Genomic DNA, 72,089 nt, shown 5'->3' on the forward strand with positions numbered 1-72,089 from the left:
TAAACATTTAAACCACACAGAATGTTTGGGTTGGAAGGGACCTTGAACGAGCTTCTTGTGGAGGTAATAATCTCTATATCCAGAAGATTCCTATTAAATACCTTTACGAGATCTTGTGCTGATCCAGAACCAGTTTAATTTATTCAATTTTTTTTTCTTGTGTGACACAGATTGGACTCAGTGTTTTTATCTTCTTTGCATGTTCTGAAATTACTTAATTATTATCTGTTCACCATAGTTTGCCCAGTGTTTATGAAAGATTATTTTTTTTAAATCACTGAATAATGACAAAAATATGTAGTGCAGGGAATGACATATAATGCAGATTCTGAGAGTTTCCATGCATGGCTGGGAAACATGAAAAACCATCTTATCAGCCGTGTGTTCCTATTAATATTGATGCCCTGACACGGCGTTGCAGCAATTGGAATAAATGGCTCAGATAAGGAAAGCAAACAGCAAATGTTCCCAGGGAAGTTCCTCCGAGCTGACACTCAGAGCAGCAGTGGCAAAGTCAAGCAAGGAGACTTTGCAGTGGTGTTTTACTGAATAACTAAAATTTTATTGACTGATGTTCCACATGGTGGAGCATTAAGCAGTCCCCCACACCCTAATTCCTTTCTCGATGGCAGCGGGAATGACCTGCAATTCCCATCAAATTATGTTTCTTTGTGTCTTTTGGACTCGATGTTGCTTTTTGATGTTACCACTTTCTTTTTTTTTTTTTTTTTTTTCCTTCCTCCAGAGTTAAGGATTTTATTTAGTGAAGTTTAGGAAAGTTCTTTTAATGTCTTTCGAGAGACACAACTTTTCTCAAGGCTTGCCTCTATTTCACTCCTTGGAAATGCATATTTTTCTATATAACGCTTCATATTGATTATAAAAGGAGTCCTACCTCTCTGTACGCATTTTTTTACCACAGAACAGACATTGGAAAGTCTTGATTCATTTCCCCAAACCACAAATGAGCTGAAAGATGACAATCTGCTGGGTCATTTCACTGCACCAGCACTTTGAGAAGAAAACTGCTGATGTGAGGGCTCAGAACTTGTCTTTTAAGGGAGTGTTTTTCAGGTTCTTTTATGATTCTTATGCCAGAGTAGCATAATACAGATCCAGACTGGTACTCAAGTGCACACAGGTCAGTGCAGAGAGAATTTTATGTTTTCAAGTTCAGCTTGGTCTCTAGAAAGTCTGGAAGTGGCAGGAAAAGCAAGGATAAAAGGTTTGTGTCCTGAGCCAGTGGTGGTTTTCCTGATGCTGGTTTAGTTTAAATGGAAATACTTAATTATGCAGCCAGTTGTAAATGGTTAAATGTCCTGCTCTGATAGTCCATATGAGAACACTGTAGGAAAATGTGAACAACTGGGAGTGAGGCCTGTGGGTTGGGCAGCACTGGTGACAGATGTTCATGTTACTCCCAGATGTGGGGAGGTGCAGTCCTGTTCCGGGTCATCCACACTCATGGCCACCTCTATCCACCCCAGGGAGCTGCATTTAACTGGATTTACTCCTCCTTATGTATTTCCTAAAGCACTCATCTTAACATCTTCAGAATGAAACTTGCTAAGTTTGGTCTAACAAAGCCAAAATTCTTGGTTATGATGCTGGTAGAAGTTTGCAGAAATGAGGAGAACCTGCCTTTGCTTCTACCTGGCACTGATTCTTTTCTCACCTCTCAGAATTCCTACAGCATGTCTCAGACCCTGGGACTGTAAGAAAAACGTGGCAGAGCCACATTTCACCTCCCAGATGTCCCAATAAATGAGCTGCAGGGAAATGATTATGAAAATCTGTGTTCTGATGTCAACCTGGGGCCGTGTAGAGCATCAGCCTGCTGAGCTACTCCTTCCTTTGTGGAACTCTGCCTCTTCTTTGGGCTTCTGGATTTGTATCCATATTTTCATCCCCCAGAATCTTTGGAAATGTAGTGCTTTATGTTCATTTTTGCATCCTTGATTGCTGTAGAAATGACATCTGTCACTAGAACAGAGACACTGAGGGAGCCAGATGTGCTCAGAGGCTCAGTCAAAGGAGTCCTAATCCTGTTCAAATTGTCAGTGTTCCCAGTTTCTGAGTGGCCATTCTGCTCACTGAGATTGTGGCATTGTCAGGGACATTTTCAAGAAGCAGCCTGTACCCTTGAAGACAAAATTGCCTTCAGATGTTCTTGGATCACCACACGTGACCTCAAACGGCCAAAATTCTGGTACAGTTGGTCCCCTGCAAACACCTTGGCCTTAACACATCCTGTCTGAGTACTTGCCAAAGAGATTTTCCATGCACAGCACATCCAAAGAAATATTGGTAAACTGCATGTGCACTGTGAAAAGTAGATGCAGTTCCAGTGAAAGCTGCAACTTTTGATGACTTACTGGATGAATTCCATGTTTTGAAGTGTTTGAAGCAGAGAGAGAGAGAGAGACCACAGCAGGTCTTTCATCTTGCCTGTGCTGGTTAATCTCTGTAATGTCATGAGATGGCAAGAGAAAATATGGCCTTATAAAGATTTTCTTATTCCTTGTTTGTAACTTATATTAATTTTCTTTTTGGGACATTCTATTATGTGCTAATGACATAATATAGTGATTTAATATAATAATACCCTGTAATTTTGGTAGTTTCATTTAAAGGAGGGATTTAGAAGACCAGAGCAAGATGGCCTGGTGAATAATTATGAAAACATGTGATATGTGTTGAAAGAATCTGAGCTCCTTAGGCAAGACAGGGGATATTTTGACCTCTACAAAAACTTTGCAGGTGTATGTGTTTGAATTTGAAAAGACCAACATTTGCACATGCAAATCCCCTCCCTGCATTTGCACATTTGGTTGGATGAGCCATTGAGGGCCTCTCTGTGCAACAATTGTCCTTTCTGTGTAGAAATGACCTGGGGGTGGCTGTTTCACCCCCTTTTTAATGTTGGTTTTATGAAGCTCTGCCTGACTGGGCTTACTTTGTGTTTTGAAGGTAAAAGAGACAAATTTTCACAGCTGAGCATTTGCAGAGTTAGGTGGACATTAGAAACTTTGAAATCTCCGAGCAGCAGTGTACTGTGTTCTTATTTAAATCCATAGATCATAGTGGAGTTGTTCAAATTCAGGCTTTTCATTAGACATGAAATTGCAAAATCCATATTTTTATCATTCTTATGCAATAATGCTATTGAAAAATACAGACCTGAGACTGTAAATAGTTAGAACAATTCTGCCAAGGGTTCATCATTTAATGTGAAGTGCAAAATCTGATAGAACAACGTGAAAAGGCATTTTTTACAAGTGGGTAAGTTATGCTTTGTCTAGTTCTGCCTGCCTGCTCCTGGTGCCTCTTTTCCTCCTCTGCCTGGGGAATAGAAATTACCCATTTCTGTGGTCAAAATTTATAGATGACAATTTGGGCTCAAAGATTGACTTCTTTTGGGCTTGTCGTAGAAGTTTAGCTTGGATTTTTCTTATAGTTGTCTCCTTAAGGTGTAGATATGTAAATCCCAACTGTCTCCATGAGTGAAGGATAATGAAGTTAATGGCGTCCTTTTCCCTGACCTGTGACAAATTCCAAACTTTTTCATGCTCCAAATTCATAAATGCATCAGATTTCAATCATGGAATGCGAGAAGTGTTGAAATTTTGGATTCTGGGCATGACAAGTATTTTGGTCTGGGTACAGTAGAAAAAAAAAACAGGAATAGGAAAATAAGCTCATGCAGTCGCACCAGATTTCAGATGAAAATCAGTAACTAGGCAGAGTTGTGGTGGGTTCCTCATGAAGAGCTTGGCAGCCACAATTGTCAGCACACAGGGGACAGAAACACCTTTTTACCTTCCTGCAGGTGTTGAAATCCCCCTTTTCCTCAGGGAATTGGGTGGTCTCACAGCTGTGTAACAGCTTTGCTCAGCTCCTCTGCCTGACAAGATTAACTCTCTCCAGAAAGCTGTAGGTCACTCCTGGAGGGAGAGATGTTAGGTGGAGAGAGAGAACAAGAGAGCTATTAATCTCATTTGGGTTTTGTGCCAGAAAGAAATACAGAAAAGAAAAAAAAAAGCCTAAATTACTTGCTTAATATTAGAGCAATCACTGGGGATGATTTGGTTCTGGAGCTTTCACTGTCATTAGGTGAAGTCGTTAAATAGTCATGGGAGCTTTTCTCTCCCTCTCTTGGGTCCAGACATTATCCACCAGGAGAGAAATTTCTTTTCTGCCTTTGGAAATGAGAGTGATCAGGGAAATGATCCACAAAAGAAGCAGTTATCAGCTGGCTGAACATCAGGGCTCAGGTGCAGCAGAAAGAAACTGGGTTTGGTGTCTGAACAGTGGCTGCTGGAGGAGGCACCACAATGGGAATGTGATGCTGGCTCCCTAGTGCAACTTGAGGCCTTTTTCTCTTGTCCTGCCATGTGTTACCTGGGAGGAAAAAAAAATAAATGTAAAGCTTGGGTCAGTGGGAACCAGGAATGCCTGGTTTTTACAATCCTTGAGAATCAGACCAGGCAGATTTATACGATGCAAATAGAAATGTCCCAGATTCAGTTTTCTCGACTTATATTTGGTCATCTGGCAGGAAAAATGAATTTGAGCTGCAGCAAGTTGGACCTACCGATATTTGGAAAATCAAGTCATAAGGATTAGGAACTACGTGATAGTAAAGGAATAAATTTTAGTGCCCAAGTGTGAAGAAGGAAATCACCATAGAAAGATCCTTTTGACTGATTCTGTTCTCATTTGCATCACTTCTGGATTACAGTAATATTTTTTCCAGGAAGGGAAATATAGCTTCTTACCTGCACTATGTCGAAGTGTTCCAAGTAGAGACTGGGATAATGAAAAGTATTAATTTTTTTATAGCATATATTTATATATATAAAAATCTGCAGTGTTTATTTGGTATTGTGTGCTATCATATCACTTTTAAAATTGTAATTATGATTAATTTCAGCCTGAATTGTTTTTGCAAACTGAAGAACTGCTGCGACACTGCAAGTTTGGTGATTTACAAACACCTTAGGAGGTGTTCTCTCTCTCTTTTAGTGTGAATACAGCTGCTGTTCTGCAGAGCTTTTATTTCTGTCTTTCCAGCTCCTGGTAAGTATTTGTTTCCCTCAGGTCCCCAAGCATCACATCTAGGGGTTGATTTCTGCCCTGTGCAGGTACAAAGGCTCAGAGTGACCATCCCTACCAGGTGTTAAAGCCCAAGTGGATGCTCTTTAAGGGTTTAATGGAGAAGACAATGTGTGCTATTAGGAACGTGTTTTTCCCTCTCACACACTCACCTCTCCTGGGAAGGAAATACTACCAGGCATTTTGAGGTCCTGACAAAACTGGAATGTCATGCAAAGCATTTGGATATCTCAACCAAGTAGCCTGGAGTTGAGCAGGGCTAAGCCAACTGAAGCAAAAACAGGCTCAGTGACTCTTTTTGTGTAGATTGTTGACCTAATAATGAAACAAAATTCTGGGATTGATGAGTATGATTATTATTATATGTGTCTGAAAATAAAAATTCATTAAATTTTTGTGTATGGAGCTCACAGGCACAGGACATTTGTTTGTTGCTGGCTAATTAACTACAACCCAATGTATGCACTAATGGTGCCCTTTCTGCTGTGTGTGGCATTAACCTTTCTGTGCCCTTGCTTTTATTTGTCCATTTAGCCACTCAGTAGCATTGTCTGGAGAGGACAGTACTGATACAGAGGAAGCAGCCATTCCAATTGGAAATGAAGGAAGGGAAACAAGTGGAAAGACTCTTTTTCCTGGGTTTTACTGCAAGTCAAAGCTGAAGGAGATCTGGAGTGGCTCCACTCACACCTGCTCTGATGGTCCTACCCTGGTGAACTCCCATCTGATATCTTCTGACAGTCCATATTTCTTGCTCCATTTAAGGATTTTCTACATCTTGTTTTCGTCGTTTTATGAAGAGGAGAGATTTTGTGACATTCCTCTTGCTGGAAGTGTTCAAGAGCAGGTAAGATGCAGAAGGATGTAAAATAAAGTGGAAGGTGCAAAGGGATAGGTTCAGATAAGCTCCTGATTTCGTGATTAGGTCATTCCACCTCATTTGATGTGAATTGACTCCTATAGGTACTTGTCAATCATTTCCTAAGCAAAGGCTCCAAAGAGAGCATTGGGGATTAAGTTAAGCTTTAGCCAAGGATCCCTGATGAGTTTTAAGGCTTATTTTTTTTTCTCCCTCAAATGTGGAAAGGAAGAGAGAAAGCAGGGACCATTATTTTCATATGCACCTACTTTCTTAATGAATTATTATATATGAAATAATGTATATTGCTCTTTTGTTTTTCTAAAACTTTAATTGCATTTGTAATCATGCATAATTGTGACACAATGAACTGCAAAATACAAAGGGTTAATGGAAAAAAATGCACATCCTTTTGGGTATATACACTCCTAGTGTAAGTTGTTAGTAAGTTCTGTAAGTTGTTAGTAATTTGAATTAAAAATCAACAAGTGTTTCATTTGCAGGGTTGCCCATTTACACAAGCAGCATCGTTTTTTAATTAGTAATTTTCTTTGTGCAAGAGGAAAATGTTGCTCAGAGTCCTCGTGGTGGTTTTTGATACACTTATTTATTCCTGGCACAAAGGCAATATCTGATCTGGAGCATCAGACTGGTCCCGCAGAGGCTCCTTCTGTTCCTGGATTAACTTGCTGACTTCAGTGGAATCTCCTTAATAGGTGGTGGATTTCCTCACTTATGAACCTCTTCCAAATTCTAGTACACATTTACCTTTTAGAGAAAGTAATCAATTAAACAAACAAGGCACATTTACTGGGAAAATTGAGTATCTTGTTAGTTCAGTGCACAGAGACTGAGAACTTCATCCCAAATACCAATTCACAGGTGGAGTTGCATGGGAAGAAGGGGAACAGCCCATTTTATCCCTTGTTTCTCATGGAGAATTGTACACCTCCATCATGTCTTGCCCATCAGAGAATTTGTCCTTCACACAGGAGACAAAACATTTGTATCCCAGAAATGCAACACTTCAATATTTTAATAAGGAGGAGGAGGAAATGTTTTACCTCTCCTGGAATGACCATGTCAAATAAGGCAATGTTGTTTCAGCAGGGTTTATATTGCCTTTAAAATACTGTTAATTCTGTGTCCAGAGTGCATTCTCACTTCTATACAAATTTGAATTTCCTTCCTACAGCAGGGACTTGGACAACAAGAAAAGGGAAACGTTTTCTTGACAGGGAACTTGAAGGGGAACTTTTTTTAATAACATTGATGGCAATGTAAGAGACAAGGATGAAAGAACAAGAGAAAACACTTTACCTTGAAACAACAAAACCTAAACGTGTGATTGAAGTGACCATGAATTGCCATCATTAGTATATTGCTGACACAATCCTGATCCCAAAATTCCTTTAAAAATCTTTCAGTGATTGTGGTGCTAATAATAGGATGATGCTGCAATTTTGTTGTCAGGGTTGTTCTTGGGCTTGACATTGTCTTTATCAATCTGTTAATGAAAATAATGCTTATGTAAGGTATTATGAATTCCTGGTTCAGAGCCAGAGATGGTGGCAATGATATTCTGTAGCTGGGCATGTTACAGGATAGTTCTGTTTAGTTTCTTTTCTAAGTGAGCACTGAAGAGAGAAAGGTTTGGGTAGTGGAATGTTATTTCCCAACCCCACAGCTATTCTGAAGTAAGCAGTGACTCTGCTCAAAATTTTTTTTCAGAGCTGAAATATCACCAAAATAAGAGCAAGAAGGTTAGGAAGTTCAGTATTTGATATCATTTCATTGAATTTTTCAAACTGGAGGTCCCTTTTTAATATATTTAAAATGTAAACATGTCTTGGTCTTTGCAGCTGTGCCCGTGCTTGCAAACCCTTGTGAGTGAAGCCAAGGTTGCTAAATTCCTAATCTGTGTTAGTGCTGCTGTGTTATTTTTTTCTCAGTGTAACTGCATGTTAAATGCCCCCATGAGCACTGTTTCCTCATCTTCATCGAGCTGATCCATCCCTAGAAGTGCCCCGAGGCCAGGTTGGACGGGGCTTGGAGCAACCTGGTCTGGTGGAAGGTGTCCCTGCCCATGGCAGGTGTTGGAACCAGACTGTCTTTAAGGTGCCTTCCAACCCAAACCAGTCTAGCAATATTCTGCTCCCTGGTTCTGTAGGATCTGGAAGGATTAGAAGACACAAGTACTTCTGGTGCTGCACTATTTGTCCCTGCCAGATGCTTCCTGAAGTCTTCTTGTGGCAGAGCGCAGCTCAGCTCGACTGCTCTGCAGGCAGATTGTAAACTGCCAGTCCAGGTCATTGCAAACACAAAATAAACCAGCTGCCAATAAAACTGAAATATAATTCTCTATTCCCAGTACAGGCAAGCGGAGAAACAAATACAAGATATTCACACTGACAGCTGACATTCCCTCCTCAGTTTATGGTGCTCTGTTCTTCCACTCACTGAACAGCCTCAGGTGTTGCAAGGACAAAGGGATAACGTGGAGGCAGCCTAAGAAAGTTTCAGATTCTGTGACACTTACATTGTAAAGGACCTTGCTTTGCAACTAAGCTCCTGGCTTGGAGCTGCTCTATTTGCAGGATAAGATACTGCCAGAGGTGACTGAGGGCAGCAGAACTAGAACCTGGATTTGTTTTGAAGAGGTTTGCGGTGCCATTTGGCAGAAATACCATTCTGAGCTCCATTAAAGTCTGTAAGAGGTGTAAAAGGATGTAAAAGATCAGGTAGGTGTTTAGCTTTCCAAAAATGACTCTGATGCCCACGTGCTGGGAGCTGCCTTCCTTTCTAGTCATGTCATCACCAGACAAAAATATAAATGCACAGGTGTTTCTGAAAAGATAATAAAAGGATTGGCCAGAATTGAATGGATTTGATGTGTCCACAGACATCCTTTAATTTGGCAGTGCCACAGATGATATCACCTGATGGTGGTGGGATGGATGGAGTTTCCACAGCCCCAGTGAATGGGTTCTCAGACATTTCTCATGATGAGAATCTCCTGATCATAACAAATCAGAGGCTTTGTTTTATTATGATGATATTCAGCTGTCACAGGAGGTGACATGATTTCCTCACTAGGCTAATTTCAGGTTCATAATCTCGTTTATAATAGGAAATACATTTTATTTATGGGTATAGCTTATGGATTTTCAGTTTTATGAGATAAAAACTTCATCTTTCACTGCCTCTCCTATTTTCATTGACTTGAATCTTGGCCTGACTCTCATTAAAAATACTGCATGTGGGGAGTAACTCTTTACAATAACAATTGGTTTCACTTACAGAAAACAAATCTGTATCTTATTTTCAGTATCATACTGATCTGAAAAGAACTAAAGACCTGTTCTGACAGATTGCTGACAAAAACAAAAAATCTGATAATGACATGATCTGGCCATGACATGCCATGGACTTCACTGGAGTCAGCTCTAGTTGCATTAAGCTGAGAGAAGACCCAAAAATTTTTGAGCAGAATTCATTGTCCCTTAGACAGTTTAAGTCATTTTCTTTGCCAAGTTTCTCTCACAGCTGGATTAAGATAAAGTTTAACAGTTTTCTTGCCTACTCTCCCTCAGATCAGTCACGAGGCCGTGGGAGCAGCACAGGGCTTGGAGCAGAGCCTGTGCCTGTTCAAACCCGGGCACGGCTCCTTGGGAGCCTTTTTTGGTTAAAACTCTGTTCAGGCACCATGGCAAAGGCTTTGGGAAACAGTGTGAAGGTAAACAGGCACAGTCTTACATGTGTTACACCACAGAAATCCCAGAGCTTGGAAAGGGATGTCACGGAACCAACTCTGGTCAAAATTTGGTGGAATTTCAGTCTAAAATATCCTGGTGTTACTTGCAGAAAATAAGAATATGAGGCAGCTCTGGAGGGAGGAAAAAAGAAGCTGATTTTTTTTTTTTCTCTAGGAAAATATTACTTTTATTGTGATTTAGAGAGGTAAACACCCATTCTCCATTTGCCTTTCCATCTCCAGAGGCATCACATGATGTTCCAGAGGCTGAAAAAGAAAAGCATCATTAACAAGTGAGTCCTCACGAAGAGTGAGCTGAAAAGCTGTGCTGTTCTGCCTTTTCCACTCTCCCTCCTCCAGCAGTGGATCCAGACTGCACTGGGGAGAAGGGAAGGATTTGGGTTGGCAGCAACTCGCTTTTGGATGAGATAATTTATAGGCTGCAAAAGTTCAAATCCAATACTGGGAGTACAATTTATTCACAATAGAAATTTCATCCCCGAGTTCAGAGGGACCAGAACATTACCATAAAGAATTCCATGCGTTGCTGTTAACATTGATATAATTTCCACACATGGTTTATTGCAATCAACAAACTCTATTGTTGCCAACGAAGCTCAGGAGATGCAGCTTATCTTAAATCCACACTTATCTCGTGTGTCACACGGGGCCTTTTTGTAAGTTTGCTATGGTGATCTATCTATGTTTAAAAAAAAAGAGGAAAAAATAATAATAATAAAAAAATCCACATAAAACAGTGAGCAGAACACCAGCCTAGGGAATGAGATGTCTGGTTTCTCTTCCAGACTCTGCCAGCGTGACCTTGCACAGCCCCTTCTCCGTGTTTCAGCCTCCACCACTATAAAACGTGAGTAATGAGGTTATAAATGTATCATTTTTATTGAGTAATGATGTTGCACGGTTCTGTTTTGTCCTTTATTTCTGTTTGCTGTGTAGTTTAATATTTGCCAGTAAAAAGCGTGCAAGTGGCTAATTACATTCCAGGGTTCTCAGTCCTCAGTTCACTGCAGTTTACGTGTTTATTTGGTTCTGTACAAAGGTGTTGTTAATCATTTGGAAACTGCTACAGCCAACTTAGCAGAGAAAGCCAAGTGTGCAGTGGTTTTGCAGGCTCCAGGTGCGAGGGAATCAGGTTGGAAGCATTAGAAAGCTTTCTGCAACTCACTCCTCCTCTAAAATCCAACATCCACCCCACAGCCTTCCTCCTTTATGCAAGCAAAATAATCTTGTTTCTTTTTAAGCAGCTTGCAGATCACCACAAAATCATTTGTTGTGGCTTAGTCTTACTGTATGCAAATTATTGCCCCTCTTCACTTATTTCTGTTTGATTTAATCCTGATCTGTCCATTCTCCCCACTTTAAGTAAAAGTCACCACTTAGAAGGTTTCCAGTGCTCAAATTCTACAGGTGGTTTTCTTTTTGCCTTTGAAGTGACACCTTTGAAGTTGAAAACAAGTGACAGTGAAGAGCCCCAATGTCTGTGAAATTATAGTTGCTAATTTAGAATAAATCTCCTGATCATAGTGTCGTGGTAAAATTGTGCAGGTTTCTGCCCCTCTGGTGTAATTTTTCTGGGTATTTCTTTGAAATTCCAGCAGAATGGAAAACCAGCAAGAAACTTCTGGACTTGGAGACCTGCAGAAATCCAGACAATAGATTTGTTTGATGCTGAGTACGTTATTTTTGTATGAAAACAAGGTCTGCTGTGCCCACTGTAGTAATTTTTCACGTGTGTTCCCCTCTCTGGAGATTTAAAGTGTCCAGGTGTGGTTCAGAATGATTTGTGGTGCAGTATTTAATAAAAAGGGGGCTGCCTTTTTTCCCCATTACAAAGTTTCTAAGCAAACTTATCATCAAAGCATTTGTGATAGTAAATTCAGCTACAGTTGTTGTGTTTCAAACCACAAAATTATTTTGAAGTACATAAAAAATTATTAACTGAAGTTTCACATCACATTGCTTTAATGGTATTTTTGAGACTGGCAGTATATGCCCCTGAAAATTGTGCTTCATCTTCTCTGGTTCTTCTGTTCATTGTTAGATACCTGTGGAGCTTAATAGAAATACACTTTATGTCAACTTCATTATTAACAGGGAACTTTTTTTTTTTTTAAATCTCTGCACACCCTGTTAAAAAAAGGTCATATATTTTTATAGGAAATAAATATAAGGGTTGTGTTTATCAACCAAAAGAGCTCAGGACTTCTGTTTAAATTGCTGGTGCAGCCTTTTTGAAATGATGTTGGATATTTAAAATTTACTGGGGGACAGATAGCTCCAAACCTGCGACTGCTGTCAGTGGATATCTCCTGGAAAACACTGGAGAAGCTCTGCTGAGCTTCTCTCAGCTTATTTTATGACAATGATACTATTAATTCAGTAAATTCTTAGCTTTAAACTGTTTCCTCTCATCTATTTCAGTCATTTTTTTAACTCAAAGCCTTTGATTTCCATCATTTAATCACAGCTTGCCTCAGGCAAGCTGAGTGTCTTCCCCTGAAAGGCCATTTGTTTCTGCTTTTCTAAAGAGCATCCTAATAAGGAAGGTGGGGAGTTTTAAAGATGTTAAAAGGTGCCTTTCTGAGGGCTCCTACAGCATGAAATTCCTTCAGTTATGTGAATGGGAATGTTCAGTTTTGGAGGCTTTTCCACTGACGTGTTCAACACAGGCAGTTGGGAGCTGACGATGCCACCAGCTCTGCACTGGTGGGCAAAGACACGAAAGGGGGGAACCTTTCTGGGTCAAATACAACTTTTATTGGGTTAATGGACTCATTTCCAGGTGGCTGAGATCCAGTATCTTTTTTGCCAGGTTTATCAATTCATCTAATATACTATTGCCCCTGCAGTGCCCCTTTTTGTGTGTGTGTGTGTTCAACTCAAGGGCATCAGTTTATCTGCACATTTTAATGTGGATCTTTGCTTTTATGGTGTTTCTCACAGATTAAGGTGGAATGGAAAGATTAAAAAAGGTAAAACTGGTAAGCCCTGATTACATGTACCCCAACAAACAAACCCTAACCAACCGCTATTATTTTTATTACGGTAGGGCATCAAAAATCCAACAGAAATAGAAGATTTATTGTGCTAAGAACTTCCCAGATAGCTACAGATAATTGTTGCTTCGAAGGAATTAGATGCAGCAGGCAAAAAGAAATGTCATTTTCTCAAAGTTGCACATTGCAGGCTGGTGGGAAGATGAGAGTTACAGTGAAGTCCAAAACACTAAATCAATAATTCTCAAGATTGAACGTATTTACTTCTAGGAAAACAAAGTTTACTGTAGTGTGGTTTAATATTATAATTTTTGCCTGCCTCTTGCTTGTTCTCTGCTTTTGTAATGACATGGTGGTCTCGCTTTTTAGAGATTTTGACTTTAGTTAAATTAAATTTTAATTACCTTGGTCACCTTACAATGCCTCAGGTATTTTAAGTAGAAACTCTATTAGGCTTTCACAGTCAGGCAGGCGTGTATTTTACAGAGAAAAGCACGAGTAAAAATAAAAAAATGTCTGGATATGGTTTTATGTAGAAAAATATTAAGAATTATTGTGGTGCATAAAAGGAAAGAGCAGAGCTCAAAGCAGATTTCAGTCCTGGATTGTTAAAGCAAGTGAGTCCTTTGAGCAACCTGCTTTATGAAAGGGGTCCCTGCCCATGGCAGGGGTTTGGAATCAGGTGATCTTTAAGGTCCCTTCCAACCCAAACCATTCTGTGATTCTCTGACGTCTTCTTATCACTTGGTATCCTACCTGTCGAGGAATGACCAATGTGACCATAGTGGGGTGGGACAAGGGTGAGAGGTGGCCAAAGCTCAGGTGAGAAACCCAGTGGAATGGCCAACCTTGAAAAAAAAGCTGTCCAGAAGGCTGAAAATTTTCCATTTTCACCAGGAATTAGAAATGTTCCTGAGCAAAAAAAAAAGGGGGGGGGGAGGATATGATGAAGGAATTTTAACCATACTGAGAAACCATTTCCAGTTGCTTCCAACACGTTCTGGATTCAATTCATGATCTTAATGATGAAGGACACCACATCCCATCAGCAAACTTCTGAGCCACACAGTTCTCCTGAGAGGCTGTTTCAGTGGCTTGGTGGGTGTTTCGGTGTGCTGCATACAAAATAGATTTTACAATTAAAAGTTGGGTGGTTTTTTTTCCCCCATTCATCATTTAGATCAAATTACTAGGCACTTGAACGTTGAATAATTTATATTCTCCAAAAAGATGTTAGGATATTAAATAGCAGGAACAATGTTAGGTTTGTTAGGTTGTTATAGGGAACTATATTTTTGGTAATGCCTCACTCTTAATTCTTATTAAATAATGGTTACCATCTTTGGCTTGATTGTAGGGTTATTTCAAGAGGGTTTTCTGCTTGTTTATTTTTTTATTATTTTTTTTAGTGTATACTGGGCAAATCATTCCAGTTCAGGCATTCCCCAGCTGGTTCATCCAGTCACTTTTGTAAAAGAAGGTTCTTTTCAAACCCCACGTGCCCACATATCCTCTGCATTTGGAGACAAATGCACAACTCTTTTGCTGGGTCTGTATTTCCCTCCTGGCAAAGGGCTGCACCTTTCCTCAGTGCCTGGCTGGGTGATGTATCAGCACATTTATATAAAATGGATGCACTTCTTCTGCTGAAGAGTTTTCAGAGAGATACAGGGACAAGTGGAGAACACTTCATTTTATGTGGGTTATTTGTTGGCAGGCTTCAAGCTGGGAGAAATAGTGAAAAAGTTACGGTTGGGGTTTGCCCCTGGATTTCAGCAGGAGGATTTCAGGCTTCCCCCCCACCCCAGGCTGTTTTCAGGCTGTGTCAATGTGCATGGAATGGGACTTTGCCCTTGGGAGAGTTTCATTTACAGGTGGAATTGTGTAGACAGAGTTGCTGCAATCCAGAAAGAAAATGGGATAGGAAATTTCATCGTGATCAGGCGAGTTAATGCTCTGTTTGAGGGAAGAACTAAAACCCCAGTGCAAGGGACATAAATAACCCTTGCTTGCTCCAGAACCAGTGAGATGAAAAAAAGGGAGCACTTGGAGGACAATAACAAGGGTATTATGATGGGGAACACGACATTTAAGTGCCAATGCAATGGGCAATTCTATCAGCCCTCAGGAAGACAAGTGTTGCTGAAACACGACAATTTATTGAAGGAATTTCCTACACTCTTGTTGCCATATTTTGTTGCTGAAGTGCCACAGCAAAATCTGTCCTGGCTTTTGGCACAAAAATAAAGAGCAGAGAAGAGAAAAGAATGTGAAGCAGGAGCAGGGTGCCAGTGCCTGGAGTCTGCTGCCTTCCCAGATGAGGAGGGGGAAGATGTAGCTTGGTTGTCTCTGCAGAATATGGAGAATTTTTCCACAGAAGATGGAGAGGTCCAAATTGACAGGTATTGTCAAAGGAATTAATGGTAAGGTTTAGATCATCTCACTTAAAACATTTGGAAGGGGTAATAGGAGGTTTATGTGTGAGGGGGAAAATAATTTTCCTCTCGTGGAAGGTAGATGGAGTAGGATAGTTTTTACATGGAGGGAAGTGGAAGAGAGGGGATAATCAAGATAAAAAGATAGCATAGCTTGTGTTGTAGTGGTGACTTCTAGGTGGAAATTCTAATTTCTGGTTTCACATAGTAAAAATACATGCAAACCAAATTCTAAAATGGTTTAATTTGGACCCCAACTCTACTCCACTGGCTGGAACAGCTTTGGGAAGCTCGGGATTTCAGTCCATATTAATAAGTGACCACGTAAATCAGCTGTTTCTTATCTTAATCAGTGCCCTGTAGTCCTAAAGCAGCAGAAAATAGCACTGAAATAGACAGTAAAACAATTAATAATCCAACTAAAGTGCAGTTTCTATTTACAGTTATATTGGATGGTTTGTCTGTGTCGAGTGGCACCAGGTGACATCCATCCAGAGTTCAGTAAGTGAGCTACCTACACAGCCTCTACTGGAGGGAATAAAAGTTATGATGCAAATTAAGCACTTAAGGGAGGATAATTGCTTGAGTTCATGAGTGGAGGCAGTCTGAGTGTCCTTTTACAGGATACAGGGAACTCCAGCAGTTGGGAGATGAGGGTTTCTGTGCCTTCTACCAAAGCACTCCTAAAGCTGCCTTGAAGATTCGTGTTAAACCTGGATTTTTAGGCTGGAAAGGGAAAACTGCACCATTCCAGCTCCAAAATGTTTTGTCTTCCCCAACTCCCACCAAATTTTGTCTGAATTTGATCAATAAAGGCAGAACATAGAGTTTTCTATGTAAAATCAGTAAGTAAGGGGGATGTGAAGTCTTTCCTGGCTGCAAGGGAGAGGAACATCTCATCTAAACTGTAGCTGAGACTTAAAATCCTTTGGGAAAACAACCTGTGATTTATCAACCCTTATGGAAATCACACCAAATCTTTGCAAGTTTATAGAGCAATGTACTAGACCACTGACTTAACTCAGGTGATAATGTCTGCTTCTGCTGGTTTCCCTAAAGATTCTGGCTGTAATTTTTCCAGTGAAATGGAATCTTATCAAAACATAGCTATTTTTTGGTGCCAAAATGTTATAGAAAATAGCTTAGTTTTGGCAACCTCCAGGCAAACCAGTTGTAATCTAATATAAGAGACACTTTCATGGGTGTCCATATCCTCTGAGGTGGTGTTAGAGTAGTTAATATTAGTATTAATCACTACAGGTTATGGCTTTAGCCACTGCTGATTAATACTGCAGGGATAGGACTTAAAGCAAAGCTGAAATACTTTGTGCCCAATATCTGTAAACTGATCCAGCTTCATCCATCTCAGTAACTGGATGAAGTTACAATCACTTTTAGTGCTGCATCCAGTCTTTTATGTGCTTTTAAATTACTAGGTGGCTGCCAGCTGGGAAGGAAGAGCTCAGTGAAGAAGAGGAGGTGGTCACAAAGAGAGACCTTGTGGTGCTGACAGCAGAGAAATATTTACCTGAGCGTGAAACAGTGATCCAAGGCTGAACCCCAGCACCTTCACTGCTTCACAGTGAGTCACTTCACCTCTCCACTTTACAGGGGTTTCAAAATAAAATCCAGCTAATTACCTGCCTTAAAGAGAGGTTGGGAGACTCATTAATTAATATTTGCCAAGCACTTCAAAACTGTAAAGTGCAGCAATGACTACTGAGTGTTGTTAGTACCTTTTTGGGAGCAGATGCAGCATGAGCAGTGCTCGTGGTGGGATTGTTGGGGCTGTCCTGTGCAGGGCCAGGAGTTGGACTTGGATGATCCTAGTGAGTCCCTTCCACCTCAGGAAATTCTATGTTTCTGTGTAGCTGCCTCTGTAAGTTGGTGTGAGGGACTCTTTGCTGTCTCAGACTCTTCTGATTTTGCTAAGGAACCTCAAAAGCAACAAAACACCCCTGAAAGCTGCCTTGGCTGCCTGCCCCTGTTGTGCACATTCCCAGTCTCAGGGATGGTGTGATCCAAACTATGTCCTTCATGGAAGTTGCCTAGGAATAAGTGTTTCCATTTATGTGGAGCAAACTTTCATGGGATGGACTCGATCCATGTGGCAGAAGTTTGCACGGAGCTCACCATCATCCTGGGCCAACTCCTTGGCAGTAATGACCTGGAAAGAGGGAACAAACAGTGCATTAATTGCCTAATTAACTCTGAGAATATGAAGAAAGCCTCTCCTCCCCGCTCTGAGCATTGGGAGGAGGAGAGGCCCCTGATTGCAGACCATTTACAGCGTGTCCAGAGCCACCTTTCGTGTTTGTTTTCCTCACCGATCGTGTTCCGGCACCTCCAGGGTCGAGGTAGATTTTTCCATCCCACTTCCTCCTGTCCCCTCCATGACCACTACCTGTCTCTATTCATTTATTTCTGTCATCTGGTGTTATATGCCAGCAGGTTTCTTCTTCAAAAATTGCAGACAAAGTAAGGCAGATGTGTCAAATGCAAAGATATTAAGAGAGCAGTTTCCATGGCAATTGTAACCACGGTCTAAGAGATTCATTCCTGGGGTTGGAGTTGTGTTGTAGCAGCTTTTGAATGGAAATGACCAGGTGCAGATTGCTGGAGTTTCCACTGCCTTTTATGTAATTCATTCCATTTCCATAACACAGCTACTAAAAGGTATCTCATGAGAACAGGCCAAAGGAAAGTAGTTAAGTGCTTTATTTAATATTGCATATGTAATTATATGTAATATTATTAAAACACTTAATATATTGTAGATGCACACATAGGCAGAATATAATGCACAAATATATGTATATATATTATTTATATATTGCACAATATATGGAATACATGGCAGATTACCTAGAAAAGTGCTAGTTCAGAACTGAGGGCTGCAGGGTGTCACTTGGAAGAAGACGACAATATACAAGTTTTCCTGACATATTTTTATGTTTATTTGCATTGTAAACTCCTTGTGGCAATGGTTCTGAAGTTGCCTCCATAGAATTAAGCTTCTATACATCCACCTTCTATCATGTGGCTGCTACAAAAATAGAAATACTAATAGATAAAAGCAGCAGCCTCTTCACTGTAGCAAAGTCTGGGAGTGGATGAATTGTTAATTCAAATTAAACTGCTTTTATGAACTTCTTGTTCATTTGTATTAATTGCTTGTACTGACCTGACCTAACCTGCTTAGGTGGAACTGCAGAAATTAAAGATGCTTCCATTTTGCAGGCATGAAGTGCGCAGTGAGCTTGTTGCTTAAATGCACCCACACGCACTTTCTACGTAAAAATGAATAAAACTCATTGGTATTGTGGCCCAATTAGAATAGATGTGCTTTGGGAATCCATCACAGAATACCAGCTTGGGAGGGATCCTCAAAGATCATCTGGTCCAGCCTTTCTTGGCCAAAGTTTGGTCTAGACAAGGGGGCCCAGCACCTTGTCCAGCTGAATCTTGGAAGTGTCCAACAGTGGGGAATTCACCACTGTCCTGGGGTCATTGTGCCAGTGGCTGATTGTTCTCCCTGTGAAAACTTTCCCTCTTTGGTCTAATGGAAATCTCTCCAGGAATAATTTTTACTTATTACCCCTTGTCTTTTCTGTGTGACTCCTTGGAAAAAGGGAGTCTCCAACTCCTTTGTAGCCACGCTTTAAGTACTGGAACAGAAAGGTCTCTCTGAGGTTTCTTTCTATCGGGATTTGGGTTGTACTTCAGAGTGGGACAGACTGGAATGGTTTTCCCTTGAGTGTCTGATGGATTCAGAAGTATTCCCAGTATTTACTTGTCCCAGGTGTGCTGGGAGATACAGAATTCGAGATGTGGTTTGTTCAGGTTGCCAGTTATTACCTTGGCTCAGTAGAGAACTATGCAGCCATAACTCATGCACTGTTCATTCTCATCCTTCCTTACCTTCATATATTTACCTGAGGTTTCCATTCTTGCTTTTGAATTTGATTGTGCTGGTTGGTCTGACAGCATTTCAGGAAGAGGTTCAGCTCCTGAGAATGGTTCAGATGAGGAGGAGGTGGAAGAACAAGTCAAAGACACAAAAAGACCCTCAATATATTATGTAAACAACTAAAATGAGCTCAGCTCCTTATCTCTGCTTTCCCATAATCCTCCTTTCTGGACTTCTTTTTTGGTCAGTGTTAACATAAACACTGAAAATGTGGTCATGCAGATTTTATTTCAAGTAATAATATCACTCAACATGACCAGAAGCTTTGGAAAATTTGCCAGAGTCACCTAGAACATAAAGAACTGATGGAAGCTGTCACATATGTTATAAATATCTCAGTTACATAAACTAAAACCAGCTAAGAACACTCAAAAGGTACTCAAAGTGGGCAGGAGAGGGAGCACATGTTGCAGCAAAGCCCAACATCCTTTAGAATTCTGTATTTTCATATCTGGAGCTGGAATGGGTCCTGTTTGTAACAAGCACAAGTGTCCATGTGTTACTACATTAATTGAGATTCTGATCAATCCCATAATGACTTTGAGAGAATAAAGATTGAGTGGCTTCTGTAAATAGGCTAGAACTAAATAATGGATATTTTGTATTTTACTGTTGTGTTCTCTCTCTTCTGAATCTGTATCTAATCCAAAAATGAAAAGCAGAGTGGAAAAAACCACTTGGCTTGTTTCATCAGATATCTCAAAAAATACTTTTTGCAGCATTTAAAGAGCAGAACTGTTATTGCTACCTTCCTCTTTAGCCATATTCTGTGTGATATTAGCTATTTTCTCACAGAATCAGCCTGCAGAGCCCCATGAATAGAGGCATGAAACAGTTTTATTGTATGCTGAAGCAAGTTTTTCGTCATTTTGGCTTCTGAGTGGCTGTGGCAGCTTCATCCCTTGTGGGATCAAAACCCAGAAAGCAAATACAATAAGGCTGATAATAATATTTATGACTCTCAGATTTAGAGCTCGTCTCTCCCTTTCTGTAAAGCAGGGGAATTTTCCCTGGAGACTTGCTTGTTTAGCCCCTTGGGTATGGTTAAGTTTTCTAAAAGGTTTATAAAGCTCTCAAATAAATATTTGTAAGAGAACGACTAACGCTGGGAGAGAGCAGTGTTGAAAAGCTGGTGATATGGCAACTTAACTGAATACACAGTAATTATAGATCTTATTTCCAAGACTTTTATTCTCACAGATGGCTCCTTTTGCAAGGGAAGGAATAAAAAAAGACAACACTTTATTTTCTTTTCTGTTTGTTTTTTTTTTTTCATTCTCAAATAAATTAGGTACAGCAGAGTTTTTTAGTTTAGTGTCTGTTGAAACCCCTTGTAGTCTGTTAGTAAAACAAAATTAATTGTGAATGAGGAGAGAGATGAGGTACAAATAGAGTTGGGAGGGAACTGGTATGGGCTTTAGTAACCAAAGCTCACAGGTATTATAAATGTCTGTCATAGAATTATAAGTGTGTGTCACAGAGTGGTTTGGGTTGGAAGGGACCTTAAAAACCATCCAGTTCCATGGGCAGGGACACTTCCACTCCACCAGGACCATCCTCAACATTATGAGCTTTGGGGTTAGCAGGTGCCCTCTGTGATTTTTCTGGTAGACGCTGTGATTTTTGATTGCGTGATGGAAAAATAAATCTGTGTTTGCACTTGGGTAACAACTCTTGGCTGCTCTGTCCAGCTGATAACACCCACTCTGGAATTTGGGGACTCAGCAGAGTCACCTCCAGAGCCTGGTGAGCCCTGCAGAGCAAACACTGTCACTGCACTTGGTCCCGGCTCCTTCCAGACCTTCAGCGAGGCAGATTCTTGGCCAGGCTCTGGGTTCTAAATCACAGACAAAGCATCAGGGGGTGTCTCCTCCTTCAGAGCCTGGAATGGTTTCCAGAGTTTGGCGTGTCTGGGAGGCAGTGCCTCGGAAGGGGAGGGAGCTGTGCTGAGTTGTATAATTGATGCATTGGATGTGTCAGGTGCATGCTAATGGCAGGGCTGCTCTGTCCCATCTACTCTGGGCACTGGTGATTAGCCAGAGCACACACTTCAAAACTGCAGCAATCCAAGCCTGGGAGCTCTTTTTTTTAATTTTTTTTTTTTTTTTCCCCTCAACCAGCAATATAGGCAACCAACAAGTAGATGGCATTCTACCTCTATTTTTAAATTAAGAAACAACTGCTTAGTCTGTTCCCTTGCCCTGTTATGCTATATTGTTTGCCAGAACAAAGAAGTGTGTGCTGATTTAATTTAGCAGTTATAGCCACAGACTTTAGAAATATAATGATAAATATAAGCATTGTAGCAAAATTGATTAAATGCAAAATAAGTTTCATTTTATACTGAAGAACTCTGTGGTAAAATATCTGACAGGAAATGGCCAAGTAAGGAAATGCAAATTTTCTCGAAACCTTCATGTTTTTTACTTGTGTGCAGAACAAATCACAAAGTAGTTCCTGCTTATTCCCCAGCAAAGGGAGTGGACAGTTGGCCGAACTGTGTAATTAATATTTCCAGCTCAATTGGCCCAGAAGGCTTGATTTATAGCTTAATGACGAGATATATTTGTACCCAGATAGAAAAAGATGTATTGCTTCTTTAAAACCCTTTCTTCCACACAAACTCCACAGTGGTCAACTGTAAATATGTATCCCAGTCCCCTGAATAGTGGAGCACTTTTTATTTTTTTCTCAGAAAAGCTTCCATTCAAGGAATTAGCAATGGGGAACCACTAAAGGCTAAAGGTTGCTGGGCTTTATTTAAACTTTGAAAGGAAAAAGTCATTTAGGTATTGAACTGTATTTTACACCAGATAAATGTCTCATGAACCTTTCAGGACCTCCCGTTCCTGGCCAAGAAACAAGTCAAAACCTATTTTATAAGAGACCATTTATTGGTTTCCTCCTCATTTTTGGAGAAGAAAGGAGGAAAACCACTGTGTTGTAATACCCTTAATACTTTTCTCCACACGTGCTGTTAATGCCATGCTCTCTGGGATGCCTTGGAACAGAAACTTGACATTAAATGGTTCAAAGCTGTCCCAATTCACTCTCACCTGGCCAAAAAGGTTTTGGTGTGATGGGTCAGGGTACCCAGGGACGTTGCTGGTTGATGTTGGTTACAATTATCAGCTAAGTCTGGCAGAGAACATTTTCATCCTCTAACCCAACCAGCTCACCCACCCAACCCACTTTTTTGGCCTTGCAATGATGGTGTTTTAATTTTTAACAACCATTATCATTTGGGAGAGCAAATCTAAAGTCAGCAAATTAGGTAAGTGTTATGAATTGAAACCTTTTCATTTTGTTGTTATGATTCAAATTTTTATTTACAGTTCAAAGAAAACAAACTATTCAGAAGCTTTAGACATAAATCCCTATACAATGTGCAAAGATATTTACTGTAAATATAGGAGATTTGCTTATGTTTTTAAACATACACTTATATGTATGTTTATTTCCTCATTTATTTTAAACATACACTTATGTTTTTAAACATAGACTATCCAGAGTTGGAAGGGACCCACAAAGATCATAGAAATCCAGCATAGTGTAAAGTTTCCATTTCATTTTCCTCCATAGGCATGTCCAAGGTTGTTTTTACATGTTTTATTTGCATTTCATTAATGTCTAGGACTCCTACAGGTTAGATATTACAGTCATAAATAAGATGTGGACATATTGACAGCCTTCAGCTCAGAGAATTTGCTGTCTTTTTTCTCTGACAAGCAGGAGAGTAACAAAATTAACATTGTGATCATTCCCCAAACCAGATTCAGAGAGAAATTTGAAGCTTGCTCAGCTCCTGCCTGCTGGAGGAAGAGGTGCTTCAGAACTTATGCTAAATTAAGGTATTCCCCTTAACTGGCTTGGCCTGATTTCCCCTGTCCTGAGCAAACAGGCTGTGTCAGCTCTGATCCTGCCCCTCCCCTCCTCAGCTCCAGCTGGATTCCCTGTGCTCATCACAGGGAAGGGCACAGTAAATAAAGACACTGATCCAACTTACCCCGTTATTCCCGGTAGAATCTTGGGTCAACACCAATTTTCTCTTCAGGCTTTAAACGTGGCCTAAAGTATCTACCTTTCCTCTGGGGCTCTGAACTGATTAGCCCATCCATGACAGATTGAAATGTATGGACTTTTAGAAGAATTTTTGTTTTTTTCCATGGGATCGTGCCTTTCACAGTGTTGCTGCTGTAATGATAAAAAATAACCATTAAAAAAATAACCTTTACTCTTTAAAAGGGAAAGGAAAAAAAAAAGGGGAAGAAAAAAGTGAAATGCTGCTTTTTCATGTCAAGTTTTCCTTGAAATTCTTTCCTTTTTGGGCAGATTTGTTTGCCAGAAAAATGACTGCAATTCGAGTGACTTGCAGTTCTTGCCTGAGGGTTCTTCAAGATTCTGCCCTCACCTTAAAATGTGGTTTTGAATAGGGGCTAAAAAAACATTTTAGGCTTAATGAATAATGTTGAGGTGTTAAAAGGCAAGGTGTCTGAATGAGAAACAAAACAGTATTTCAATCTACAGTCCCAGAGTCTCTTTGAGATCATATTAAAGTTATCTCTTAGGGAAACATTGTCGAAACTGTAGCAAGGTTTGCAACCCTGCACATCTCTGAATTTGGGAAAATGCAGATATATTACTGTTATTAATCTATTTGTTTATATAATTAGAACTTTTTAAAGAGCTTCATCAGCTACAGTACCCCTGAAAATCCAGTTTTTTGGAGGATGAGAGTTTTATCCTGACTGGAACACGGCACTGCTGGGGTCCACTGACCAAAGCTTCAGCAGGTATAAAACGGGGCAACTCTTCCCTAGAGGATGAAATTTGTGTCAGTCTGGAAGATCTACAGCTTTCATTGCAGGGAAATAAATAAATCATCAAAAGCAACTTAATTAAATTAGTTAATAGTGCAAAGGGATTATAAAGTGCTATATAATTAGTAAACAAAACAATATGTTTAAGGTCAGCCCTACAGGCCGTGGCTATAAGCAAATTATATATAAAAATACATAGTTAATATTTTTTAAAAATCAAACCATGTAGCAATTATTCTAGGATAAATATGATAAAATATTCCATAGCTCTCTCAATCATGATAAAGTCTGGATTAAGGAATGCATCTGGTTGGTGAGTGTCAGCATTCTGGCAGTGCTGCAAAGAGCGGCCAATTTATTTGAAACTTGTAAATCCTTAGTAGATGATTCCATATTAGCAGTTGGAAACTCCAGGCAGAGAAATGGTGAGAGCAATTTTATTAAAATAACACTCTTGTTAGATTGCTTCAGCAAATCAAGAAGATCATCAAGATAAATGAAGAAATTAATTAAAAAAGCACAAAGGCTTTATCCCCGGAGATTGGAGCTGTTGTAAAAAGAAGTGATGGCACTTCAATAAAAAACGACCACAAGTTGAAGGATTCAGTGGAGTTTATTGTGAAATATTCCCCTTTATTCAAATCCTTTCCAGGGTTTATGTGTCATGTGATTCTAATCTTTTCTTACTCAAGTATCAGCAATTACTATAAAATTTGTACAGCAGTCACCTTCATTGATATTTGAGACTGAAAAAGAGCAGTGTATTTAATGAAAGGAAGATTGGAGCAGCTCAGATCACCTTGCACAGTAAGGGCAGAAAAAACCCCAATCTTAGCAATAGTGGCTGCACCGATATTAATAGAGGTTGCTATTTCTTATATTTGGATACTTTTTCCACATTGGAGCAACAGGTGCAATTTGTGAGCTCTGATAACAAAATAAATGAATCAGATAATCCTGGTTTGTGCACTAAGCACCACCAGCCAGCCTGGATCACCTGAATTCCTTTTCCTAGATGTGCCTGGGAGGATTTTGCCACAAATATGTGTGTTGCTCCAGAAATGGGACCACAATATTTATCTATATTTGTCTATCTGTCATTCAATTTATCTTAGCCAGTGTGCTGGCTGAAGGGGAAAAAAATGTTTTTACTAAGCCCAAAAATCATTTATAATTAGAGTGTACAGAGAAAATCTAAGTGAAAAACTAATCAACAACAAGAAGACAGATCTAGAAAGTATTCTATTTATCATCTGGAAATGATGAGAATTTTCAAAAAAATTATGAACACTTGACAATGTACATGTAATTTGGTTTTTTGGGGGAATTTTGCTCACTCTGTTTTTGTCCACAAATGCACAGGGATGATAACCTGTAACCAGAGCTGGGGATGCTGCAGGCATTTAATCTCCAATTCACAATTTGTGACATAAATTTTGGAATTATTGTCATATTGCTGCAGTTTCATGCTGTGAATAGAAATGACTATTCCTGTTGGAAAGGTTTCCATTTAAGCTAAGTGGCTTTTTTTTTTTTTTTTTTCCTAATAAAGTAAGGCTCTGTAATTTGCTCCAGGTCTGAGGGTAAATCTTCCCTAAATTTGGTATATAATCGTAGTTCATATGCAGAACACAGGAATGCTTCTTGGAGTGACTACTATTGGATAACACTTATTAGAGAAACATAACTGTATGTTAAAAATACATCCACTAACTCAGAAATCTGAGTGGGTTTCATGATTCTGGGGGGGCAGTGCTTGTGTCAATCTCTTAGGTAGCCACTTATCCCCAAAAGTTTGGGAAGATTGAGTGAGGGTCAGAACAAAGACATAATTTAATAGATGTTTTCGTATCCCATTAGATCCCATTTTCTGCTTTTTTTCCCCCTGATTTTATACATTTATCCCATTTTATAATTTTTCTTTTAATAAAATACACTTTAAACCATAATAATATTTCCCTCCTGTGAGACAGGTGTCATATTTCCTGGCAGTTAAATATTTACAGGTTTCAGGATATACCCAGACGAGGTTGATACCCAAATGTTTCACTTGGCCTGTACTGGTGATATAAAATGGTTTTTGTTAAAAGTTTAATTATGAACTAGCAGTAAAATAACACCGTAAAAGATGAGATCAAGCTGAGTTCAAAGCTCTATTGGGCTGTCAAACACTTAATGCATTTGCCCTATAGCCAAGCTAGTTTTTGTACAAATTGAAAACACAACTTGGTCCTTGATCTACCTAATGGAATTTCCTCTGAAAGGTGCTTTGTTTTTTTTTTTTGGTCCAGGCTATTTTCCTGCTTGTATTTTAAGCTTATAAACTGCCCTGCACTGTCCCTGTTGCTACCTGAGCTGTTGTCACTTTGTAAAATCCTCCCTAATAGCACTTGTTCTTTTTTCCCGCTTGACAGGTGGCCTTCCCTTCCCCGTGCCCTCCACGTGCCTGGAATGCCGATGGGCAGGCTGGGATTTACCTGGAACATGCAGGTACAGGCAGGAGGGGGAAAATCCAACTCCTGGTTGTCACTGTTGTTGATATCAAAGGCTGCAAAGGTCTCACAAAGCTGCAGTGAGGTGATGCCTCCAGCCTTGACCCTTTGCTTAGGATCTCTCAGCAGAGATTTGGGCTCGTGCTGTTATTCAGGGCAGACATTTTAGCACATTTTGTGTTTCTGTACCAGAAAGGCAGAACTTTCTGAGCTGAAGAGGCCCAGAGTTTTTATCTGCAGCTCTTCTGGATTTGTTATTTAAAAGCATCTCATTGGTTTAGATATCTGAGTCCCAGTGAAAGTCAGTGGAACTCAGATAAATGGATTTTAGGGGCAGGGTTATAAGCATTTGCTACAAATTTCATGCTGCTCTCCACAGAATCTTAATTACTAACTTTATTTTGAGATATAATAATTACCTTTGAAAGATAAGAGTCTTGATAACTGTGAGCTGGAGCTGCATAGGTGAAAATCTTAGTATTTATTCTTTATTCACTCCTCCCTGTCTCTGGAAACCTTTTGTCACTCTCTTTGGCTGGCATTCCTCTAATTTAATAGACTGTGTTTGTCAAGACTGGATATCAAACACTGCAGACAATCAGGTAAGTCCTTGTCATCTGTCAAATAATGGGGTCTTAGGTGCACTGAGAAAAAGTTGGCAAAGTAGGGTACGTTGCATTATAAAGTTTAAACTGGAGCTCTGTTTACTCCTAATACAAAAAGAGCATTAAGAGCTTGATAGTCTATTTGAAATTCCTTCAGAAATGTATCCCAGACTGGATCTTTTTTACTGCTTGTCTCTTGTGAGCCTCTTTTGAGAAAAAGCCATTCTTTTAGATCCACACTGCTATAAAACCAAGGAACTGTCAGAGCCCTGCTGATCCAATTACAACTTTAAAACTTTTAAGCTTTTGATTTACAGTAAGCTCATTCCAGTTAAGTACAGAGGAATCTTTCCCCTAATCTCCATATTGTTTACCAGTGTATTTCACAGTATATTTTATGTCTTTTTTTCCCTTACTTATGGAAAATTAAAATAATCACAGAATCCCAGACTGGTTTGGGTTGGAAGGGACCTTAAAAATCATCCAATTCCACCCCCTGCCATGGGTAGGGACACCTTCCACGAGCCCAGGTTGCTCCAAGGTCCATCCAACCTGGCCTTGGACACTTCCAGGGATGGGGCAGCCACAGCTTCTCTGGGCAAATTTCTTCCCAATATCCCATCTCACCCTGCCCTCTGTCACTTTGAATCCATTCCCTCTTGTCCCAAACCCCTCTCCATCTCTCCTGGAGCCCCTTGAAGCACTGGAAGGTGCTGTTTGTTGGGTTTTGCTTTTCTTTTGTGATGTAAAACCATCAATAAAATGCTGGTAAGGACAGTGCAGGGCTGTGCAGTGCAGCAGACCAGCTTTGCAGTAGGTGATGGGAGTCTTTCCTTAGGTTTTATTTATTTATAGAGCAACTTTTAGACAGAATATTTGAGTTCAGTTTAGAGTTGTGCTGCTGTAACTGAGCTGTGTCATTAATCTCTCTTTTTAGGCTGTCTTAGGGTTGTTTGGGCTCCCCAGTTGTGCATTCAGAGCTTTCTTGCTACGATGTACATTAGGAGACTGCTAGGAATTTTGGTTATTCCTGGTTTTTTATTTTCCAACACTCCTCAGCCCATCAGGAACTACAAAACCACAGAGTGTGAAGAATTTGTGAAATTATTTCTGATCAAGTCTGCTGGAGATAGTTGTGTGTGTGGGGTTAGTTCAGCTGCAGGGAGGCTGCATTTCAAAAGCAAGGGAGTTTTTATTTTTTTCCAAAAAAACCCTAGATATTTTGACTATTTCAGCTCCCAAATAACAAACTAACACGTTTGGCAGTTACCTCATAAAAGTAATTAGTATTTAATTTGATAATGTTCACTATAAACCCTTGAATTCATAAATCTATTTGCTTCTCATTGACTAATAATTAAGCTTTAGAATGGAACACTGGAGGAAAAGGTTTCCAGCTTTTCTCTGTTGAAGATCTTGGTCCATAATCCCTGCAAAGTTATGTGTTCCTAACTAATTAACTTAAACATCCAGGACACAATAACAGGCTTGCCTTCTCTGTTTGTAATTAATTTCCAATGAGATGCCATTTTTCAACCCTGAAATATTTTTTCTGCTTAACAATTATGATGATTGTTCCCAGTTTTTTAAAAGATGTCCTGTGAGGACTCTGTGCTGGAAACAGTTCTGCATGTGAATGAATTACCTTGAGATTGATTTAGTACAAAGCAAATTAAATCAATGGCCCTACTTGTGTGAATTTCTTCACTTTCTACTTGTAGCTTTTCACCTGCTCAAGGCTGCACTTCACTTGATGGCACAAGAGTTGCCTTTTTCCATGAAATCAAACTGTGGCAGTTGGTTGATCCATGAAAGTTCCTACTGAAGAAGGACAGTGCACAGTTAGGAATGCACAGCTCTTGATTCCCAAATTTAGGAGACTCCAAGCCTATAAAATAATAATAAAATATTTCTAATAATAAAATCTGGATAAAATAAGAAGGTAGATTTCTTAATTCTCAGTTATTTTTCAGGTTCAGGTTGGATCTCAGTAAATGGTCCTTGTTCCCTCTCAAATACGCTGTATTTAATTCTCTATGCAAGGTTTGTGACAGGCACTTGTCCTTCTCCTTCCTTGTTATTTAAAAGTTCTTGCTGAGCATTCTTTATAAGCATGAAATACTACATAGATTTCAGCATTCATATAGTTTATTTCTCAAAATGAATTTTGAGTCTGCAAAGAATGACTGTGCAGTTGAGGAGCATCCTCATAGATCATATACCTGCTGGATAAATGCTTCAGCTATAAATGTCAGCACGGGTTTTTGTTTAAAATCTAATGTTCTTTAAGAGCATCTGCTCAATTTCTCTTTGAGAATGTTACTGTTCTCAAAAGAAACATTCAGAAAAACACCATTTGCTGTGAATTATCTTAGTGGATGAATCCCATTGGATGATGATGTTACCTGACATAAAGAGTGTCAGAGCTTTCACCTGACTGATAAAGCTCAGTCAGAGGTGACTGCAGTGACAATTCCTCTGAGCACTGACGAGACCCTGGATGAGAGATTGTGCTCATCAGTTTGGGGCTTGCAGAGGAGTTTGCTGAACAACCACCTCTGCATCTCCAGAGCGATCCTCGAGCACAGCAGAAATGTTTACACGGCTGATTGTTTGTATTGATACTCGTCACTGGTTATTTTCGTAGCTCAGACACATCACAGAGGGAACACATCCAAGCCTGCTCTCTTGTGGGAGCAGTCACGTTGGCACATTTCAGGCACAATTCCCACAAAGCCCAGAGGATTGTGGATAAAGTCACGTTTGGAACGAAGCACAGAAACGACAGAAGTTCTTCATGTTGTAGGAAATTCTGCTGGTTTGATGTTGCTGTTCCTTCCAGGGTTTGTAGGTGCAGGAATGTGCATTCCCCAGGTGTGTGATAGGTGCAGATCAGTTTGACAGCTCTTTAATCTCCTCAATCTTCAAGAAATGTGACTGTTGAGAAACACTGCAAGTCCATTTCTCTGGGGAGTATCCTCATTTCTGTTAACAGATCTCATCCACCTTTGGCTCAAACAGTAAAACAGAGGGATCATTCTCTTTCTCCTGACTTCATCGCTGTCTCCTCATCCTGCTTGTCTTGGCTGTACAACTTTTTCAGTGATATTACCCGTGCACTTCACGTTGTGGCCTCATTGCCTTTATTTTTTTCAGTACAATTCTCTCATCTTACACAAAATCCTTTTGTAAATGTGATCTGCTCCAGCTGATCTTGTTATGGCCATTATTGCTATTTGCATCCTATTTTGTCACCTTCTATTGACTTGCCCCCTCTTTTGCCTGTTTTGACAACCACTTCTTCTCTTTGCTCTCCCACAAAAGTGCCTTTGGTGCAAACCCCTCTTCCTCTGAAGGCCCTGCCATCTGGAAGAGCCTTTCTGAGTCTCTCTGCCTCAGTGGACTTGCTGCATCTTTTAAAATCTCACTGGAAAGCAGCTTTTCTCATTTGACTGAGCCACTTAATACTATATTTGATCGCTCCCATTATGAGCTTTTTAATTTGGTGATTATATTATTCTAATCTTTTAGAATAGTATTTGGGAGAAAAATGTCTTGTGTTATAATGCTCTGTTACATTATACACTTCCTTGACTGAAATAGAAATCACATTAGAATTTATTGAGCAATTTTTTTTTTTTTTTAAATTTCTTACACCTTCTTTTTGAGTAAGTTTTACCCATTAATAAAAAATACAAGTAAAATTGATTTTTCAACATCTTTTAAAGGTGTTTAGGACAGGAAACTTGGAGGACTGGGTCGAGGACACCTTCCACTAAACCAGGTTGATACAAGTGCCATCCAACCTGACCTTGAACACTTCCAGGGATGGGGCATCTGAAAGTGCCCATCTGGAAGGGTTGGTGTTGATTGGTTTTTAATCGAGGAAAACCTTTGTAAATACCTAAGTCTGGCAGAAGAGAGGTTGGTCCTCGCAGACCTGGATGAATGGCAGGATCAGAGCAACGTTTCTGGTGGAAATTCCATGTACAAGGAAGCAGCTCAAGAGAAACAGGGGATTGGGGATGGGAGAGGGGATGTCAAACATGATTGTCTCTTCTAAGAGTTGTCTTCCAGAAAGCTGAAGGGCAGCACAAAATTATCTCTCCTGAGAGACTCATCCATTAATGATGTTAATGACTGTGGGTTGTGTTCAATTTGATTGTTATCCTCAGGAATGACTGATTGGAGCCAAGCTGCACACGGACACGGTTAGCAAAATGTCCCTGAAGTTTGGCTGTCCCTAAAACATTGCAGCAGGACAGTCTGCTGGCTCGTGCTGTGCTCTGGATGCTGCACACATCCCTGTTATACATCATGCAGGTTCTGAGCTGACGTGTGCAGGGAATTGCTGCAGGGGATTGTTGTGAAGGGAAAGCAGGTTACAAACCTACACTCGGTGGCTTTGCTGCCTCTCTCCAAAGCTGGCTTTGCTTGAACTCCAGATGTGATGTCTTCTGAATTGTGGAATTTGGGCTACTGGCACCCTCAAACCTTTCAAAGGACCACAAAGACTCCCAGCACAGGAGAACCTGTGACTGTAAAGAAAGAAAGAGATGCTTTGCTTAAGTGTCCATTTAGGTGCCATAGTTCCTCTGGTACATCTGTCTGGGCCTGGCAGGTATGGAAAAAGATCCAAAGGACTCTGCTGCACCTCTGGAATGGCAGAATGAAGCTAAGAAGGAAAATTCATCACCTTCACAGCCCTGGGAATTTGTATGTAGGTAACCAAGTTGCTTTTTTTCCTGGGTTTCTCTACTCACCCCATTATTACTGATTAAATCTTGGAAGCACTGCCTTGCCACACTGGGCTCAGGTAATGTAATTACCTATTTATATAAAATCTCCATTTCAGGGGGAGAAAAATGCCTAGGTTCTGGTTTTGCACCGTGAGACACTTGAGGCAGAAGGCCTGGGCTCACCTTAATTTCCATATCCAAACTTCCCTGAAGCTTCAGGCCTGGGATTGGGACCCATTATGGTAATGCGTTATGTTAATGCCATAGATGAAATTCCAATTCAATCTTCTTCATAAGAAAGCCTTTGACATGATGTATTAACCATCAGATTAGAGGTAGACTGACTAATTATCATTTAATGCAATTGAATGCCAGGGTTTGTCATTTGCCAGGGCTGGCTGGGTGGGGAATATAAATCTGTTAGTGCGGATATCGTTATGAACTTCGGATGGAAGGGAGATTAAAATTCCCCGAATGCAATATTTATTCACAGTCATCATTCACGGACTGACATACCACAGTGCCATAAAAATGCCAGCACCTACCTTTCCATTCAGCTGCAGTTTTAGGAGAAAGATTAATTATGATCCCCATCATAGCTTAGATGGACCTGCGTGCTGTTATTCTTGATTAGTCCTCCATGGGCAAACATCTCTGTATGGATTCTATACCCTGGAAGAATCCTGGTGGTGGGTGGCACTTCCCTATTATAAGGTCATCAAAATGATGAAGGAATAAACGCTCTGAGTCATTAAATCTAAATCCACGCAGTCACAGGGCAGCTCAGCCCAAACTCATCAGTCCCCTCTTCTCTTACAGATGGGTCTCTGGCCACCCTCATTTTTAGTGCTGATCCTCATCTGGGCTGATTCAACCAGTAATTTACAGCCTGGCAATTAATCAGGTGTTTTACTGAAGTCCAGATAGATTAGATTGATCTTGTTTTCCCTTCCAAGAAACTAGTTCCTTTAGAGGGGAAAAAAAAGGGAAAAAAAAGAAAAAAAACAAAACCGAAAACCCCAGTAGATCAGTATCACTAATCTTTCCTTAGAAACCTGGGCTCCACTGGATACTGATTTGTTATTTCCTTTCTAATTCTAATTTCCACCCACCCCTTAAGAGCGTTTAAAGTGTTACAAACACCAGAGCTGCAAGAATAGGTCCATGATTGCACTCACCACTTATTTCTCAATTTAAAAATAAAATAATGGTTTTTATCGCTTTCTAGTCACTTGGGAGAGTCATTTGATGTCCCTTAATTAAAAAAAATTAAAAAAATCACAAGGTCAATTACTTTCATACTTTGGGATGAGGATTCTCAAATATTTTGCTTCATCTCAACAGTGGTCACTTCAGTGATGTTGCTCTCACCCTTCCTGGCAATTTTACTTCTTGCTCCAGGTTCAGTACTACTGTTATCAAAAATTAATGTATCCATTTACATGTTTGACTATATTTAGATTATGTTTTATCTCAATGCCTAAATGCCCAACTTTGTCTTTTCCTGTTTTCCTTCTATTCACGTGATGAAACCTCCTTGTGCTGTTTGTTTTCATTTTCATTGTAAAATCACCTTGAATTTGTCAGCTTCTGAAATTCAGCTTCTTTACCAATTTGAGTTTATTTATTTTCATTCTTTCTGAGCTTTTTCTCAGTACCTTTTCTGAGGTGATTGTTTCTCTAATTGCATGAGAAGTTGGTGCCCAGTCTGTATCTGAACAGTCTGTATTTCCATAGTGATCTTGTTCTCCAATGTATTTGTATCCAAACAAATTCAGATAATGTCTGTTGATACATAAATACGACCACAGGCTCTTTTGGAAAACTTAAACTATCCCAACAGGAATTATTTTTAAATCATTGCTCAAAACCATTTCAAACCACTGTTTTACCTGTAGTATCATCTCCTATCTCCTGAGAAGTTCTAACATTGTTTATGTCCAGTGTTACCCACTGCAGGTTTAAATTCTATTTTTTTTTCTGAACTACTTTTACATACTTTTATTTAGTAAGGATTTATTTGTGCACTTCTAAGGTTTTATTTTCTTCTGACCCTGCCTTCCCTTCCATCATCTCACCGATTCCAGATCGTGTCACCACGAGGTGAAAAGTGAAATGTGTTTGGGTTTTGCTTGCAGTAAATTGTAGCCTCTGAAATGTGTCACTGTTAAACTGCACAAAAGGGATATTATGTGGGCAGACTTTATCTCCATATCAAACATGCTCCTTTATGAAGTGATGTGACCTGCCAGTGATGTGTCACAGGTTTTTCCACAACTGGTTTAACTGCCCATTGTAACAAAAACAGAGAACACAATGGGGGAAAAACAAACAAACAAACAAAACCCACAAAAAACCCAACAAAATAATCTCAAAAGGTGGTTTAATATCTGAGGGTGCCTGTCTTGGAACATTGAATGGATCCCAGTTTTTCAGCAGTGGAAAATTAAACAAAGGGCTTCAGATGTTGCCATCTAAACCAGTTGATGGCACAATTAGGAGCCATTGGTTTCATGGATGGAATGTGCAATCTGCAATTAATAATATACACAAATTGTAAACCATTGCAGTTTTAGCTTTGTGGGAGTTTCAGACACAAATGCTTCGTGGGTGAATTGGTGTTTTCCTTAGATCTATGTGTATGAACCTCTCTGATGCTGCTCTGTGTGAAATTCATATTTAATTGGTCATCATTTAGTACAGAGGTGATATTTTTAGGATAATAATCCCTGGAAGTGTTCAGTGCCAGGCTGGATGGGGCTCTGAGCAACCTGGTCTGGTGGAAGGTGTCCCTGCCCATGGCAGGGGGTGGAATGAGATGGTCTTGAAGGTGCCTTCCAACCCAAACCATTCCATGATCCCATGATAAGACTGTGTGATGTAAAATATGTATATTAAGCACCGTGAGGATCTTCACAGGTACAATTTCCTTTTGGAAGGGAGATGAACATTTCAAACCCAGCTCCAAGCACTTTAATAAAACACTCAATATTTGAGCGAACGCCTTACGATTTTGAGGCAGCTCTGAAGAATGATAAAGGAAGACCCTTTATATCAAATTAGAAAAGTTTTAAATGTATAAGGTGCTAAATTTTTAACCTGCAGAGAGGAAGGAAGGTTTCAGATTGCAAGGGCTGGTCTTCAGCTCCTAATTAGGCATTTTTTCACCCTCTTTCCTTTGCCCCCTGAGAGCTGTACCTCGTTCTGAGTGAACTCAGTGGTGTCAGCAGACTCGACTCCTTGCTGGTTTGGCAGCTGTCTGCAAATCCTGTGTGCTGGAGGGCACGGGGGAGCTTCAGACAAACATTTGGGACTGTTTTCCAAATGATATAATCAAAAAAAAAAAAGACTTAACTAAATATGTTTGCTGTGGCTCAGCAGAGACCCTTCCAGACCCGAATAACCTTCTCTGTCACCAGAGGAGTTACTGAAGTAGAGCAGCAAGAATATTGATGTGGGGATATGAAAGGATGTACTTTTTGCCTGGTTAAGGGAGAAAAGGCTCTGAAAAAAAGGACTTTCAGGGCATAAGAACAGGAGCTGTGAATTACAAGATCTCTCTGGTGTGATTCTCTGATCCATTCCTTCAGCAAACAAAATTACTGAGGGAAATAAAACTTTATTCCCACAGAAACAAGAGGCATATGACACAATAAAATCGATTTTATTGTTATTTATTTTGTTGTAATAGTTTACTTGTTGGGAACTGGCATTTTCTGGTTAGTATCTATTCACTTTCTCCAGCATAATGGAATTCCCACTGTCACGAGCAACAGGACTGCCTTTTAATTGGGCGTAATTACATGATTTCTTTTATGTTCCACAGTGACAGTAACAGCTCTACATGGACTGGTTCATGTAGTTAAGTTATTACCACATAATTTTCAATGCAACTGTCCTTGCTGCCTCCAGTGTTGTCCGACTTTTGAGCACCAAAGGTGTAAAAAGTAAGTAAAAATCTGTACAGCTCATCATTTTCAGGCGTGGTCACAAATATTTTAAAATATCTATTGTTTTGTAATTAAACCAGTTTGTGTCTAAATGCAAGAACCGAAATATCCCCCACAAAAGTGTTCTGAAAAGCAACAGTCTCTGAGTAATTAACATGCCAGAGAAGAAACACAAATTTTGCTGGGAAGGAAAAAAAAAAAAAAAAGATTTTTCTTTATGGCAAAACCTTGCAAACACATTTCAGTGAGGTCTGTTTTTAGCAAATATCTATATTTCTGGGCATCTGCCTCTAATTTCACATGCTGAGATACCACCCAGTGGATTGTGTCCTGTCAGAAGGAAAAGGAAAGGCAAAATTATCACCGTTCTCTGGCCCCCAGAGGGGCTTGTATTTGTCTGAGCCTTCCTCCAACAATTAAAACGCCTGGTGATTAGAGTGGTTGCAATCTTTCAGGTTAGAAGGGTTTAGTGTTTATTAAGAGGTTGCCTTCTGTGCTGCAAGATGGTTGTCAGCGTGGGGCCGGGCTGGGATTGTCACAACCATCCCAGCCAGGGTCGTGTTTTCCGCTCCTTCCCCGTTTTAACCCGGAGGAAGGCACTGGATATGTAAGAGCTTCGCATCTTGTCACGCTCTGCTGGTCACACACCTCCTCTGAGACTCCAGCAAAGCAGGTAGTGACATATTTTGTGGTGGTGCAGCCCAGATCACCTCAGATCAGAATTGTCCCCCTTTAATGGAACGCGGTGCGAGGGCTGGGAGCTGTGCCGGGCGCGGGAGGGGATTTCACAAGCTGGGGGGAGGACGAGGGTCTCAGGAATAGGAAGGAGATGGCAGGTCACATGATGTAATCTCTTCTCCACGTCATCTTTGACACAGCAGGAAGAATCGGGAGTATGAGCTCAAGGTGCCCTCAGGCCTCTTGACTCGCCGGTGGTGCTGACTCAGCACATCCCTGACCTTGGCACAGAATCACTTTTGTTCACAGCTGAACTGCTCGGGAGGAGTTTGTCTAAATACCAAGACACAAAAGGCACCTGGGTGCCTTGCTGCCTTCCAAAGTTGAGCAGGCTCACAGGGCTCCCCAGAATGTTTTGTTTTCAGCAGTCTGGCATTTTCCTTTGGAAAAATCACCTCGGCTCTAAAACTTGCTGCTTAGCGTTGTCTGACTTGTCTAAGCTGGACTTTGGAGAGCAGGGAGTTGGGAATTTAAGGTTGGCTCCCTGTCCACGATGTCTTCTCACAAAGCTTGGTGAGCTATCCAAAGTCAGTAAATTGCTCAGAATGACATCTTTCTATCAAAAAACCCTCCAAAACTCTTCCACCCCTCGAAGTTATCTTTATAATGAAAAGATCCGCTGCTTGGTGAGAGGATGGGCAAAGCAATATGGTCCCTGCTGTGTATGAAGTGGTTTAGAAATGAAAGCAGTAAATTCATAGACATGTTACTGCTTTTCAACTTAATAGTTGTAAATTTGATTTATTTTAGAAGATCTGAATTTGTGGCGGTACAATCGGGTGGGATTCCAAGATACTCCGAAAAATTTATTTTTAAGGGTAGGATTGATATTTTTCAAAGCTGGCTTCTTCTTTTTATATCTAAAGTGTTTTGAAACCTGATCACACTGTTGACAACTTCATCGCTGTGGAATTGTTACAAGATGTCTCTTTATATGAGATTTAAAAAATACATGATGGTTGTATTTTCTATCTTATGCTGTTAAAAGCAGAGCTTTGTCACTTCAAGTTTCAGGAGATCCAAAACAAGTCAACATCCTAAAAATTGTTGAAAATTGTCCTTCCAGATTTATTTCCCAAGAAAATAAATATCCTTATGTTAAATTTACGTTCTTGTTACTAAAGTAATACTAATTTTTGATGGCTGTTTAAGACCTGAAAATGCTACATCTGGGGCATTGACCTAAAAATAATAGATACTAAAATATACCAGCATAGACTATTAGTGGCCTTTGTTCTTCCAGGCTGTTTTTCCAGGATTTATGCAGGATTCCCCCCCTACCTCCCAGCGCTCCGGTCACTTCGTCTCCCACTTCTGCGCACCTTGGTCTGTATTTCCATTTCTCCCTCTCTATTTTCTCTACTCACAAAGTCAGCCCAAGTACTGGATAATGTTAAGCACCTTATCAGCATTCAGGAGACTTCCACAGCACTCACCTAGGGATTCAATTCCAGGCCAGGAGTCACTGACAATACATTTTCTACACTCTCCTTTCTTGCTGCTCCCTTTGTTTCCATTGGCAGCTTCGAACTTGGCACGTTTCTGTTCTTTGAATATTATTCCCAGCACCTCTCCAGCTCTTGCCATGCATAATGCCATTCTCCACATCTCTGGTTTTTAGTATAAAGAGTGTTTCTCGTGTCACAGTAGCTCAGGAGCGAGTAAACTGCTTTTGGGGGAGGTAGAGAAGGGGTGTCAAGTTGAACCAGCTGAAATCAAAGGCAAGAACGAGACGTTTCAAGGTAGGGTAGTGAAAATACATGTAGCCTTTGCAATAAAGGATTGAAACAGCTCACAGAGGGCTGAGATGCTTTTGCTCAATCATCCACACTAGTGGAGAAGAGATTTCCAGGGAATGGTGTTCTTATTTGGCTGAATTCACTGTGGTATTTGGATTTTTCCAGTGGGCCTTGGGAAGGTAAATATCCTTCTGCCTCTCCTGAGGCCAGAATCCTGAGATGTAGCTTTAGGCTTCTAAAATGTGAGTCTCTTTCTCTTCCTAATAGTTGCCCATGGATTTTTCTCTTGAGTATCTGTCACAGTTTCCCAAAATTGCTTCAATTTTACTTCTCCTTGGCTTCCATTTAGATGTCAGCCCTGGAAGTGTGGCTTGGTGAGCAGCGAGGTGCCGGCGTGCCAGGTGGGCTGACACGGAGCTGGATCCTGCCTGGAGGCACAGTGTGACAGCAAAAGAGCCTGGTCAGGGAGCAGGTAAATTTGGGAGTCTGCCAAATTCCTCCCAGCTGCTGAACTGCATCTTAAAGACCAGAGCAGACACAGGTAATTCTCCAGCTTTTAATGACCAAACTGAGTGGGGAACTGAGCTGCCTTCACATACCCAGTGACTTCTATGATTTTTGGTTTTTGTTTAATATCAGCAATAACAAAGTCCCTTTTCCCATTTTCCTCTGTGGCATTAATAGAACTGTGGAATTTTTATTGCTAGATTGTAGTTTTTATGCCTGATATCCGCCCAGATAAATAGGTGATTAAAAATAATCTATACTCAATGACAAGCAAATAAATCTTTATGGAAACAACTGGCAGTAGGGAGATTCCTGCCTGGCAGGAACTTCAGAATTGCCAATTCCTTTCTGAGTCTTGTCTGTGTGTGCAGGTGCCTGAATGCACCTGGCTCACCTCGAGCACTTCATTTGCTAATGAATTAAGAGTCCTGTTCTTTGGGTACACTGTGAGGTATCTGAATAATTGGTTCCTGGTGGTACCTTCTCAGAATAATTTCAGAAAATTCTCTCCTCCTAAATTCCTGAAAATTCTGCAAATTTGAAGAATGAAAGTTTAGGGTTTAAGGGTGTATGCTTGCAGAACTTGCAAGCTCTGAGCAAGGATTGATGATGTGAACAGAAACATTAACAGATTTGCTTCTGTGTATCTGGCCATTGAATGTTTAAATAGCTGGCAGAAGTATTTATTCTTTTATTTTAAATAGTATGTTCCAGTCTTAACATTTACTGTTCATTTTTCTTCAAAAGTATAAAAAGATTTATTGCTGTAATATCTCTTGCTGAGCAGATCAGAAGACTCAGTGCATTACAATAAAGGAGAAATTATTTCAAGGAACTTTGTCACAGGAAGTTTCCTGTCTTTCCTGTAGGCCTGTTGTTTACAAAGCTTAGGAATGTGGAGACTTTACTAATGTCATCAACTCAGATATTAATGAGTTAGGGGGTCTGTGTTATCAGGCACAACATGAAAGAAGGGAAAAAAATCCACATTTTATATTTTCCAAATCTAACTGGGAATACCTGTAGATGCTGGGATAAGTTCTGCTGGGGTATTTCCACTGTAATACTGTTGAATCAAATCTATTCTGGCTTTTCTGCTGGGGTTTAGGGAATGAGTATGAACCACAATAGCAGTGGTCCTACTAATGACTCCTGTGTCTTACCCACCCTTCTTTCACAAAATACCTGTTGATTACTGATGCAGTTTCCCTAAGACTCAATAATAAGCAAAGCACATTATTTTTTTACCACTCTGGCACGTGGACTAGATCAGAAAATGCAGGCACATTCCTCTCTTCTGGACAGCATTCCTATGTAGGGATTGGGGCATCAGACAAGTGCTGCCCAGACTGCTGAGGTTCATGTGAAACATGTGAACCCACCTGACTCAACTGCTGGAAATAAAGGGGAGTAGTTGCAGAAAATCTTGTCCTGGATGTTCTACCAGCTCTTGGACAACTTAGGTTTGTGATTCTTTATGGAGAAAACTGGACAATCTGTCTTCATTCTCCCCCCACATCCGTGCTGGTACTGCCTCTAGGACTTCTCTCCAGCCAGTGCTCTTGCAACCTCCTCATGTTTCACTCGTCTATCTTTTGTTTTAATCACCTTTGTTGTCTTCATTTCTCCTCTTCATCTTGACCAGGCCCAACCTCCTCCCCTCCAGTGCTGCAGAACCCACAGCTGAACCTCTGTTTGACCCCAGTGCTGTTCCCAGAGTCAGGTGGCCCCGGGTGATTCTTCCCAGGGCTCTTGAGCCTCTTGCTCTCGGCTATTGCTGACCACTTTGGCCCTCTCTCATCTTCTGATCTTAATTGTAAGGCAGAGTTTCCCCACTCCAGGGAATGAAAGCTAAGATCATGGCTTGTCCTTTGACAGTGGAGATGGATAATGGGCACTTCAGTGCATTTTTTTCATTGCAAAAACAGCTGAGCTAACTGTTCCCATAAAAGCCCAATTGATTGCTGTAGGCATTATATTCACTCTGACAATGATAAAATGATTGCTTTAGTATCTGGCTGCATAACCCACTTACAGCATGTGCACCAGTATTATGAGAATGTTTCAATTGTGAAAATCATTGAGATGTAAATGTCATGATTATAATTTATCTTCATTAAAAATTCCATCGGCAGAGGGGGAAATTAATACACGTGCTGTATGGAGTCCCAGCCACTAAAATGTAATATGTTACACTGAAAATAGGGACTTTGGAATGTAACTACATCAGAAAATAACTCACATTCTGGTGATGTGACAGGTGGTTGTCTCAAGGGCACTGCCAGAGATGTTTTACTGGTTCTCAGTTCTGATGGGGAGTGGTGGAACGTCTCATCTCCCTCTAACAGCAACCTTAGCACATCTTCCCCCCTCCCACCAACACGGACACTCAGCCAAACAGAAGGGATCTGTCACCACTGGGTTTTAGTGATCAAAAACTATTGTATCACCTCAAACTGCCATCATCTTCCAGCACAAAAGCCAGCTCGGAATTTTATTAATGTCACTGGAAAGACTTCCATTAAATTCAGTGATCTCACATTATTTCTCCCGTAGTCATTCGTGGTTGTTTTACATTTCACATTTTCATTGTTTTATTTACTTGCTGATTTATTTGCTGACTGAAAATTTTTGTTTTAAGTTCAACATACATCAGCTCAATCAGTTGTTACGTTTCTATCACAGATCCAGAATTGCCTAACTACCTATTGGAAATTATGCTTTTTCTCTTACCACAGAGGACTTTAATCTATTACCTTCTTAGATATAAAGTTTTGGGGTGTTCCTTTCCTTTATTCATTGACTGTGCAGTGTTGATTTTTTGAATTTTATTTTTTTGTTATCTAGTCCAACTGAAAATTGTGATTTCTGTTCTGTTTCTGTTTTGAATAAAATAAATTGTGTTTGGTTGGTTTGAAATCAAATATTTTAATTGGAAAGCAGTGGGTGGCCACTGAGAATTTATGGACTGATGTTAATTAAGTTTAATATGCTATTGGTCTCAGATTTTTCTTTAATTTCATCTTTTGCTGGCGTGTCAGCTCCTTAGCTGTGCTTCTTCTGTAGACGAAATGCTTCATCTCAGTGATTTTCTTCTCTGCCAGATTGAAAAAACCCCAAAATATTCATAGTTCATGTTACATGTTCCATAACTGGTAAATCACTCTGTAAATACAGACTAATTGCTGAATTTATGTTTATTATTTTATTTGCTTTTGTGTCTTGAGGAGTTCTGGTTGTCCCAGGATGACCTTTTTTTGGCTGTCTGTCCTTCTACTGATCCATCATAACCTTTGCCAGAGCTCAGCAATATCTTGTTGCCACAGCTGATGCCAAAGCTCTGTGATAAGAGACGTTTTATGATTTGAGAAGTTCCTGTTAATTGCCAAATCCTCGATTTTAAGGAATTGAAAGGTGTAATTTTTTCCATTAGATATCCCATATTTTGCCTGTCAGATATGGTTTGCTCCTCTCTGCCTTCTTTAAAGTGCAGTGGTGAGGAATGTCTTGGAACAGGAGAGGGAGCCCTCAGCCTGGATATGAGGGAGGAAAAGGGCTGGATGGGAAGGGAGCTTCCCTCTGCCCTGGAAAACAGAGGGAAGAGGAGTTATTTTTACCTGCCATTCCATGTTTTATCCATAGTTATCATAGTTTAGTCACAATTACAGGTATCTGAAAGGATGGAGAGTGACTGATGTTGAAAATGAAATAAAAACGACTAAGGGAGGTCAGGAAAAGGATGAGGTTTCAGAGTAAATGACTCTACGTGTCACAGTCCAGCAGAAAAATGGAATTGTTCCCAAGGGGGAATGATGGAGACAAAACACCTTTGGAATGAATGTTAGACAGAGCCTTGTTCTTTCAAGTTTTAATCAACAGGACTTTCTCCTGTTTGTGCTGCCAGGGATGCAGATTTCACATTTACCAGGGAATCATTTTACATGGCTGGTCGTGCTGGAGCTGTCGCCTCCTCTTCCCTGCATCCACATGCCCAGGGATACAGGCACACGAGACCTTTCTCACGGGCAGGCAAACAAAATCTGCGGGATTTATGGCAGAAACTGGCAGGAATTTTCTCAGTGGAAAGCACAGTGGAGAGAAAGTCACACAGAAAGGCTTTGGCTGCTCCGTCAGGGCTTCTGAGCAAACATTTGTGCGAGGCGCTTTGTCTGCAGTTCTTCCATTCAAACATTTCTCTTGGTTGTTTGCCTTGAACTGTTTGTGGTTGAGTTCTTTCATAATTAAATTATTTTACTTTTACTCAAGACTGGGGAGGTTTTGCTGGTTTCCATTAAAAATAGGAAAAAAATACACAAAGTAACCCCAGCGAAGCGCTTCCACCATATTCCAAGGAGCAATTTTTGTTCAAAGTTCGATTTCTGTTGCCTTTTTTTTTTTTTTTTATATGCTGAAAGTTGAATTTTACCTTGAAGAATTCTCTTTTAGAAACAGCACAGGTACTCTGAAAGCTTATAGGATCTGTCATCTTGAGTGTAAACAAAATAAACAGCAAAATAAACTACTACTGTCTTCTCAGAAGGTTTCTTATATGTTTTCCTAACAGCACATACAGGGAAAAACCACAATACTGTGGAACAGTGGCTCAGCGTGGCCAACTCTTAGACAGCTATCTCTGATTTCATATTGATTATTAATTAGGATAAATTGAAAAATGTTTTGAAGAAGAAATAATTTACTGTCCTCCCAAAGTTTACCTTCTGGCAGTGATCAGACCATAGATGTTGTTACCATGAAAATCATGTTTTTTCAATTTTGGGTCAATAAATGTACTGTGATGCTGACACTATACATGAAAAAAATAATATTTTGCCTAGTTTTGGGGCCTTAATCTCACTTGCAGGTGATTTGTGGGATTAAAAAGAATTCCAATATTCAAATTGGTCAAGTAGCATTTTGTACCGTGGCTTATGGTGAATATATAATAATTTGTTTTGTCCAAGTATCCTGTAATAAGTGAAAAATTTCCCTGATGCCCTTATGAATTTACAAGTGCCAAATAAACAGAAAACAGGCTAAATGAGTAAAGTACCCCAGAGCTTTTCCCTGTATTCTGTGACAGGACATATTTTTAATGCTTATGAAAATTATTTTTAATATCTAAAAGAACTACATTTACACATAGATTTATTTTAATATATCATACTTCGGACCACTATACTAATTATTAACCTGGCATGGTTAAGGTTTTGGTTTTTATGTCACACAAAAAAATAGTAGGCGAGTAGTATGGCAATAAAACCAAGGTTTTAAAGTCTATTGGAAGGTTAATATAGATATTAATATTTGGTGTTTTGTTTTGTATTTTTAATTGGCACCCACGTAGAGGAGAAGGAAACCCACCAAAATCAGGAGAGTTACACAACTGCAAACTGGTAAATATTCCTTCACTGTAGGGAAAGTCTTTCCAAAATGTGACCTTTTGGGCAGAATTCTAAACCACTGAAACATTCTGTAGCAAATCTTGTGAATGGAATGGGTAGCAGAGATGTTGTCCAGGGGGCAGGTGAGGCAATGGTCATGTATCAATTTTCGTGGTGGCAAAGGTTTCCAAAATATTACCATGTTTTGGGTGTGCACAAGGGTCGGTTCTTTGTTCCTGTGTCAGCCCGTGGCTCACATTTATACCTAAAAACTGTGGGAAAAGTGGCTGTCAAGGAAAGCAAGATGAGAACATAAACCTAAGCTGCTGCTTTAGAAAATAAGAAAGTCAATAGGAAATGTTTTAGAGGGACTCCTAATGATCTGCTGGATCTTTACAGAAATGCCCCCAAGGTGCCGCTTTTGCGCGGAGTCAAAAATACAACGTCGCTTTTCAGAACGTTGCTCCATTTGTTGGTGTGTTTTCCTAAGGAATGAACAGTTCCTTTTCTGACATTCAGAGCGCTGAAGTACCATTTTTAACTTAGTGTAAATGCATATTATTAAAGCTTTACCAGCATATGGCAGCAAGTAATAACATCTGTGCCTCTCAGCCTTGTTCTTTCCCGACATACTGGAGGCACATTTTCCTCTCAGGGCTGTGTCAGAACCACATCAAAGTCTGTTTCAAAGGAAAACCAGCCAAGAATATGAAGTTTGCTTTTTGGGAAAAGTTGGTTTTTTATTCAGTTGTTTGGTTGGTTGGATTCCCCACCTGGCCCTCTGAGTTCTGGAGAAGGTTTTAAAGATCTGTAGATCACGGACCCAGCTCACGAAAACGGGGTGTTTAACACCCCCTGATGCCATGAACAGAATTGTGTTAAGAGCAGGTATCAGGTGTCCTTCTCAAATAAAAAAGCATAAAGAACTCCTCAAGTAAGACCACATTAAAATGCACTCAAAGAGCTTTTGGTTTTTGTTGAGAACAGGTTGATTTTCCACTAATGGGAAATAGAAAGAAATCCCAAATCTCTCTGGTTTGCATATGGATTGTTATGCTCTTTTTTTTTTAATCCTGTGAAATGGGCTACCTGCTTGTGCCACTTATTATGACGTCTTGATAACAGTTCCCATTAATCTGCAATATAAATTTCAATTCTACGTGTGCCTGTATTGGATTAAGGCTTAATCACTCTTTAACTGGAATGATCCAAACTGAACACTTGTATAAATGTGCTCAGTTCCTTAGGACAGTAGTCAAAATTAACCCCATTTTTTGGGCTACATTTTGCCTACTTTCTGTAAAACCTCTCTCTTTTGTACTCAGTTATCTGGTATATTCTCCTAGAAAAGAAAAATAAAAATGAATTGCTTATGAAGTTTTAACCTTGCTCGGTGGAAGTTTAACCACTTACAATACAGCCTATAATTGGCTTTTTTATCATCATTTTTTAGTCACAAACCCAGGGGTTGTCCTTGAGTAAGGAAAAGATGTAGATTTTAGAAATGGTGGAGAGTTTAGGAAAGTGAATTATCTTGGAGCTCATTTCTCGAAAAATGCTTTGAAGAAGAAATAATTTACTCTCCAAAATGTAGCTTTTGGCAGTGCTCAGACCATAGCTGTTGCTTTTATGAATTTTGGGTTAATAATATACTGTGATGCTGACACTATACATGAAAAAGAATATTTTGATCAGTTTTGAGGCTTTAATCTTTTTTTTCAGGTAATTTGTGGGATTAGAAAGAATTCCAATATTAAAATTGATCGAGTAGCATTTTGTACTGTGGCTTATGGTGAATATATAATAATTTATTTTATCCAAGTATCCTGTAACAAGCTAAAAATTTCCCTGATGCCCTTATGTATTGAAAAATGCCAAATAAACAGAAAATAGGCTAAATGAGTAAAGGATCCAAGAGCTTTCCCCTGTATTCTATGGCAGGACATATTTTTTAATGCATATGAAAATTATTTTTAATATCTAAAAGAACTAAGTTAATTGACTTGTAGTTTTATTTGAACAAGCACATTTTAAGCTATCATACTTCCAGCCACTATGATAATTACTGTAACATTGATTTTTCAGGGCTTTCTCTGATTGAGAACTACTTAGAGTTTGGTATTAATAATAAGAACATAATCACGATGGAACACGTGGTCTGGATTAATATTGGGAAGTGTTTGCATGGTAAATATCAGCACTGTCTGTGGGTTTGAGGCAGGTGGAGAACTGGGAGACAGAAAATTGATGTCTTCCTCAGAAAAGTAAAGTACAGGAGCCACAATTTGCAGAGCAATTGGCTTTATTTTACTTCTCAGAGATGAGAAGAACCAGCAGATATTTGTAAAATAGTGATCCTTGTCAGACCAGTCTGATTTCTTTATATAACAGAAGGCTTTGTGGGTGGAGTACAGGCTTTGTTGTGTGCCTTTTGGTGCAGTTAATGTTAGAGATTAAAAACACGCTGAATAATCATTGATAGTGAAACCAAACTAGAGAAATGTAAATGGATGGCAATAAAGACTGGTCCTGTCCAGCCACAAAGACACCACAGGAGTGCCTGGGCAGAATTACCTCCCTGTGCAGATGGGAAACACCACCCAAAGCTCAGCTCTGTCACACCCTGCAGTAAAGAAATGTAAATAGTAAAGAAACTAACGTTTAGTTTGCATGGTTTGGACCGTGTAAACTAAATATCGGACACCTGTGTTAAAATGGGTGCCAGAAGGGACCAACAGAATGTCCTCAGAATGTAATAATCTTGTGATAGATTATAAAGAAGCAGCTTTACATGAGCACAGACGGATTTGTGATTGAACTTCTGTGTGTGGGACAGAGCAAGGTCTCAGATGGTGTCCAATTTTGAGCACTTCAAGAGAGATGAATCCATTAGGAAGTGTAGCATGGAGAAAGAACAATCAGGTTCTAGGAAATGATTTTATATTTTACATTTTGGTGGTTTGTTTCCAGTCAAAGGCTGAAGGGAGGCAGAGTGAGGCTTCTCAAGTGTGTAGAACGGTCCTGCAGAAAAGGAGAGAATGCAAATCTATTTGGATAGACAGGATGTAGAGGGTTTAAGTTGAAGACAGAAAGATTTGGGTCAAACTTGGAGAAAAAGGGCAGTGAGACAACGCACCAGATTGCTCAGGGTGCTTGTAAAGTCATCCCCAGAAGGTCAGATGGTGGCGGATGGGCAGCAAGTGTCTGTCACGGCAAATGAAGTTAAACTACTCCTTCCTTTGGGCATGGGGAACAGACTGGATGACCTCTGAGTGCCTTCCCTCCTTGAGGTCTGTGATTATATGGAAAACGCGTCTAAGACCTTAAAATAACCCCCCCTGAATGCTTATTAACATGACAGTGGTTGTTAACATTAACTAGACTTAATCAGGGCTACTGTCCCTTCCTGCAGGACGAGAATGAAACGACACAAGCTGTGCCAGCAGCACTTCCCCTGTTTACAAACAGGAGAGAGATGATCTTGTCATCTACAGGGATTGTGATTCTGTAAGAAAATAAAGTGTTTAATGAAAACTAGACATCAAACTGACATTTAATTTTAAATTAAAACCCCTCCAAAACGTAGCATAACATACTTTTGGGTAATGAACAGGAGAAGTGAAGTTTGAGCACTGGGTTTTTGGCTCAGATGGTGATTGAATGGGGCAGGTGATTGACGGTAACTTGGGGGGTGTGCTTGAATCATGTCCTATGTGTTAATCATAGAATCCCAGAATAGTTTGGGTTGGAAGAGACCTTAAGGATTATCTCATTCCACCCCCTGCCATGGGCAGGGCCACCTTCCACTAGCTCAGGTTGCTCCAACCTGGCCTTGGACACTTCCAGGGATCCAGGGGCAGCCACAGCTTCACTGGGCAACCTGTGCCAGGACCTGCCCACCCTGTTAGGGAAGAAATCCTTCCCGATATCCCATCTAACCCTGCCCTCTGGCAGCAGAACACAACAGCAGCAGCTTGAAATTCGCATCAGGGCACCTCCAAATGTGTCCCCATGGAACTATCCACACCTTTGTGTTTATGTCTCTATTTAGTTAGTTAGTTAGTTTGATTTTTTCCCCCAATTTAAAAAAAAATAACACCATAGTTGTGAGCAAAGCTCAGATTTGCTGTACAGGGAGCTCTGCCTTTGAGAACGTCCCCAAACAGAATGGGGAGTCTGTGTTGTCTCCATCAGCATCTTGATTTTTCATAGATTTTTTTAAACCAGGAAGGATTCTCCAGACACCATCCATGGCAGGGAGAGGAGGATAAGTCTCTGTAGTGAGCCCATTGTCTGGGTATCAGTCCAATTGTTAAAGGTTTGACATAATATATGAGAATTAAGGAATTTTAAAATACCAGAGCACTTCTGGCCTTTTCAAACAGCAAATCCACTCAAAGCAAAGCATCTGTCTACAGACAATCTTGATAGAACTCTCTTTCAACCTCTCCAAGCAATAGCTTTTTTAAAAAAATCTTCTTTTAATTTACACCTGTGAATACTCAGGAAAGGAATTCTTAAAGAAAATCTGTTTGCTTTTTCCTTTCATAGGCAATATTAGGCAGTTTTTTTATGTGAAAAATTTTTATTATTACAAAAATGATCTTGTTTTGACTTTGCCAACTGACATTCTAAAACAGTGAAACCTATCCCAGTGAAAATATTTGGATTTAATAAAAAATAAACTTTCTGTTAAATATCTGAATTAGCCCCTCAAACCCCATGACAGAAATCCCATCCTCATTAATTTCAGGAGTTTAAAATAAATGTTTACTATAATAATATGATATTATTATAATAATGTAATGACCCCTTTATCTCACATTGGAAAATATTCTTATCCACATTAGAATTTGAAAAATATAGAATGTTAAACTCTGTCTAGAGATGAGATGAACTCAGTCGTTTCTCCCTCCTACATTTGCCTTTTCCCAAAATTTAGTGAACCCCCAAATATCCTAAAGGCAGCATTAAACTGAGACTCAGTTTTCTTCTCTGTATCTCAGTATTTTTTTTTAGCTTGTTAACAATAGTTGTGTTCTTTGTAAAGCACTTTGAGTCTGGTATGGAAAAATGCTACAGAAAAAGCTCATTTTTTTCTCATTTAGCCTTTACAGACAGTTTACAATAGTCATATTTTATTGCAATATAAACATCATATTTATATGATAATGATGCTTTCCTCAGTAGGTATAATCTTTTTCTGTCCATATGTGCTAAATATGAACATGTTTTCTTGGAATTTTCCATATTCTAGGAATTTCTTGTGCTTAACCTGTAAAGCAGCAACAAGGAACTGTAAGTTCCTCAAACTGTATTTCTTTTAGACAGACAATATGTGTTATTTTTTGTCACCTTACAGTTGCAGCTACTGAAGGAAACTGTGACACAGCACATCCTTTCTGCTTGGAGAAAATGAAATCATGTAATGGCTCCGCTCTGCTAAAGGAACAATATTCTCCACAAGCAAATTTATAAATTTTCCTTTCATACTTCTATAGCAAGGTTGGATATCTTCCCTTTTTTTTTTTTAAAAAAAAAAAAAAGAAAGAAACAATTTACCTGAAAAGAGCCAGCCCACACGTTCCACATTACCAAAATTTCATGCCAAAAATGTTAAAAGATGTGTCCCTGAATCCACTTATTGTGGACTTGAGACTTGCTTTATACCTTTCCATGGTATAAAGGGACATTAACACAGCTGAAAGCAGGGCTTTGATCTCAATAAGCTCATCCTTCCCTAATAAGAAGTTGTTCCTGATATAATGGTGAAGAATTAACAGTGCAGCAGCAAAGAGGAACCCACATGTATTTTCTGAGAGTCAAAAGGAACCAATTTTTCACTTGCAAAGTGCTCATATTGTGCAAAAGCATGAAAAGGTAAATGTTTCAATGAGACATCACAGGAGAAGCCTCCCTGAGCCCACATAATCCAAAAAAGGTCTTCAGGGAGGGCTAAGAGGGAAAGGGATATTAGAAATGATGGAAGGAGAACAATGATGTCCTGATGATTTCGACCAAAATGCTAAGGAGAGTCTTTTGAGAGATTCTGGTGGTGATTCACGATTTAAAAGCCCAGTGCTGCCCGAAACACAAGAAAAATAAAAAAAGGAGAGAGAGAGAAAAAAATCCTGGTTCATTGTAGGCTAGGATTAGTGAAATGGCAGGTGATGAGTCCCCACCCTCTCATCCAGTTCATCAGAGAACAGAGTGAACCTCTGCAATGTGTAATAATCCCAAACAAACAGCACCAGTGGTGTTTGTGCTGCAAAAATTACCAAGTCCCCGAAAGAACAACAAAAGAATCCAGGCAAGTTATCACGGTGAGAAAGTTGTTATTGCTGCCTAAGTGACACTGAGTAAATAAAATTAAATTAAAGCTGTGAGCAAATGTTGCTGCCCTTGAGATCAGGATAATTTTGTGGCACATCATATCATATGTCAGTGCTGACAGTGGAGATGCATCAAGACCCCAAAATTCCCTTTCAGGACTCACTGGCATCACAAAACTCTCCTGATTTTGGTGTCTGTGCCCTTATGGAAGAAAGGAAAGTTCTTTTTCTTGTTCCTGCCAGTAATGGGATGTGTGGTTTTTGTGAAGTCACGTCCTCTTCCTCCCATGTATTTCAAACGACCATTCAGGGCAGGGAATCACTCCTGGGCTGTTTCTGCCTGGGCATTTACAAAATGCTTGGGAAAATAATAGGTTTGTGTCATGTCATGATAATAACCACTTACAGACTATTCTCATAAGCTGAAATCCTTAACAAGCACTATAGCATTTGGCCTAATTACCCAATTCTCATTCTCCTGTAGTCAGCAAGACCTTTTTCTCTGACTCTGTGGTTGTGGAATGAGAGGATTTCCCTGTGCAGATAAAATGTATCTGATTTTGCTTTTATATTTAACTGGCGATTGAATTGATTTTTTTTTTCCCCCCTACTAAAAACAGATCAGAGTTTCAGTAAAATTATAACTTTCATCCTCCAAAGTTTGTGTTTTAGCGATTTTGCATAGATGAAATGCTGAAGAGAAATCACTGATTTCACACTTAATGTACAAAATGGCTTTTTTTTATTATGTTGATATTACATAAAAAGTTCAATAGAGTGATGACATTGAATTCAGATGCACTGTAGAAACACGTTCTAATTTTTATCCATTCTAAATCCAATTTTATCCAGTGTTTGATGCATTCCCTTTGGTTGGTACCTGAATGACTATATTTCATTAGAAGTGTGCTGTGTCTTGTCTTCATAGCAATTCACAGGGATGGTCACCAGTATCATGTCCAAAATGGAATTCTGATTGAGTTTGGAAGTAGTTGATAAATTTTATTTATTCGAACAACATTGGATTTATTTGCAGAGACTTTGGATATAGATCAAAAATAAGGTAGTTTTAAGTCAGTATAAATCAAAACATGGTCTGAAATGTTAATACAGTACCTATGTCACTGGTAACAATTCTATCAAAAATTCCTTTAGCTATCAAATGAAAAAAAAAAATGTCCTTGAGTAGATTTCTGGGTGATACACATAAATTTGATGCAAGGTAGAAGTCCCTCTATACATCAATATCATGCAGGTCATTATAAAGTTGGAATAAAAGTTTGGGGTTGGAGTTGTACAGACTCAGTGGATCAGTCAGTTGTTTTTAGGAAAACAGATTTAACTGCTGTGCATTTCAACAAATGATAATCTTGATATTTTATGAGATGATGGGGAAAAGAAATCCACTAGGAGCAAAAGGATGTGGTGTTCAGAGAAGTTATAAATGAAATTAGTAATTAAGGAAAATTCCCGTTGGAGCCTATTTTCAGTGACACTTTGTATCTTGGACACTTTGGGTTTGGATTTGGTGCTTTGCAAGACAAAGATAGTGATAAAATTGGAAAAAGAAATAAAAAAGGAGGAGGAAAAAGCAATTAAAACTAATAGTAACTGTGTAGAAGGCTTTTTCCAAGCCACATTTCAAGACTCAGTAATTGTCCTTTCAAAGAACATTCAGGAGGAAGGATATCCATGGAATGATTTCTACTAATTCTTGTACACTCTGTTATCTGAGCTGGTTTTATTATTTTTGTCAGATTGTTTGTCTTTTATCTCTTTGGTGCAAACTGGTTTTAGGAACTTTACACAGATTTTTAACTTATTTTGGTAGGAAGAGTTACATTTCTTTAGTAATTTCTCTCTTATTAGGAATGAATTTGGATCCTTGTACTTTTTTTCCATTAAATCTTTTGGTCTCTCTTGGATTAGAGTCTCCAGTTTGTCCACACAGGAAGGGTTAAATTGGCATGTTAAAAATACACTACTTGCAGGACAATTTCTAGGAACACTTTCACCTATGGAAATTTAGCACCAAAAAACCCACAAATCCTGTTTATTCCAGGTTTTAAAAATGTTGGACTTTGGAGAATTGTGCTGTGACAAGGGACAAGTCATTGGAAATCCCATTGCTCTGAAGTCATAGATATGTCTGGATAAAAACTCATCCTTGAGATTCTTTTTTCTACTGACAAAGAGTCCAGGATTATTTATTCCTGGTTCTCTAAAAGAATCAGTAGCTGGACTCGTGCACAGAGCTTGGCTTTACTGCAATTGTTTCTCCAGCTATACAATAGAAAAATAAATATCTACCGTATGGGGATGCAGGGAGGTTAATTCATTAATATTTATGTAGCACTTTTAGACATTTTTATAGAAGGGGCTATAAAAATGCTTATACAGATGAGGCTATAAAAATGGGAAATTGTATTCCTGCGACTTATAAATTTTTTGGCAGTAATGGCACACACCTTGTTTCCAGTATTGGTTCTGTTCTTTTATGCAAGGCCTTCATTTCCAGTGGGATAATTTTAATCTAGTTTTAGTCACCTAAAATTTAGGTGTCTAGTCTAAGCCAGTAATTGGTATTCCTGCTGAAGGAGAGAATTCCACAAATCTAAGCTTTGGTGCATAATTTTTGGATTCTGAACATTTCTTGAGATGAATCTCCTCTCTTTAGTAGAAGTGTCCAGTAACCATCACAGCTTCTCTGCTGGGGGTTTGCAGGTTGCTGATGTTTTTGGAATGGAACTCATCCAAAAGTTTGGCATCATCTCCTCCAGATGTTTCTGGTTGGCTGTGGAGGATTTTCTCCTCTTCTCTTTATTTAGCTTTTAAGGCAGTGCTAAGTCCCAGAAACACAACTCAAAAATGCCTCTGTTATGTAGAAAATGTGGAATATGCATTATTTCACATGGTTCCTGCATAGACTACATGAATCTATGGCTCTTTATTCTTTATTTTTAAAAACTGTTGTTCTTGTTGTCACTTAAGAATACAGATTGGAACTTGCCTGAGCAGAAATGGAAGGATACTTTTTTTTCCATAAAACCTGAGGAAATTTTAGTACAAGTCTGAGTGTGTCAACAACAGTAAACTCCTTGATTTTCACACTCATCAGTGAAATACTTAAATGAAGCCTTTTGTGACTAAAAGCCTGGTTCTAAATCTCGGAATCAGGGGAGACAGAGGGTGAGTTCTGTCCATGGCCTGGATGAAAAGTATTTTCAACAGTTTGCACTTGGCAGTACTGAAGAATTTGATAAAATACAGCGAGTTCCAAGAGAATTTTGCTTCTGTTTTTTCACAAAGCAACTCATGCAGAACTTCAGATTATCACTGGGTAGAATAGAAGAGGTGATAGGAGTTAGAACCAACCCGAAAGAAAAACCAACACTTCTTTTTAATCTGGCATTATAAAATTGACTGGTACCTACCTCATAAATGAGGTGCATGCTTTTATATTTTATTACAGCAGGTTCATAAGATGAATCCCCTCAAGTGTGAGGCAGAACTGGTTTAAACTGAAGAACTGTTCCGTAAGCAATTCGGAGACATAATAAACAATGATTTACTTCTTGGAGCATTCCATTTTCCAGTATGATAATGACATAACTGTAATGAACCATATCTTCTTGTTATGAAAAAGAATCAGCCACAGTTGTTGCACAGACCTCCTGTGTATCTTGTCTGACAGCACTTGCCTTTTTTTTTTTTTTTTTTTTTTCCCCAGCTGCACGGATTTGCTTGTAGGGAAATGGCAAAGCTTATCTCCAGCCTCAGTGTTGTAATGTGATAAACATGTTTTCCTTTATGCACAGGAGACATAAATGCATTCCTGCTCTTAGTTTATTCCAAAAGAAATTCTAGCTCTGTAGTAATCCTGTATCCTTTAGAAGTCAATAAGCCTTTTCCATAAAATAAGCCAACTATCCATCTGTTCTGCTGCATTCTGGACCTCTGCTAGGTGAGCACAACCTGCATGGGGTGTAAGTCACGTTCCCAGATGAATCATGATTGATCGTAACAGGGATTTCCACACATTAATGCTTTTTTGGGTAATATTGTGTATGTGATGAATGCTACCTGTTTGTAAAGGCTGTAAAATTAAAGAGAAGGACAAAAAGAAAAAGAGAGTAAGGAGATGTATTTCTTTTAATGTCCCCCAGACTCTGACACAGAATTTGATAATAGCACTGATTTCAGGTAACTCTTATGAATGCACTGTAACTGCAGCAACAAAATGGTCTTTTTAAGTTCTATTTCTTACCGTTTTCAGGCAGTTTTCCTCTGTAATGAGTTCATGAATGTGTCTGTATTTCAGTAGCTTGAATGGGTGGAAAGAGGAATTTTACTACTGATTTCAAAGTACAGAACCTCAGCCAGGCAAACAACTAATTGTTCTGTTTTCAGTATGAACAGAAAAGCTGTTGTCAGTGGCAGCCAACTCAGGGAAATAACTCTGGTACAAAAGCAGCTGACCTTGGCCTGAGGTGGAGAGAGAGCAGAACTCAGCAGAATAGCAGTGACATTCTACCTGTATTGGTGACATCTGGAAACAAGGAGGGTGCAGAGAGGTAAATCAAAGTGCCAAGAGGAGTTTCTATGCAAGGAGCTTCTAAAAATAGAAAGAATGGTGTGTCTGACAACGCCTAAAGTCGTGACGGGCTGAAGGTGATGCCTTTTAGCTCAAGGTGGGATCTGGGAAATCCTGGAAGGTGTGGGCTGGGTGAGAAGAATCCTTTAAAAGGAGCAGACCCACTGGTTTTCCACCCAAACCAGTTGTTATCTCAGTGAGGGCAGCCAGGCTGTTCCTGGAGTAAAGCTGGGAATGGTCAGAATCGGTCCCAGAAATACGGAATGTCAGTCCCAAGGCATGGGATGGGTGGTGACAAAGCGGTGGCTGATCAATGAGACCCTTTTTTTTACATATAAAAATAATCAAAAAAAAGGATTGACAGTGACACAAACATGCCCACCTGGGAGCTGGCAGTGATGTTTTGTAGCTGATTCGTGCCCACAGCCTGATATCACACTGGGTTTGGAAATGTAATCAAAGACACACTCGAGATATTCCCATTCTCAAGACCCCCTGGCAGCTGAGGGGGAGGGAGCATTTGCTGAAGAGAAAACCAAATTGAAACCCAGAAAATTCCTGTATATCATCCAAACAAGGCCTTCAGTTCATCTTGGTATTTTAACATAGGGCAAATTTTTCATCCTGGAACTTTTAATTTCTAGGAAAGGAATTTCTCTCTGTCATAAAGTTTTGACCTTTAATTAACTTTCTGTAAAGGGCTGATGCCTTAGATACCAGATAGAAAGGCTGTGTAAGCATATAATGGCTAAGGGCATACCTGCCATCTGATGTAATCTTTACATCGATGCCAAAAAAGATTTATGTTCTTATGAATAAATATGATTTGGTTACTATATGAAAAATGATTTCTAATGGGAGCAAAGTTGAAAACTATAACTCACTTATGCAGCTGTTATTCACCTAATGAAAGTCCTGCAGAAAATCTATTTCTGGGTTATTCAAAAAGTTCATTAAGGTGTCCAAAATGTGATAGTATTTTCTATTTGAAAACACAATAGCCTGCCCAAATAATTTAGATTTCTATATAAAGGGGCTAATTTAGTTTTATTCTCATGCAGAAGTTATGCACCTTCAGTACAAAAATAAATAAATAAACAGGAGTGAGTCAGGAGAAAATATAAATTAACCAATTCTAAAAGGAGGATCAGTGAATCAGCAAAAACTGGTGAGACAATATACAGAGAAAATTATTTTCCTTAAACTGAATTCAAGATAACAGAACAATTTAAGAGACTGAAATACCATATAGATGTTGGGCCAAGACACACTTTAAGATTTGACCTTCTCTAAAATTCTGAAAATATTTCCTTCAGTCTTCTGGGAAGGTGGATTTTCTAGAGCACGAAATGTGAATCAAGATCTGATCTGAATCCAGACCTTCTGAAAATTAAAAGGTGGAGTTTTCTCTTAGGTAAAAATTTGTGATCAGGACAAGGGATAATTAGCCACTGAACAATGTTTATATCATGGAAGTAAGAATATTGAGATTCCCACCTTTCTGTGGTTTTTCCTGTTCTTTACTGGAGTAGCACAATGCACATTAGGGCAGACCTGTCTGGGCCCTGTCTGGGTTTAAGGTAACTTTTTGATTGAATTAATGACTTTTTGTGATCAGATTGATAAATCTGGTGTCAGTTGGGTGTTGTTTTGGGTGAAAAAAACAACTTCTGAGTACTGTCACAATGTATTTCCAGAACATATAATTCAGATATGTAATGAGGGCTTTGTTCTGGATATTTGATACTAAATGTTGAAAATAACCAACCTTGTATTCTTTATGTCTGATAGAATGGATTTAACACTTTGAAAAACATTTAATAGTAGTGTTATTAAATACTTTTAACAGATTGATTCATTCAGCTGATGGGCCGAGAATTATTTAATGTTCAATGAACAAATATTGAAAGTGAATCCATTTAGATGACCAAGTTTGATCATCTAATTGTAATTTTATCATCGATCACAATTGATTGTGGTCAATTCATGAGCTGAGAAGGAGGTGAAATCTTAATCAAACATATTATCCCCGTAGATTTTTTTTTTTGTCACATGCCACAAATAAGAATTCTTCATTTTCTCTAGAATTGAAACGTGCATTGCTGAAAAATAACGAGCACATTAGTTATGTACTGACAAGAGACCAGTGCTCTGCAGTGACAGAAGTGGAGTCTCTCGTTACTGATTGCAACCATTCACATGTCTTAATGCAGGCACCACCAAAGGTTGCCAAGAGTGCTTGAATCAGTCTTTTATATTGATAAATACGGCAAAAGAGACTCTTGCATATGAAAATGTTCACCAGGTGGCACAGCAGCTTTGCTTATATTAACAGAAAACTTCGGGAGTAGTTTGAGGCTAATTTAACCTCTGTGGTCCTCAGAAAGTGAGACTTAGTTATGCTCTGAAATTTGCTTTCAGACTTGGTGAAAACTTTGAACATTCCAGTGGTTGGTTTTTTTTTTTAATTATTATTTCTTCGTTCCCTTCTCTGTTGCATTATTCCGAACAGTGATGTATTTTTTGACATTTTCTAACTTCAAGTTCAGGAGAGGGTCTGCGCTCAAGCTCTGAGATGAACAATGGGTTCGAAGTTTGGTCCTTGGTATTCTTAAAATATTGAGTCATCTTTTCCTTTGTGTCTTCAGTAATCACTCCTGTTCCTTGCACAGATATTTCTCCATTTCTCTATCCATACAAAACCCCACCCCTAATGTACATGAATGTGTAGACACACCTGTAGAACTACATTTAAAGCACCTAAACTTGGTTTCTGGCCAGTTTTTGGGAAAAGCCATCCTTGGAGTGACATTATGGCACCATTACTAGACATATTTAGCAGTTCTTAGCAACTGTTGAAACCCCCTGGCCCATTTTGGTGACACTCTTTTTAGATGAGAAGGATCTTTACATTACTGTGGCAGTTCAAAGCTATGCTGACAGGCTGGGACTTGCCTTTGCTTCCCAGAGAAAATCCAAACTTAGAACCTTGCAACTCTCGTGACATAATTTACTCCTTATTGCAGCCCTAGTATATGCAGGTGTTTATATTATTCAATATATACACAAACCAGTCTCGTATTGCAGAGAATTCAGCAACAAAATTGAAGGGGAAGGTAAAAGAATACTTAGTGGAGTGTTGTTTTGGAATCCATCATGTTTGAAAGGCTGGGTGTAGCTCTGGAAGGTTCTAAAGGTTATGGAGTCATTGGAAATCCCTAAAGAATTCCATCACGTTAAATTATGTTTATCAGCCAGGTGAGGAAGCAACCATTAGTAATCTCTCTTCTCTGTTGGGTTAATTAATGTTTCTCTTGTGCTGCCATGTATCAAATAGCAGAGTGCCCATACATATATGTGTGTTTTTATATGTATAATCATATTTTTAAAAAAGGAGTAACTGGTATTCACACAGCGACCCTGATTTGTCCCAGATTTTGTGGCATTTGGCGCAGATTGGACCAGCAAATATCAAAAAGTGGGTGCCTGGGACACCTGATGTGTTTTGAACCATTTTTGCAGGATGACTGGAATTTCAGCACGACTTCTTGGAGCCCTGAGTCCACAGGCTCAGGTAAAGTGGTGATTAGTGTTATATTGCTCCATTTTCTCCAGCACAGACTTCTCAAAATGACTGCAAGGGATGATTATAAATATCCAGATTACAGATGGCTGGAATTAGTCAGTTCCCAGAAGACTGGAATCATTTAGTTTGGTTTCATATTCATCAGTGCTTCATATGTAAAGTTCAGTGTTCTAATCTCTGGAAATGCAGTGTCTGGAAAGTTTAATTTTAAGTTTTCACCTGGAAATGAGCATCTGCAACTTCTTTTGAGTTCTATCAACTTCTCAGTTAGACTTTCTGTCCTATTCATTGCTTCTGTGACTTCAGTGTTAATTTTGCCCTGTATATTATGATTATTTGGTTTTGATTAATTTTCTCAAGTTGCTCAGCCAGTTCCTCCTTTCCCAACTGCGATGGAGAATCCGTAACAGGTAATTCTGCAGCATGACCTACTTTCAGTTTTTAGCTACAGAAGCAGCAGAGAAGGATTAAAAATGTCAGCAGCAAGGGTAACATTTGTTTGGGTGGATTTAAAAATGCAATTTTTACTAGCACAGGACCTCTGCTCCATTAAGAACTTTCAGGACATGTCCTGTGTATCACCCAGGACAGCCCACAAATACATCCACTGCCTTCTGCATCACTTGGAGACCTCCTCTGGGTTCCATTTCTCTAATACCTCCAAATATTCCTCTAAATATTTAAGAACTAATCTGGAATTGTATGTAAATTAGGAATACATGTTGAGAAAACTGAGCTGCAAAAAGGAATCCTACGCTTTCAACTAAAGATAAATAATATTTTTGTTCTCCATCCATTTTAAGGAAAGCACCCTGCCCTCAACCAGTTGCACTGTTAAATTAGTTATTCTCTAATGTATCTTGAACTAAAAGGTTGACACATAAATGAGTTTTAGGACATATGTCAAGAACCTTTATCTTAAAGAATGTAAAATATAAGAAAGAATAAATAGGATATGAGAGAAGAGGAGAAGAGATACTATTGACCTCCTTAAAGCAGCAATATTAGCAAGGAGAGTTTCAGTCCTCGCTTTCCCCCAGTTCTATTCTCAAATACAATGGGGGATGGTGGCAGTGGAAATAGTTCAGATGGCTCAAGTGTGCTGAGCTGGCTTTTTGAAGTGATGAATTGCTCACAGCTCTAAACAACTGAGCACGGGCTTAGAGCCAGCAAACATTGGAAATTTGAAATGGAGAGCACACAGTGTGTTCCAGAGGAGGGAAAGGAGGAAACCTTTCCAGTGGAAAACTTGTTCAACACCTGTTTACTGCAGAGTGTTTTGTACATCTGCCTGGAATGCCAAGAACTGGCCATTCCAATAAATAAGATGCTGAGCAAATGAACCGTTCAGCTCATCACTTCAGACACTTCTCTGCTCCTTTTTAGGCACTAAAAAAATGCTGGTGGAGATAATTGTGTAATTAACTAAAATTGTTTTCCATAAGATCTAAAAGGAAAATATGGTTGGCTTCCTACCTGTTCCTTCCAAACAACTCTGCAGGTCTTATTAAACCCTTTCTCATTTAAATGCAAATATGATGTAATATTAGATGCAGACAGGATTTGCTCTTGAATGATGAGTATTCTTTTTCTAACCTGTGTATTGAGCTCCAGAACATGTGAACTTTCAGGCTTTAGTCAGCCTTCAAAAATCATCCAAATGCACAAACCACTTCTCTTCCTCAACATTATCCCATATCAGTGTTTGATGAGATTTATTTTGTCTTGGCTTCACTTTTTCATCACTTAAGCATGGAAGATGTTCTTCATTTCTCAAAAAGAAAAAGAAAACTGTCAATTTATTGAGCTGACATTATTCTATTGGAAATTTAAGTCTGAACACTGAATAGCTCTAAAGTAAGGCTGACACTGATTTCTCAATCAGACACTGCACTCAGATTGTATCAGTGGAAAAATAAGTGACTGGCTTCTAATCATCTCAGATGACTGGTGATAATTCCCTACATTTATGATTTTATACTATAAAATTAATCTATAAATACAGGTTACAGCAGCACATTATCCTGACATTCCTATGTTTAACTTTCAGATTCCAACCATTCTGTTTGTGGTTTCTATAATGCCTTTATGTTAATACTGAGCTTTAGTGTTTATGTTGATCCTTCCTTTTCTTTGAAAAGGAAAACAAAGGGATGAAGCAGAAAGAATACAGTGCACAAATAATGTGGGTTTTTGTGATGCAAAACTGATACCTCTTACTCTCAAAAGCAACCCATCTGTTGTGATAATGAATGTGATGGGAAAGAGTTTTAATTATGACTGGCATAACCATCAGCCAGAGACTGGCTGTCAGAGCTGACTAAAATGAGGATATAAAAAATCTGGCACCCCACATAAACAGGGCTGTTTAGGTATTACAGCTTGTTAATTACCTCTTTATTAAATCCAGTCCTTCTTTATCATTGTAAAAAATATTTCAAAGATTAACGTTGTCGTTATAGAGGTGATGGTGCTGTAAGAAGGACTGAAGTGTCTGGAAGAATGTTTCGTATTTCCATGCATTTGACACTTATCCATGTGAAGAAAATCTATTATCTTCTTAGAAATTGTATTTCTCAGCTAATCTTTGTGTTATATTTTGAAGTTTTATGTAGTCTTTATCACACATATATTTTTTCACATGTATCTCAAAACCCCATCCATCATGTTTAGTGCTTTAATCAGACAAATTGATTGATTTCCAGCCAAATATGATCCCAAATACTGTTAAATGCACTGAGTACTCCAAAACACTTCACAGGTAAGAAGAAAATTATTGTCACTAACTTCATTTTGAGGTATTTTTCTTTTAACCACTTTAATTACAATGTGCTGTTTCTGTTGTACCTGTAAATTTTTATCTACGTATGTATATGCATAAAAGATGAAATACAATATATGCATAATTATCCCATTGAAAGGACTATATCACGTGCTAATTGGACAAAGAGCATTTTGACCAATCTTGATTTCCCAGGATATTTCGATTTTCTTTAGTGCAAATCTCTGCTAAATTTAATAAAGCAGCAAATCACTGTTCATCTGAATGAGCTTAAACAAACCTATTATACATTGTAGTGTAGAGACACTAAACTGGGGGAATTTAATTTCTTTTTCTTTCAGAACTGGCCTGCCAGAACGCCCCAAATCCTGAACATCTCACTGGGAGCAGGACAAAGAACATCTGAAAAAATAATGGCATTGGCTTTAAGAAGTGACCGCTTAAAAGATGAGTTGAAGTCACAATGTAAGTCACAGTGCAATGGCCAATCTCCACTTTTTTTGTTTTCAATTTCTATTTCCTTCTTACTCTTCATTTACACCCAGAATCCACAAGAAATTGTAGTCAGAGCCTCATCCAGTTTATAGTGAGTAAGGATATATCTCTCTTGTTAAGGCTGCACCAGTAAAATCAGGAATGCAAATATTCCAGGTGCTTAAAATGTATGAAGAGATCACACAGAATTTGTAATGAAGCCATTGTGAGTTTGTCCTGTGAACCTTAAACTGCAGCAGGAATTTATAATGATGATGACTGCCTTTTCAGCTGAACAGCTGAGAATATTCTGCATTTATTAACTTGCTTTAGCCCAAAGTGGACAAGAAGAAAACACTTTTCCCTGGGCAAAACTCATTTTGCCTCACTTAAAAATGAAGAAGTAGCCTGATATATGAAATATATTTTCAAGTTACCATCTTGAGCAGAAAACACAGCTAATTAAATGATCACAAACTGTAGTGCAATTAGAAGACTTTGATGGAAGATGTGATTTAAGTAATACAAGTTTTAATGGCAAGAAGAGCAGTTTTCCACTCAAATGCATATTAATCATCACAGTGTGTGAGCTTTGTCGGCTGCTGATAAACTGATTATTTCCTTCTTTCTTCGGTTCTCTCTGAATAAACATCTATTCCCAAATGCCACCCATAGCACTGAGTGGAAAGAATGAGCCCTTCTAGGGCCTGATGAAATGGCATCCTGTGCTCAGCAGGGAGAACAGGACCACTAAAAGCAGTTTCTAGTGGCAAAGAGTTGGATAATTCTTGGAACCAGCACAGAAAGCTGGGAAATTCAGGATTATTTCCACCACAATTCAGTGGTTGATTCTGAGTGCAGACTTTCAAAATTCCCCCTTTCCCCCCAGTATCCGACATTTCTTTATTTATTTGCCAGTGAAACGTGCTAATCAAAAAAGGATTTTTTGCTGTTCCCAGTGTTTCAGCACAGGCTGGAAATCTCAGGGCAGGTTGATTTTTGCAAGGAGGAACATCCTCACCAGGGCTGGGGCTCAGGAGTTGGGGGGATGGTTGTGTGTGAGTGCACTGAAGTGCTCTGAGCAGAAAAGCTGGTCTGAAAGCACCAAGCTGGAACAGAAACAGCACAGACCTGATTTGTAGACCCTTTCTCCCAAATCCTGACTGTTTGGCTGCTGGGCCTTTGCTTTTAGACATTCCATTCTGTCCAACCCCATCATGTGTCTATGAGGCGAATTTCAAAGTCATCTGCAGACAATTCTCTAAAAATGGTATTTTTTTTTCCCCCTCTACACAGTTTTACACATTTTCTGAAATTGGATTTTCCTTCTCATTTTCTTCCTGGCTGTTCAAAGGCCTGTTTTGAATTAACACCTCAGTCACTAGTACGTGTTTGAAAGTAAATGTTCCATAGAAATGTGAAAAAAAAAAAAAAAAAAAAAGAAGTTTATTAACCTCCCATAACAAGTGAATTGTCCTGGATCTGGGGGTTATACCATGGCCATTACACTATATTAGAGAACAGCCTTAGCTGTGGGGAAAAGGCACAGGCATCTGCAGCCTCATACAAGGAACAGAATTGAACACAATGGGAACATAGAGAAACTGGTAAAAAATTATGCTGCTGGATGGCTCAGTGAAGCTAAATGTTGCATGACATGTTTTTTGTTTTTGCAGTGCTTCGGCATTCAAATTAATTAAGGAATCTTCCAGAACGAGGTGCAGTGTTGCTTTGGAAATATAGTGCTTTAGCAAGCTGTAATGGGCAACTCAGGACACTTCTGCAAAATCAGCCTGCAACTTGTACCAATTAAGAGTTGCTGTGCTATAAAGGAATTTTTAAAGTTCCTTATTTCTAAAAGCCATTTTTGAAACACAGAACCATTAATGCTTTCGCAGGCAGCTGTAGCAGCACATTGCAGTTGGTTATCAAAGGTTAAAAAGAAAGAGATGATGAAATTTCACACTGATTTTCTTTTTCAATTCACAGAGGAGAAAATCTCTCTTGTGTTAGTCTGGCCATCAGAAGAAAAGGCATTAAAGTCACCAAACATCCAGTTATTGTGAGATACAGCTAAAGGTGGGACTCCAAACTTTAAGGTGGGCTGATTTCTAAGAATTAGAGATTATATGCACATACAACTTGTGGATGGAGCTGGAGTTAAGAAAACATCTCCACTCAGTAGCACAAGAGAACAGCTCAAGTCACAGCAGCCATTTGGCACCTCCTAAGGACAGACTCTACAGAAAATAGAAAAATAACTTGTCACCTCAGTTTAACCTGACCTGTGATTAGAGTGGTGTCATCTCATCTGATTTTGTTCCAATGAAGAAATAAATTGTAGCCTTCCTGAATGGAAGATTCTTTGCTAATTGAGGCTGCCAAAGATCCTTCAGTTTGCTGCAATAAGGATGTCTTTTATCAACTGAACATCAGCTGTCGGGTTCTCATGGCATTTTTGTCCCCATCTGAGGTAAAGCACATGTAGAGGAAAATGTAACGACCAAAAGTGCTGCAGTTTGGGGTCTGGATCCACAGATGGCTTTTTACCTCAGCTAATTGCAATGGCTCAGTAAAGACAGGCTTGTCCCATAAAAAATCACGAGGGAAAGAGATATTCATAAGCATTTCAACATGGTTTATTCAAGCGTTCTTAAGTGACTCCCCACAAATACTGAGTAAGGAAGCAGAAAAGGAAAGGCCACTCGGTCTGAAATATGCCCAGAGGAATCTGTGTGAGCATGGAAGATTTGCACTGTGTTGGAATTAAGGGAATTTATGACTTACTCTTTAAATGTTGCCTTTTTTTTTTTTTCTGAGATGTGGGTAAAATATTTAACAGCACATTCTTGATAGTAACTCTGGGGTGGGTTTTTTGCAGTTAGGACATTAAGGATAGATTAGAAACTCTCAAGGGCAGTGTGGTGGCCAGCACTGAACCTGGAGTTCCTTTTGATTTCAAACTGCCATTATATTTACAAAAAATTCTGAATTGACTGACTGAATGAGGAGTTTTAGAGAACACTGTTAGTTTTTTATTCACAGAAAGGGGCTTTCACTTTTAATAAACTTCTCACTGGGAAGAGCTTTGGATGCTCTGTGCATGACCCTTTCCTGGAGCTGTCAGCCAAGAAGGGTGAACTCCTCGTTCAAACTGTTGAAAATACGAACATTAACTCACTGTGTGGTTTCTTCTTACTCAGATATTTGTAAAGGTTAAGCTGGGAATCGCCACACTTGAGTGACAGAGACCTTACGGAAAATTTATCTCACCAGTCGTTTAAAAGGCAGATATCTACATCTAAACTGGTCATCATGAGCTCTTCTAATTGACTGACAGAGAGGCTCATCAATGGTAAATTGACTGCCCTCAGGATGGTTGTTTTCCTACCATGAGGCAGAGCTGGGGTGGCTGGTTTAGATGTAGCACCTACAGCTGAGACACCTGAGCAGAATCACACCTTCAGCCTCACTGAACACCAGCCCCTGCTTCGTGAAGTTTTGATTTCGTGTTTTAGTCTGAATTTTTGTACTGTGTTTATTTACTGTTTAAATAATTATTTTCTAAAATATTGTCCTCATCTATCTGTGATAATTGCAGTAGAATTACGGTTCTATGCAATCCTGTATTTCTTTTTTACTGCTTAGGACCTGCTACCTGAAAGACATATAACTAATTCTTCATCCATTGGAAGATCATTAGCATGAAAAAAGACAAGGACAACGAGACCTACCATGACATCACAGCTGTGGAGGGAGAATTTAGCTTTTCCCTTGTTTCTGAGTATCTTCAAGCACATTTGTATTTCCAGAATGAGGAAAGTAGGAACTTTCTCCTCAGCATTCTTAAAGTCAGACTCTTTGTGTGTGTGACACCCTTCCCTGTTTCCTATTTGACTGACAAAGATAAATCTCATCCAGAAGAACAGGTAAGGAGGGGTACAGAATTTTGGAATGCTTTACATTAACACTGGTGCTTGCAATCATGCATCAAGTAATTCTTAGCTCAAGCAAAGGTCCTCATTTTGCTCTTGGGAGAAATGACATCACAAAACACAGACCTTTCAGTCTTCCTGAGTGAAGGAATTGCTTGAGTCACTTCTTTCCTCTCCACTAATAGAGTATCATTCACACGTGGCATTAAGATGGGGAAGCTCTGCACTTCTGGTCCCTTCTCAGCCCAACAGCTGGTTGGGATCTCTTCTGCTTAATCTCCTTTTGGTGAATATTAATTTCAGGGCTTTCTGAAGCAAATTGGTTGTGGCTGTTTCAAGGGAGCTCTGGGTCCTGCTGTTGCAGCTCCTTTTTGTGCAGTGAAAGGAGCCCCTCTTTCTGTGTCACTCACACTCTCGTCCTGGGTGGAATAAACAGGGAAATAGGAACTTGGTACACTGAGAGAAGTGGCAGTGGAGTTATCCAGCAAGAACAAGGCTCACTGTGCCTCTGCATTGTAATTGCCATTTGATCACCAGTTACTGAGGTTGTGACTGTGAAATTTGGGGGGGTTTCCTGCAGATCATCCCAAACTCCCTCACACTGATGTGTAGTGCTCCACAAAGCCATGAAATGCTGTTTCTCAAAACTGATGTGCAAGGGTGAATGAGTTAAGGAAAGAAGCATTTTAGGAATTGTTCACTGGTACAATCAATGTCAGACGCAGAAAACCCTTAAGAGGGTGCCCTTTTTATCATAAAAGGTTTGACTTCCCATGGATTTCTTGGGCGACATTTAAGAGACCATCAGTAGCAGAGAATCAGTTACATAAACTCTTTATAAGTTCTCTTCTTAGGAAAGATTAATTGTTGTTTGTATTCCACAGCCATTACTCCCATAACTGCAAATCTTATTTTTCACTGATTAGGCCCCCCTCCGTGCAACTCTTTCGAAAAGAAAACTCAACCCACAGAATCCATCAGGGCACCACAGGCTTGTTGTTTTCCTAATGAACTGGAATCACAAGTCTTCAGGGGTAGAGAGTGAGAACAAAATGTCTTGAAAGCAGAGGCCGTGTGGGTGACACTGAAAGCAGTTTATGTGAGAATATGCACCGTGTTGGGTTGGATCATCCCAGAATTAAAGAGCAAATGCATGAAGAAAAACTATGCTGTAATGTACAGTCATGCTGTATTTTATGATACCCATAAAAAAGCCTAAAATATTCAAATTTTTTTATCCATGTTGCTACTCAACATCTTTCTTACCCGTTTGTCCATTTGCTCAGTAATCAGTGTCTGGTGTCATTTATCTTCATTTACTTAAGCTGGCTGAACAATGCAACATTGCTCATCCTAATCTTTCTGGCAATCTCTGTTTGACATTGTTCATTATTGTCTGCCTTTCCTCATGTCACCATTTTGAGCTGACATTGTTTATCTTCGCTCACCACGCATTTATCTGGTGATTGTTGTCTAAAATCGTTAGTCTTGGGTCACTCCTGCACACTTGGCAATCACTGGCTGACAGGGTTCACTTCTGAGGGGGTCAGTTGTCATCGTTCAGGGCTTAAAGGAGTGGGAAAAACTTCCTTGAATGCTTCAGAAATTCCAATTGGAAGTCCAGATTCACTAAAAGGCTCATTTACCATTGTTTTATCAAAAAAGAGAAAAGCTGAGGCCCTGGATATGGTTGGAGGTTTCAAACAGCTAATTAATTTGCTAATTGAGGACTGTGGAAAAAACAAAATCAAACCAAACAAACCTTTAACTTTAAACAAAACACAGTTAAAACATAGAGATGTGATTTTTTTTTTTTTCTCTCTGGACTTTCAATGCCTTATATACTTTATCATGATGAGTTTGCATCTCTGAGTGGGATCTTATTTTAAACTAATTGAAAAAAGTCAAGTTTTTTCCTCAAAAATCTACAGTCTAGAATATCCAGAATGTACTTTATTTACTTTTAGAAAAGATTTTTAGGACTTTACCATTACTCTCCTGTTGTTTTATATTTCTTTGACAACTGGTTTCGGTTTTCTACCTCAGAGGTTGAATATTGTCGATGCCTTGGAAAAAGCCTTGATTTAGGAATGTTCAAACAGGTTTTTGTACCTTCAAAGTGGTTTGAAATTTCTTTGTATTTGTTGCAGTGATGGCTGTTGGTGGACGAGAAAGACCTGGAGCCCAATCTAGTTGAGAGCTGTCCTTGTTTCATTACACAAGAAGCCAAAATTATACATAACTGATCATATGGAGTTTAAACAAATTGCGTATGGAAGTGAAACACACCTGCTGCCAGCCTTCTTTGGAAATGATTCTGAGTCCAAATCCAAGCCCTGAAATATTTAACTACAACCAAAAAGGTGCTGAATGTGGCTAAATCCGCTGCTTGAAGGCTGAGCCGTGTCTTGGCAAGGTAACAATCACACCCGTAGTTAAAAATCTGAGCGTCTCTTCTGCTCTTTGAATATGGAGAATCGAAATTTCCTGGTCGGCATCCAGTTCTCTCTTCTCAGGATTGTCAGGGAAGTGCTAAATGAAGTGGCTCCAAAATCTTGGAGCTGTAAATTGTGTCTTGTCTCTGCAGAACAAAGACTGGCTGACCTCCATTTCTGTGAGGTTGTTCTGAAGATGAAGTTGATGACAAGTCACAAAGCCTGGGCTGAGCCATGTTAACAACTCTGTGCAGCTTCAAACCATGACAAATTGTGTCAACTGCTTCATCTGAGCTGCACTCTGAAGTAAAATAAGTTTTCTTACATTTGATGTGGAATAAAGCAGAGCCCAGAGTCATCTGTTGTTGATTTTATATGTGTTATCCTTTTAAAAGGTGACAAGTGACAATTTGGGCTTTATTATTATTTGCTTGAGTGTTGTTATTCAACACAAAATAATATGTGTCATGGCTTGAACTGTCTGTACAATTTTTACCATAATTTTTGTCTCTAGTATCCCAGAAATATAGGTCAAAATTTCCCTCTTCAGAAAGAAAAGGACTTTTCTGGGAGGGTTTTTGTATCCTTTACACTGGCTGCACACTTTGTATTTTGTACATGTCATTCTAAATATAAATAAGCAGACTTGGAAGAACTAAAAATAATGACCAGACTTGATTATGTTTCGAATCACTGAATCACCCAGGATCACAGAATATCCTGAGCTGGAAGAGACCCACAAATGTCAGATGCCATTTCACATCTGCAGTCAGATACAGTTCATGTTGGTGATTTGTTCTGTAACTGGCTCTGAACAGTTGGCAGACAATTGAGAATGTTTTTCTCAAAATAAAAAGGAAAAAACAAACCAATTGTAAAGACCTGCACATACAAATGTGCCCAAGTCTCTTTAACCAGCCTCTCATTTAATTCAAGAGAACGAGGTTTTTACTGAACGTAAGAATGCACATTTCCTTTCTAATATAAAGTTTTCTGATTTAAATCAGGGTTATTTGGTTCTACTCCTGTTTATGTTTGAACAGGCAATACAGTGATTTTGGAGACTGAATCCAAATTCATGCAGATGATGAAAAATTAATCACTTTGCTTCCTATATATTCATTTTAAGGTAGGAATCTTATCTCTTGAGCAGCCCCTGACTGCTTTGCTACAAGCCCCTGAGTGATGCAGACATTCGTTCTGCCTCTGCTGGTACAACATTAGCTAAAACACTGTTTTAATTCCAGAAATAACTGGAGATGCCACTTTAATTATTGTATTTATACATAATATTAAATATACTCTCATGTTCTTGCAGGCAGCAAGTGTATAGAAGATGTAAGAGCAAAGAAATTATTTAAATGTCAGAAAATGATCAATAAGTTGAACACAATTTCAGAGAATATCTTTGGAGAACATTAATCAGTAAGTTAGTCTTTGTGACAGATGCAGTCATATGAGATAAGGAAAAAAAAAAGGTTGATATTTTATGTCCTTTACACTATAAAGTGCACTAAAGGTTATTGAATCACAAATACCTCAATGTCCACAAAGCACAATGTCAGGAACTCTGGGCTCAGCACAGAATAAACTTTATCCTTTCATAATCTGATTCAGTTCCCACCTCGTTTTAAAAACTTCTCTCCAGCAAAGATTGAGTTCGTGGCTGTGAATGGCTCAAGAGGGTCCAGAGTGCAGAAACGAGGTTGTCTGGATTCCCTGATCCTAAAAACCTTTACAGGTGAGAATGTTTGGAGGAGAGACACCCAATGGAGTGTTAATGCTGCGTGAACGTGGCCAACTGAGTGGTCAAAGAGATCTGGTTTTCTAAGAAGCTGATGTTTTGCTCATCGGTTTCTCTTGACTCAGGCAATGAAAAGATTAGTCAGGTCTGGGTGACACAAACCCACAAGAAAGATGGAGAGGGACCTTTTAAAAGAGTGACAGGACAAGGGGGAATGGAGTCAAACTGACAGAAGGTGGGTTTAGATTAGATATCAGGCAAAAATTCTTTACTGTGGGAGGGTGGGGAGGCCCTGGCACAGGTTGCCCAGAGAAGCTGTGGCTGCCCCAGCCCTGGAAGTGTCCAAGGCCAGATTGGAGCAACCTGGGATAGTGGAAGGTGTCCCTGCCCAGGGCAGGATGATCTTTAAGATCCCTTCCAATCCAAACCATTCTGTGATTCCTCCTCTTTGCTTAGCCTCCTTCTAAGCAAAAATCATCTGGTGGGACTTGGTGGTCTCCAGGGAACCAGGTGGAGCTCCTCAAAGAATTCCTCTTCCTGCCTCATGCTTGATATTTGTGATGATTTCAATGCCTGCACCCCCAACAACGTTTGCTACTGTTTTCTCATCCTTTTGATGCAGTGAGCTCCTCAGAAGGCTTTGTTTTGTCCCAGAGTCACTCCAGGTAACGCTGCTGTCCCTGGATCCCCCCAACACTTTGATCTGTCACTGCAGGTAAGGCCACAGTGTGGTTGGTACCACAGTAATGATATTCACAGTCTCTCCAGGCAAACTAGGTCATCATGCTAGTTTTGCTTTTATGTCACATCAGCTATTTCCCTTCACTAGTACCCTTCACATTTCCTGGAATAAACATCCTTCAAGTGTGAACAGTAGCAACTGTTGGAAAGAATTCCTTTCTTCACTCAGAGGAAGTTCACTTCCATTTTGTCAGAGTGGAAGTTGCTGACGTACACATTAGTCCATTTCTTTTAAAAAATGCCAGGATATACTGATTTTTGGATGTGCTGAGAGGCCCTGCATTCTCTCTTACAGTGAATCCTATGATACTGACTGGGAAAAAGTGTAAAAAATATTGGGGGAAAAACATATGAGATAAACAAAGGGATAACACAAACCATTCTTATTCATTGCTTCAAGATTTTGTGACCAGGAGATATTTCTTTCACAAGCAATGGTGATTCTTCACACCTGCTCTAGTGGAAGGTGTCCCTGCTCATGGGAGGGGGTTTGGAACGAGGTGGTCTTTAAGGTCCCCTCTGACCTAAACCATTCCATGATTTTACAATTCTAAGAGTGGCATCCTGTAATAAAACTTATGATTTTTATTCTGACTGAATCCATAAAATAGTGTTGGCACGAATATGTTACTGAAGTGAGCAGAAGATTGTATTTGATAGTGAAATAAGTTTGGTTCTTCCCCTACTGTCTATAAAGTCAGTCTTTGATCCCAAACCTTTTAGGGTCAGTGATGGCTTTCATCTTCCTTTGGTTTCCCTTGAATTACACCCAGTTAAAGAAACCTTTAGGTTATGTTAAAAAAATTAAAATGCCCATATGTCAGGAGTTTAGATCATAGAATCATAGAATCAACCAGGCTGGAAAAGACCTCTGAGATCATCACGCCCAACCCTTGATCCAACACTATCTGATGGCAGAGAAACAATTTTATCAGTATATAAAGAAATCAGTCAAGTTTGCCTCAGTATTTCTACCAAGACTGTATAATTTTTTTTATTTTTTTTTTTTACTTTCCTTTTTTATTTTTTCCTCTTTTTCTTACTACAACAGCCTCTGCATGACTATGGAGTGTCGTTGCCATAGTGAACGTTGTCTGATATCAGGGGGCTGACAATCAGGAGGAGTTATGAAACGAAATGATGCGCTGTTCATATCATTCAGCAAAACAATTATTAGTTGGGAAACATGAGGGGATGTGCTGGGATTCTGACTGTGAAAGGAAAATAACTCTGTCCTTTTATTTTGAACTAAAAATGCAGCTGCGTTATAACTTTGTGTATATATATATGTAATGAAGAAAAGCAGATTTTTTTAATGTTTCTTTTAGAATATTCTCAGATTCCT

General features: G+C 39.3%; 1 long non-coding RNA gene across 1 annotated transcript; it reads left to right on the forward strand.

The window, feature by feature from the left end:
- Positions 1-26,389: 26,389 nt before the first annotated feature.
- On the forward strand, positions 26,390-38,687 carry LOC126636145 (uncharacterized). The gene is made up of 3 exons (XR_007627919.1): positions 26,390-26,460; positions 35,633-35,753; positions 38,583-38,687. It is a non-coding gene; the product is annotated as an uncharacterized LOC126636145 (long non-coding RNA).
- The last annotated feature ends 33,402 nt before the right edge of the window (positions 38,688-72,089 follow it).

Source organism: Myiozetetes cayanensis, unplaced genomic scaffold, assembly GCF_022539395.1.
Source record: "Myiozetetes cayanensis isolate MyiCay16 unplaced genomic scaffold, myiCay2020 scf13, whole genome shotgun sequence".
Taxonomy (NCBI): domain Eukaryota; kingdom Metazoa; phylum Chordata; class Aves; order Passeriformes; family Tyrannidae; genus Myiozetetes; species Myiozetetes cayanensis.